This window comes from Nicotiana sylvestris, chromosome 4 (genome assembly GCF_000393655.2).
Source record: "Nicotiana sylvestris chromosome 4, ASM39365v2, whole genome shotgun sequence".
Classification (NCBI taxonomy): Eukaryota; Viridiplantae; Streptophyta; class Magnoliopsida; order Solanales; family Solanaceae; genus Nicotiana; species Nicotiana sylvestris.
The window spans coordinates 20,473,279-20,545,367 of record NC_091060.1 but is presented as its reverse complement, the minus strand read 5'-3'; the positions used below and the strand labels follow the sequence as shown (position 1 = coordinate 20,545,367).

Genomic DNA, 72,089 nt, shown 5'->3' with positions numbered 1-72,089 from the left:
ACGCCTGGTCTGATTCACGCGGGGACGTGATACGTAGGCAATCCCCATAAGATTCGACCGCTTTTAATAAATAAAGAAAAGAAAATGTAAATAAAATAAAACGCAGAGTTTCGCAAAATACTTTAAAAGAGACGAATGAACAAGCCGGGATGACGCATGTGGTTTGAAGCAAAGCATGTAGAAACGGTTAACTGCCTAGGTGCATTGCATCCTCTATGTGTTATGATCAAATCTGTTAAGCTCTAACACTAACAAAGTTTGTTGTTGTCTGATACCAGACAGTTAGTTGTTAAAGAATTCTGGCAACACATTCATACCAAACCAGATCCAAAGGACCGGTAGCAACAAGCATGACTACTTCTGAGAATAGTAATGAGGAAGAAAGGCCGATGAGCCAGTTGCTAAAAGAGGCAATGGAAAAGATTGAAAGGATGGGACTAGAGATGCATGCAATGCAGCTAGCCCTGGCCAAAACGCAAAAGAGCCCTGAGACACTGGGACACATGCCGGAGTACCCTCACTCTGGCCCTTCCACAAGCCGCCCAAATCCCCTCTATCATCAAGAAAGAAGCCCTCATGATTCCCAAGCTCCACCACCCCATCAACCTCTCCCAACACCCAATATTCCCATTTTTGTGGGACCTGCATCAGCCCCTTTGCAGCGAACGACCAGTGAGCCATTGTTTCAGGCTCACGATACACAATACTATCCCCCTGAGCCTACATTCCATGCACCCGAACCACAGGCTTACAATCCCCATCTGGAAGTACCGGCAGAGGTTGAGAAGCCGGTTAAGGCCCCTGAACAGGATGAAGTGTTAAGAAAGTTCAAAAGCCTGGAGCAATCCTTCAGGAACTTGCACGGGCTGGGCAATCAAGTCAGCGTGGCATACAAAGATCTGTGCCCTTTCCCAGATGTCCAACTCCCGGCTGGGTTCAAGATGCCCAAGTTTGATTTATATGAAGGGCACGGTGATCCCATGGCACATTTGCGGGGATTCTGTAGCAAAATGAGAGGGGCAGGAGGCAAGGATGAGCTTTTGATAGCTTATTTCGGCCAAAGTCTGAGTGGATCTGCACTGGAATGGTATACCAGGCAAGATTTCAGCAGGTGGTACACGTGGGATGATCTGGCGCAGGCTTTTACAGGTCATTTCCAGTACAACCTGGAGATAGTCCCTGACCGTCTCACGTTATTGAGAACTGGGAAGAAACCCGGGGAAAGTTTTCGCGAGTTCGGGTTCCGCTGGAGAGAACAAGCAGCTAGGGTCGATCCTCCCATGAGAGAGGGAGAGATGGTAGACTACTTTTTGCAGACATTGGATCCAACCTACTTTGGTCACTTGGTGACAACGGTTGGAAAATCTTTCAACGAGGTGGTCAAAATAGGGGTCATGATAGAAGAAGGTTTGAGGTCGGACAAGATCTTAAACTATTCGGCACTTAAGGCCACAACCCAGGCTATTCAAAGCGGCACGGGAGGTGCGCTAAGAAGAAAGAAAGAAGAGGTTGCCACGATCGAGGCAGGCAGTTGGTCCAGGGCTGGCAGGCCGCACTACAACCAACCCAGGCCTCACAGGTCAAACTACCCATACAACCCACCACAAAATTTCTATCCACCTCGAGAACCACATTGTTCCGTACACCAAGCCCAGGTATACACTCAGCCTCCGGTTCGCCCACAATGGCGCGCACCGGCTCCCCAGAACATATATGCACCACCACAAAACACTTACCCTCCACCAAGGGCATATAGAAATCCTTCAGGGGCAGGTTTCCGGGGAAATCCAGATGCCAGAAATGACAGGTTGCGGAAGCAAAGAACCTTCACCGAACTGGGAGAAACCTACACCGCTGTGTTCCACAAGCTGCGGCAATTGGGTTTGGTTAGTCCTGTCCATACTCGGGAACCAAATCCCCCACCTCAGAATTTGGATCGTTCAATCAGTTGTGAATACTGTTCAGGGATGCTCGGGCACGATACCGAGAAGTGTTGGAAGTTAAGGCATGCCATACAGGATCTTATTGACACCAATAAGATCGAGGTCCAGACACCGGAGGCTCCTAACATCAACCAAAACCCACTGCCAGCGCACCACGAAACTCACATGATTGAGTTGGTGTGTGAGGGAGGAGAATTAAGAAAACCCTCACAAACAGTGATGATGATCCAAGCTGCCCCAAAAGAAGTCTTAACCAGTGGAGGAACAAATGTACAGTCGCAGGGAGAAGGCGTCAAGCCGGTAGTAATATGGGGGAAGAGCCCGTCCGTCATAGCAAGCAAACCCGAGCCAAGCAAGTTGGTAATACCAGGGATCCTGCCCACACCGGCAGTCATGTTGAAAGGGGTATGTGGAGAACGGGTGACCATAAAGCCGGTGGTCCAATTGCCGATGCTTGACAGCAGGGCCGTGCCCTGGAAATATGAAAAAGCAGTGGTGACGTACCAAGGAAAACAGGTGGAAGAAGTCAGTTGTGAAACGCAAGGGCTGTCTCGATCAGGTCGATGTTTTGCTCCGGTGGAGTTAAGAAAAACCAACCCAGTGGCAACCAAGAAGCCAGTGTCAGAAGAAGAGGCTGAAGACTTCCTGAGGAAGATGAAAGTACAAGACTATTCTGTGGTTGAGCAGCTGAGAAAAACACCTGCCCAGATCTCACTATTGTCATTACTCCTCCATTCCGAGGAACATCGTCGGGCCCTGTTAAAGATATTGAACGAGGCCCATGTACCCAGTGAGATTTCTGTAAACCACCTGGAAACCATCGCCAGCAAGATTTTCGAGGTGAACAGGGTAACATTCTCAGATGATGACCTGCCGGTGGAAGGTACGGAGCATAACAAAGCTCTATACCTAGCTGTCAAATGTGAAGACTCGGTGGTAACTCGAGTATTGGTGGATAACGGCTCAAGCGCCAATATTTGTCCATTATCCACCCTGGACCAGTTAAAGATTGACCGTGGAAGAATCCGGGAGAATAGCATCTGTGTCCGGGGGTTTGACGGAAACGGAACCGCCACTGTGGGGGATGTTGTACTTGAATTAACCATTGGTCCGGTCCTATTTACCATGGAATTCCAGGTGTTGGACGCCACGGTATCTTACAACTTGCTGTTAGGACGACCTTGGATTCATGCAGCTAAAGCGGTGCCTTCCACCCTACATCAGACAGTGAAGTTCGAGTGGGAAAGACAAGAGGTCGTGTTGCACGGCGAGGATACAACATGCACCATGGGCGGAACCATTGTGCCTTTCATAGAGACCACTGATGACAAGGGTCCCTGGGTCTACCAGATTCTCGATACAGGGTCGGCCAACAAAATTTCTGAAGGAGAAATCATCCCGCACCCTAGGGTGGCTGCCGCAACAGTCATGATGGTATCAGAAATGCTGGGTAATGGGTTTGTGCCGGGAAAAGGCCTGGGAGTTGAACTTCAAGGGATAGTCCAACCTGTCTCCCTTCCTAAGAATCTGGAAACTTTCGGGTTGGGGTTCAAACCAACCGCAGCAGACAGGAAGCAAGCGCGAAAAATGAAGAAGAGGGTCTGGTCTCTGCCTAAACCAGTGCCACGCCTCTCAAGGTCTTTTGTTAAAGCTAGTGCCAAGGGGTCAGCGATCCCAAAGATTCGAGGACCTTTGATCGGCATAAGTGAAGACCTGAATCAAAGTTTTGAGAGACTATTCGCGGATGTCAGTATGGTGGAAGCTGGAGAGGGTTCCAGCAGAGCAGAGATACAATTCGTGGGGCCTGAGGCCAAGACCAACAATTGGACGGTTACTCCTCTTCCTGTCCGAGGGGAGTCTTGGTAGTAGGCTTTGATTAATGTTTTGTTTGTTTGTTTGTTTGATCGGATTATTCAAGGGTGTAATCCCAATTTTACTTTCGTTTTGTAAAAGTGTGAACCCTTTTTATCCTGCAAATTTAATAAAGTTCTTTTCTTTTGTCCCATTTTAATTTCTTGTTTTGTTCTTTTTCTTTCTGAACAGTTCTCTTTTTACTGGTCCTAATGACATGGCATGCACAGCGGATCTTCGACCTAGTCTAATAAATCAATCTGAATCTGACTCAATGATGCAAGAGGTCGTTTGTGATAATGAATCCGAATGTGACGAAGGGGAAGCCTTCGAAGAAATAAACCGAGAACTGTGCCAATTTGAAGAGAAACCCAAGCCTAACCTAAATGACACTGAGGCTGTGAACCTAGGAGACGCTGATAACATCCAAGAGACCAAAATTAGCATCCACATTGAGCCGAATGTCAAAGCAGAATTGATCAAAACTCTCAGGGAATTCAAAGATGTTTTTGCATGGTCATATGATGATATGCCTGGATTGAGCACCAATTTAGTGGTTCACAAACTACCCACTGACCCGGCATACCCTCCGGTCAAGCAAAAACTAAGGAAATTTAAAACAGAAATGAGTGTGAAAATCAAAGAAGAAGTGATCAAGCAGTTGCAATCGAAGGTCATTCGGGTCACTCGATATCCCGAGTGGCTGGCCAATGTGGTACCAGTCCCAAAGAAGGATGGAAAAATCAGGGTGTGCGTCGACTACCGCAACCTCAACAAAGCAAGTCCCAAGGACAATTTTCCGCTACCTAACATTCATATCCTGATCGACAATTGCGCTGGGCGCGAGATCGGATCCTTTGTGGATTGTTATGCGGGTTATCATCAGATCCTAATGGACGAAGAGGATGCTGAGAAGACAGCGTTTATTACGCCATGGGGAACCTACTGCTATCGGGTAATGCCGTTCGGATTAAAAAACGCCGGGGCAACGTACATGCGAGCAATGACTGCTGTGTTTCATGACATGATACACAAAGAAATAGAGGTGTACGTCGATGACGTGATCATCAAATCTTGGCGTCAGGAGGACCATGTAGCAGACCTAAGGAGATTTTTCCAAAGACTCCGGAGGTATGATATCAAGCTTAACCCGGCCAAATGCGCATTCGGGGTTCCATCAGGAAAGCTGCTAGGATTCATCGTCAGTCGACGGGGGATTGAATTAGACCCATCCAAAATTGAATCCATCCGAGATTTGCCACCGCCAAGGAACAAAACAGAGGTAATGAGTTTGCTGGGCAGACTCAATTACATCAGCAGGTTCATCGCTCAACTCACAGCAACTTGCGAGCCCATATTTCGGTTGCTGAGAAAGGATGTCTGCAGTAGGTTGGACAGCAGAGTGTCAGGAGGCCTTCGACCAAATCAAAGGGTATCTGTCTAATCCACCCGTATTGGTCCCGCCTAAGCCCGGGAAACCCCTAATCCTTTACCTGACGGTCTTGGAAAATTCATTTGGTTGTGTACTGGGGCAACATGATGACACAGGAAGGAAGGAGCAGGCCATCTACTATCTTAGCAAGAAATTCACAGTACATGAGGTCAAGTACACTCAACTCGAGAAAACATGCTGCGCCCTAACTTGGGTAGCTCAGAAGTTGAAGCACTACCTGTCTTCATATACTACTTATCTCATATCCCGTTTGGACCCATTAAAGTATATCTTTCAGAAACCTATGCCCACGGGAAGGTTGGCAAAATGGCAAATTCTGCTCACAGAATTTGATATCGTCTACGTAACAAGGACGGCCATGAAAGCCCAGGCACTGGCAGACCATTTGGCAGAGAATCCCGTTGATGAAAAATACGAGCCCTTAAGAACGTATTTTCCTGACGAAGAGGTGATGCATACGAATGAGTTGGAATTACCTGAGGAACCGGGTTGGAAGCTTTTCTTCGATGGAGCTGCGAACGCAAAAGGGGTTGGAATAGGAGCAGTACTCATTTCTGAAACAGGACGGCATTATCCTGTTACGGCTCAACTACGCTTCTATTGCACCAACAATATGGCCGAATATGAGGCTTGCATTCTGGGTCTGCGCCTGGCCGCTGACATGGATGTCCGGGACGTCTTGGTCTTGGGAGACTCGGACCTCTTGGTACATCAAATCCAGGGTGAATGGGAAACACGAGATCTAAAGCTCATACCATACCGACAATGCTTGCATGATCTGAGCAAGCAATTTCGATCGGTAAAATTCAAACACATCCCGAGAGTTCACAATGAGGTTGCGGATGCCTTGGCCACCTTGGCATCAATGCTGCACCACCCTGACAAAATGTATGTTGATCCTCTACACATCCAGGTCCGTGATCAGCACGCCTACTGCAATGCCATAGAAGAAGAAGCAGATGGCGAACCCTGGTTTCATGATATCAAGGAATACCTCAGGATGGGGATATATCCAGAACATACCTCTGGAGACCAAAAAAGAGCCCTCCGGCGTTTGTCGAATGGTTTCTTCCTCAGTGGGGGAATATTGTACAAAAGAACCCCGGATCTGGGATTGTTGAGATGCATAGATGCCAGGCAGGCAACAACGGTTATGGCAGAAGTACATGCTGGAGTTTGTGGGCCACACATGAGTGGATATGTATTGGCAAGAAAAATCCTTCGAACAGGGTGTTATTGGCTCACCATGGAACACGACTGTATCACTTTCGTGAGGAAATGCCATCAGTGCCAGATACATGGAGACTTGATTCATTCTCCGCCAACAGAGTTACATACGATGTCAGCACCCTGGCCGTTTGTAGCATGGGGCATGGATGTCATTGGGCCCATCGAGCCAGCAGCGTCCAACGGTCATAGGTTCATTCTAGTGACCATTGATTACTTCACCAAATGGGTTGAGGCTAAAACCTTCAAATCAGTAACCAAGAAGGCAGTGGTGGACTTTGTTCACTCCCATATCATCTGCAGATTTGGGATCCCAAAAGTGATCATCACGGATAACGGTGCGAATCTTAATAGCAGCTTGATGAGAGAGGTATGCCAACAATTTAAGATTACACACCGCAATTCCACCCCATATCGTCCCAAGGCGAATGGAGCAGTCGAAGTAGCCAATAAGAATATCAAGAAGATACTGCGAAAAATGGTGGAAGGGTCCAGACAATGGCACGAGAGATTACCCTTTGCTTTGTTGGGTTACCTCACTACGGTCCGAACTTCCATAGGCACAACTCCTTATTTGTTGGTGTACGGAACTGAGGCCGTAATACCAGCGGAAGTCGAAATTCCGTCCCTCCGAATTGTCGCTGAAGCCGGGATTGATGATGATGAATGGGTCAAAGCTCGATTGGAACAGTTGAGCCTGATAGATGAGAAAAGATTGGCAGCAGTGTGCCATGGTCAGCTGTACCAGAAGAGAATGGCGAGAACATATAATAAGAAGGTGCGCCCCAGGAAGTTTGAGGTAGGGCAGCAGGTATTGAAGAAGATCCTCCCACATCAGGTCGAGGCAAAAGGCAAATTCGCCCCAAATTGGCAAGGGCCTTATATCGTGACCAGAGTATTGTCCAACGGTGCTTTGTGTTTGACAGATGTCGAGGGTAGATGTGTCGACATGGCTATCAATTCAGATGCAGTCAAGAGATATTATGCGTAATTTCTTTAATTACGGCAATTTTTGGTTTATTTGTTTGTATTTGGCATTTGTTGAATAATGAGATGACGCAGGCAATTCTTTCTTCTATCCAAACACTTTTAACCCTTGCTTCCCCCTTTGAGCCTAAGTAATTCTTTCATACCCCTCTTTTGGAATCACTAATGGAAAAGACATGAAAAAAGAGAAAAAGAAAAGAGAAAGAAAATGAAAAGAAGGAAAAAAAGAAAAAGGAAGAAGATAAAATCACAAATGACAAAACCGTGGGAACTACGTTTGACCTGATTCCTCAAAGAGGATACGTAGGCGCCTCACGGCTCGGTCATAGTATGCATCATAGCAAATATAGGATGCATAATGTACATAGTGTGCATAATAGGCACAATGTGCGTAACGCACATAGCTCAACATAAGCATAAAAAATAAATTCCCCAAGCAAGAAAACTGGGGCAGAGGTTATGTTTTAAGTTCCAACAAAGGTTTGATTCCAAAAGTTGTAGCACATCACCCTTCAAATTGTTTTCATTTTTGTAGCCTTTCTTCAATCCCACACCAAAACCAACATCAACATCCAAAAGACCACCCTCTACCCCCACGATTAAAACTGACTAAAACCTTTTGTCTTTTGCAGGAGAGCAAAGAATTGATGACGGCAACAAGATGCAATGCCATGGAAGTTACCAAAAACCGGGGCAGAAAATTTTCTGCCGATTGTCGAAAATTTTCTCGGAAGAACGGGGAAACAATTTCAATACTTTTAAGTTCTAGGTCGCCCACCAGTATAATGCGGGAATACTTTTAAGTTCTAGGTCGCCCACCAGTATAATGCGGGAATACTTTTAAGTTCTAGGTCGCCCACCAGTATAACGCGGGAATACTTTTAAGTTCTAGGTCGCCCACCAGTATAATGCGGGAATACTTTTAAGTTCTAGGTCGCCCACCAGTATAATGCGGGAATACTTTTAAGTTCTAGGTCGCCCACCAGTATAATGCGGGAATACTTTTAAGTTCTAGGTCGCCCACCAGTATAATGCGGGAATACTTTTAAGTTCTAGGTCGCCCACCAGTATAATGCGGGAATACTTTTAAGTTCTAGGTCGCCCACCAGTATAATGCGGGAATACTTTTAAGTTCTAGGTCGCCCACCAGTATAATGCGGGAATACTTTTAAGTTCTAGGTCGCCCACCAGTATAATGCGGGAATACTTTTAAGTTCTAGGTCGCCCACCAGTATAATGCGGGAATACTTTTAAGTTCTAGGTCGCCCACCAGTATAATGCGGGAATACTTTTAAGTTCTAGGTCGCCCACCAGTATAATGCGGGAATACTTTTAAGTTCTAGGTCGCCCACCAGTATAATGCGGGAATACTTTTAAGTTCTAGGTCGCCTACCAGTATAATGCGGGAATACTTTTAAGTTCTAGGTCGCCCACCAGTATAATGCGGGAATACTTTTAAGTTCTAGGTCGCCCACCAGTATAATGCGGGAATACTTTTAAGTTCTAGGTCGCCCACCAGTATAATGCGGGAATACTTTTAAGTTCTAGGTCGCCCACCAGTATAATGCGGGAATACTTTTAAGTTCTAGGTCGCCCACCAGTATAATGCGGGAATACTTTTAAGTTCTAGGTCGCCCACCAGTATAATGCGGGAATACTTTTAAGTTCTAGGTCGCCCACCAGTATAATGCGGGAATACTTTTAAGTTCTAGGTCGCCCACCAGTATAATGCGGGAATACTTTTAAGTTCTAGGTCGCCCACCAGTATAATGCGGGAATACTTTTAAGTTCTAGGTCGCCCACCAGTATAATGCGGGAATACTTTTAAGTTCTAGGTCGCCCACCAGTATAATGCGGGAATACTTTTAAGTTCTAGGTCGCCCACCAGTATAATGCGGGAATACTTTTAAGTTCTAGGTCGCCCACCAGTATAATGCGGGAATACTTTTAAGTTCTAGGTCGCCCACCAGTATAATGCGGGAATACTTTTAAGTTCTAGGTCGCCCACCAGTATAATGCGGGAATACTTTTAAGTTCTAGGTCGCCCACCAGTATAATGCGGGAATACTTTTAAGTTCTAGGTCGCCCACCAGTATAATGCGGGAATATATTTAAGTTCTAGGTCGCCCACCAGTATAATGCGGGAATACATTCAAGTTCTAGGTCGCCCACCAGTATAATGCGGGAATACATTCAGCTCTAGATTGTGGAATCAGTCACCCCACCTAAAGACGGAAGGGTACAACAGAGATCCCCAAACGGGAAACAATGAAATCCCAGCACCAACAAGCAGACAACTGCAGAGGCAAGCGCACAATTCAAAAGGAAAAAGGAACGCGTCTCAAAAGAAGCAGTTTGGGAACGTTGTAGCATGCCTAGTATAACGATGCTGATGAAGAAACATACCACTGAAGAAACCATCGGAAGATTTAAAGAAGAAAGCCGTATCCCCAGCGGATCAAGCAAAGTGATGAAAACTGGCATTCAAACGTCAGCAAAGGACCAACATCATCTCCCAAAGTCACAAGATAAAGGCATCGGAGGAAAGCGTTAGCCGACAAGAAAGCAAGGCAACAAGAACAAGTTGAAGATGGATGAGATTTCAGGATCCTCAGTTTAGCTTAGCTTCTTGTTTTCCTTTTAGAGCAATGTAATAGGGAGATCGGTTGAGCCGTAGCATCCTACAGCAGCATACAACAACGCACAACAACAGCAAACACTACAGTCACACGGTAGTCCCAGCTACCAAAGATTTCCCGAACTACATTGACCTGATTCCTGTTCAGCCCAGGATATGTAGGAAACCTCTGAAGCAAAGGTTCGGTCAAATCTTTTTCAAAAAATGCTTCACACGGAGTATTCGGACGGGCAAAAATCGCTCGCTTTATCTTTGCGCGAAAACCCTTCGTGTCTTCGGGCAAAGAGGGGCAGCTGTAAGCACGTGATTTTTGCTTTACGAGCAATCGCTCCAAAAGAAAATAAAAATAGTGACAAATGATTTCGCGGTACAATTCTTCGAGTTTTCCGTGACATGTGTTGTTAGTCATTTATGGGTCTGTCCGTTTTGCATCTAGGCATTATCAAACAAAAATACAAAAATGCCTGTCGTTAAAAGAAAATTCAAAAAATGTGTATGTGTGCATCGTTCGTTCTCAGCTGTGAGCTAACCATTTTATTTTATTTTTATTTTTTTCATTTATGTGTGTTTATCGTTGTGGGTATCACTCAATATGTGTGTAGGTTTATTTTAATTTTTACATTGTTTTAGGAATTTTTGTTTAATTTGAAAAAAAAAAAGAAAGAGAAGGGAAAAGGAAAATCTGATTTGGGCCCCGAAACAAGGCCCAAAACCAAAGTACTGATCTAGTCCAAGACGAGCCTGCCCAAACACGGACTCAAACGACGTCGTATCGGCGTCCCTACCAAAGCCGTTGATCTGATTCAAACGAACGGTCCAGATCAGGCTGTTCAACTCGCCTCAACGACGTCGTTTCAGGCAAGATGATCTAAGCCGTCCAACCCCATTGATCCAACGGATCCAGGCCCTCCTCTAAACCCGTCAACATGACCCGATCCATGCCTTTTACCCGGTCTCACCCACCATCACGCCCAAACGACACCGTCTTTCCTAAGTGGATGGATCCTGGCCATAGATCTCACTTGATCCAACGGCCAGGATCTAAACCCTCAATACATATATAAGCTCTCCATTACACCCCACGCCCCCCAAACCAAACCCCACCTTCCCCACTGTACACCCTCGTCCCAAACACAACCCCTTCTCATCCTCGAACCCTAGCAGCCGCCCCAGTATCCCTCGCCATTAAAGCCGGCGGCATGAACGCCGATGACCGCCTCCTGAACACCCTAGGACCACCTCACTGTCCTGAACACGAATCCACTAACCACGAGCCTCGAATCACTTTCGTTCGTCTCGAATCTTCATTTGAAGATTTGAGTCGAACCCGGATCTATGCCAAACCACCCCATCTTCATACCAGACACTCCCCTGACCTTCCTCGTGACCAAACCAAGCTTGGTTTGGTCCGAATCTACCCACAACTCCCTAAAAATCAGATCTGGAAATCCAGACTTTAGAACACATGCACCTGGGGAATCCGGCCGGTTTGGACATGGGTTTGAGGTCTAATAGACCTTAATCAAGGTGTTCTCATGTGAGAACACCCTGATTAAAGTTTGTTCGGCCTCAAAAGTTCGAAGATGAATCAGATTTGGGTCTGTTTGATTTAAACATTTTCGGTACGTTTTCCTTTCTTTTGTGTTAGTTTTAATTAAGTGGTCAGCATGTTTCGTTGGGTTTGTTTGTTATTTTTGTTATTTTTCATTCGGATTCCTTTCATCTCTGTAAAGACCTTTTATTTGGTCAATTGTTTTCTGTGTATGATTTGAATGTATTCTGTGATGTACATGTTCGATTAGATTAGTCGTCAAACGAATTAATTCATATAGCCCCAGTAATTGAACAAAAATTGTCTGATGCCCTTTAGGTCCCTGTATGTGTTGTTTATTTGAACGACTGATTATTACCCGTTATAATTAGTGTAGTCGACTTGATAAATGTCGTCGATTAGTCTCCTACGACTGAATGTTCAAATATTCTGAATGGGCCTGTATTGTGATTTGAATTGGGCATTGCCTGAATATTAGCTTGTAACTACCTTGTAAACAATTAAAAAGCCAGGTTGGGGCAGTTCTGAAATCGAATGGTCAAAGCCCAAAGTGCCCTGATACTGCAATGGGCAGGGCAGTGATAATCAAGGGCTAGCAAGGGTAGTCTGGGGTTTGAAAAGAACAAAAATGATTAGTTTAAATGAGCTGACAAGTAGGGTACTAATTTGGGATTAAATTAATGCCAATGGGGAACAAGACATAAGAGCATGGGAATTTAAAATGAATACTAAAATGAACCCATAACTCTTGATTAAAGAAAGCCAGGCGTGGGGAACAAAAAGGGCTGGCATCAAAAGATGCTTAGGATGGGCTTAATAGGGATGGGCAGACTGCAAAGTTGAGGATGCAGGCAGCTTAGCTGCACTAGGTCGATTAGCTTATAAATAAGCTGTTTTAGAACATAAGGAGGGGCTGGAAAATTTAGTTTTGAGAGGGATTTTGTGAGTTAAAGAAAAGTGAAGAAAAACAGAAAGAAATTTCCAGAAAATACTGTAACTGAACATTGTCCAAAACTGCATAAGAAATCAAGCTGGTCATCCTAACTAGGTTGATTACTGTTCCATTAAGAGAAGCCTGTGTATCTTCAGCTGTGATTGCTACTACATTGAGTTTTGTGTGCTGTACATGGAGTTGTAGTTTTCCTGATTGTTTGAAACTGTGCTGGTTGTGTACTGAGCTTTGGTGGTTATTGAATTTCTGTTGGCTATAGCACAAAATATTCTGGTTCTTTTCTCGATTGGTCTTGTTTCCTATCTTGCTTCCTGGGAATATTTGTCTGCTGTTCGACCAACGTGTGAGCTTCATCTTCGTGGCTATTTGGTTGTTGCTGTGTATCTGTTGTTGCTGTGTTTACTGCATACTGCCTAGCTGATCATTCCTTCCTTCTTTGTCCTCCATACCAGGTACACAATTAATACCACAAATGTAACTGAAAGTTTGAGCATGAATGCAAAAGAGAAGACCTGCAGATTGTTTTTTATATATATATACATGAACTGTTACTCTAAATGTCATGAAATAGTTACATTTTTGTTTGGACAATAGAAGCAGCCTACATACTAAGTATATCAATGTAGGTTAACGAATGCTAGCCTTATATGTACGCTGCTAGGTGAAAAAACATGCCCAGTGTAATAAGTTGTATTTCAGACTTAGTCTGATGGTGTAGTATATTCTCTAATGTAGGCCAAATAGGAAAGCTATCCGTTTTAGTTAAAGTTCTTTCTCCCTTTTGCCATATTGTCACATAAATTGATAAACTCATTTCACAGAACAAAGAATCAGTTCAGGGCCTCAACCTCATGAAGGTCGAGCCCAAATCGAAGCAAACCAAGTAGGCCCGCGTCGAACAGGCAGAGGCCCAGGTCTGGCCTATCACGCATGGGCTGGATTTGGGCCTATAATTGTTTGTTCGGCTGACTGTACATACAGCCTCATTTCTGAAATTTTTTTTAGCTTTTCTGAATGTCATTACAAACAACTTGCAAGCATTTAATTAATTAGGACTATCTACTGTTTTTAATTGATAAAGACAAACACGACGAGAAACGTAGTTGTTATAGGATATCCTTTTTTTTAAAAAAAAATAAGAACGAGATGAGCCTCGATGAAAATAAACAAAACGCGCAGACGCGGGGCCCTTGTTTAAATGTGTATTATCAAAGCATCTAGGTTCCAGGACGGGTTGTTTAGCAAATCTCACAACTCTCCTAAAAATAACAATACGTTAGACTCTTTAGGACGCGCCTTAATAAATCTTACCTTCTTAAACTCGGGTGCGCATTTATGTGACCCAAATCCAATTCTCAACGGAGTCGAAATGTGTTTCCAATCACGGGTACATTGATTGTGGCGTGGTTCGAGGTGCGTGTCCATGACGTTGCAAATTCATTTTTAAAAAAAAACTATAATAAAATAATAAGAATGAGATGAGCCTCGCCAAATAAAAATACAAATTGCGGGGCCCTCAGTAAATATTTGCTTTAAAAAATTATTTGGACTTCGGGATGGACCGTTTAGTAAAATTCCACGGTCTTACCCAAAATAAATACGCTAGTCGCTTTAGGCGCGCCTTTAATAATTTAATTTCCTTAAACTCGGGTGCACATTTGATGTGACCCAAATCCAAATCTCAACGGAGTCAAAGTGTGTCGACGACCACGGGTACATTGATTGTAACGCGGTTCGAGATACATTTTCACAACGTTGCAATTCTTGATAAAAACAGTAAATGATAAAAGCGGTTAAAAGTTAAATTTTGCACATAAGTTCACACTTGTATAAAATCAGATAATCAAGCCGAATATAACAGTTGAGCGACCGTGCTAGAACCACGGAACTCGGGAATGCCTAACACCTTCTCCCGGGTTAACAGAATTCCTTATCCGGATTTCTGGTACGCAGACTGTAATATAGAGTCATTATTTTCCTCGATTCGGGATTAAAATTGGTGACTTGGGACACCCTAAACCTCCCAAGTGGCGACTCTGAAATAAACAAATAAATCCCCTTTCGATTGTCCTTTAATTGGAAAAAACTCCCTTGTCCCCTCGCGGGTACGGAAAAAGGAGGTGTGACACTAACCATACCGAAACTGGGGACCTCGTTCTTCATTTTCTGCAAGACAAACAAGGTTAGGCCTTTTCCCCCACCGGACTCGACTATTTAATATCAACAATTGGCATAAAACATTTAGTTCTCCAAATGAATGCACAAGATGTGATGGTGTCCGTTTGGGTTTTAGGGAAACCTAGTGGACTTTGGACAAGGCGATCTTAAAGAGTCATTATGCGGACAACATAACTGACTCGGCTAGGTTTGAATGATGCATGCACAATTAAACAGAGTAAGGTTTCTATGGGGTTTTACACCGTTGATCGACTGGTTTTACCGTAAATACGCCTTTTCCAGATTTAGGGGTGATAATATCGGAAGAGTACAACCACTCATTATAAGCGTTGCTATGGTATTTTGTTTGGCACGAGTGGAATATGATGTTGAGCATGATTATGCAACAATTAAAGCAGGTTGTCACATATTTGCATGTTAGGAAAGCAGTAAATACAACAGTTCTTCATAATTTAAAGCGGTAGTAAAAGAAAGCAGTAAAGGAAAGAAACAAAAAGACAAGTCAGTTTTGCAATCAAAAAGAAAATTGAATTCTTGAAAGAAATAAAAGATAATTGCGCATAAAGAAGCATAAATTCATAATAATAGTCTGAAATGGTAAAAGCATAAAATCCCCAGCAGAGTCTCCATGCTGTCGCACCCATTTTTTTCTCAAGAAAATCGGGTTTGTGACATTTGGGAGACAACTCGTTCCCTTTCGAAAATTGGGTTTGAATTGAAGAGTCGCCACCTAATGATTCAAGTGCATTAGGACACTAAGAAAGGTTTGATTTGAACAACCAGAGATTAGGTAAGGGCTTGAAATTATCCCAAGGGGAAGGTGTTAGGCACCCCTCAGGATCCACTAGTGTGGTTCCCGGCCAAGCTATTGTTGTGACTTAAGTGCAAATAACACATAAGCAAATAAAGACTTCAAATAAGAGGGGATTTTCACGTAATGATTACAAATAAACAAAAGTAAGAAAAAGGAACTAAAAGGAGTTGATTTTCTTAAAAGAAATGGTTTAAAAAGATTTAAAAGAAACAAAGAAAACAAAGGGAAGGAGAGTCCTAGGTTTATTAATAATATGGATCACCCCACACAACATCCGGTAATCAATCCTCAATAAGGGGCTATACGAGATGTTATCGCATGGTCATCATATCTATATCTACCCTTTCCCACCCCGTTGAGGTATTAAAGTGCGGAATGGTCTCGTTTACTTATTGCATGCTATTACCCGTCCCAATCTTATCAGCCCCGGAGGCACTTGAGACTACTAATCCTAAAGGGAGGAGGTATTGGGCTTATTTATGGTTTAAAAAGGTAAAATATTAAGGCGACAAACAAAACACGTATGGCAAGTATGGGGAAGCATATAAACAAATGAAAAGACTCAAACATACCTCCTTTAAGTAAAGAAAAGCAAGTAGTTAGCATGACTTACACATACTGTTTAGGGTCTGATTAAACTTAAAGGATCGAGGTAGTCTGTTTTATTACATAGTTCAGATAAGAAGCCCGAGTCAAGCCTGCATGCTGGTTGTAGCATATAAAATCTGATTCAATTTATAAACTTTCACCCTATGGCTTGCCTAAGTGTTAGACGAAGACCCCTATAGGCATGATATCTATGGATTCCAGAAACAATGAAACAAACATGAATACATACTGATTTAAGAAAATTGTCTGTTATTAAAGAAAGGCGAGTTTTAGCAAACAAGCATGCATCATTGTTACTGTTTTAGACTTATAAGCGAGTGAAACGATTTATATTCGATTAAAGCTCCGATAGACATGCTTTCTATGTGTTGTCGATTTTGGACACTTTTATAAACGTAGTAAAAATGCAGAAATCCTATAGGCATGACATCTAGATGCTGAATTTCGTTTAAAGCCTATGAACATGATATCTAATTGCAGTTGATTTTTTAAGACCTACGAACATGTTTGTCTAATGAGGAATGCATATGCAAGATTCAGAAAGACCTATAGGTAGGATATCTACATGATGTGCAGAAATCAGAAATTCCTATAGGCAGGATATCTATATGCTATGCAGAAGTTCATAAATAACCTATAGGCATGGTACCTATATGAGAATGCAAGATTTCTGTAGACATGGTATCTATGCATGAGAATGCAGAAATTCTTATAGACATGGTACCTACATGAGAATGCAGAAATTCTTATAGACATGGTACCTATATGAGAATGCAAGATTCCTATAGACATGGTATCTATATATGAAAATGCAGGAATTCATAAACTCCTATAGGCAGGTTTTCTACCCCTTTTGCATACATAGTTACCCCTCCCTTTTCACTAGCCATCCCCGAGAGTTTTATTACAAAATTATTACAGCCCAGAAGGAGTAAAGTGAAGGAAAAATACATTAGAAATTAAAAAGTACAACCAAGGAGAGTCTGATTCCGACTTCCTGTCTGAAGTATGAAGTAAATCAACTCCAAGAGATCATATTTCGAAGCCTTTCTCCCATTTGGGGTGTATCAGAGTTCCTAAGAGTCTCATAGGAACTCCGGGCAGTACTTACACCCAAATGTATTGCAGATTAAGCCATAGTGCACTGTGGAAGGGCCAGTCCTCAGGTGTCCAAGCTCAGAGGGAACTCAAGGTCCCAAGGCAAGGCTCACAAGAGGGGGGCAGAACTTAGAGACTAAGATAAGGTGCAAATGCAGAATTCTAAAAAGGAGAAAGGGGAAGGGAAACAGTTTGCATTAATACACATAGGGGTATAGGGAATGAGAGGTGGTAAGGGGGCAAGGAAAGCAGGCTAAAGGGCATACCCAACAATTGGGAGATGTTGGCACACCCTCTGGCCTATTTGCTTAGAGGTCAAGATCCCAGTGGTTCAAACTTAATTCATGGGCAACAATTTACCTTGCCATGCCTTAAATCACTAACTCAAAACACATAGGGGTGGTAGAGGAATGGGATTTATAATAAAACACACATAAGGAAATCTGCATGCCAATTTAAGTGCTGAGATATACAGAAATAACAGGTGAACATGGATACAAAAACAGTAAATACACATTGTTGTGGTACTAAGAATTAAATCCGGACATACCAGTTTTCAGGGAAACACGTAAAGAAAAGCAGTAGGTCTTGTAAAACAGGACACAATGCAGACAAAAAGAGAATATTATTATGAGAGAGTATAAGTTCAGAAGGGTTCTGATGTTGTAGTGTGTGAAGAGGGTCGTGCCTTTTATAGTGTAAAAATCAGGCAGAAGTAAGGTAAGAAAATAGTTAAGGAACTGGTTGTCAATCAATTACACAAGACTTCCCTTAATTAAGGGATTCAGATTCAAACGGGTAAAAACCAATTAAGGAAAGAAATCGAGTAAGCACTTTGTGCACGATATGCAATCAGGGGAAAATACATAAAAGGTTATTTAAGGACAAGGTTTTGAAATACACGGTTTGTGCAAATAAGGTAAGCAAATCAATTAACAAACAGTAAATCAAAAGGGTCTGAGATTTTGCATGAATGAACCTAGTCAGAAAAGATGAAGAAGGGTTTTAACTTAGGTCGAGTCACAGAGGAAATCGGCAAACAATGGAAAGAAATCAATCAAGTCATATTCAGAAGGAAGTTTGAACTAATTGCAAATTTGAAAACCATTTTAGAGGGAAATTTATCATATATAAGGAGCATACGAACATGTTAAGCATGAAAAAAAGACTATGGTGTCATTGCAAAAATCAATAGAAAAATCTAGTGAAGAAAGAGTTTAGCCAAAGGTCAGAATCATATGAAGAACAAATGTTTTGAAACTCTTTTCAGAGATTCAAAATAGGTCCAGAGGTCTTAGAAAGAACTGAAACCTCTACCATGTTTCTCTCATCAACTGAAACTCGTGAGAACATGATAGGAAAGTAACATGCAAAGCATAGCGGAAGAATTCAAAGAAAATAGAGTAGAAGAAGCTAACACGAAACGTAATGGAAAAGGCTGATAAGATCAGTAGCGGAAACATGCTGAGAAGTTCTTTTCGAAGAAACTTAAACAAAACTTAATAGAAGGAAAATAGTAAAACACTTAAGAACACAGTAGAAAAATATAGTAGGAGAAACATATCAGAACATAGTAGAAGAAAGTACCAGAACACAGCAGAAAAGCATACGAGAGCATAGTATAGGAAAACATAGTAGGAGATGCATACAAGAACATGGTAAACGAAAAATATAAGATCACAGTAGAGGCAAATACACACAAAGAAAGAAAGAAAGTCAGAGAAACATTTAAATATTTTTTCAGAAAACCCTAGATCGAAAAAGAGATGGCTCTGAAAGTAATTTTGAAGGAAAAGCCAGAGAAATCGTTTGAAAACTTAGGGAAAACATAGATACACAACATATCTAAAAGAATCGGAGAAAATCTCGAAGGGTTAGGGTTTCAGAAGAAACCTAGAAGTAAGAAAGGCTTTGAAAAGTCACCAATCTGAGTCGGAGAGGTCAAAATCAGGCTCAAACAACCATGGTATGCCGGAGCAAGGCTGGAAATGACCGTAGAACCTCGAATCGACAAAGGTCTGGATACGACCCTTCATGGTCAGGCCTTGAATCTTCAGAGATCAGGCGTATGGGAGTCATATGAGGTAGGTATAAGACTCCCATAACCCTAGAAGCCATGGATTCCGGTGGCTTTCAGGGTGGAAGCGGTAAGAGGCGGCTAGGGTTCTGAGAAGGTTCGAGAGTGTTTGAGAGAATGGGGGGGGGGGGTTCATAGGCGGCTGGTAGGTGGAAAATGGTTAGGGTTGGCAGGTGTTGGTGAATTAAAAAAGGAAAGGAGAGAATGCGGTCGTTGATCATTTCGATCAACGGCCTGGATTAAAAGAGGAGCCGGGAAGGTTGGATTTAATTGGGTCAGGGGCGGGTAATTTTAGGAATTGAGTTGGGGTTTAATTGAGTTTGATTGGGGTAGAATTTGGACTACAATTGAAATAAAATCTGACTAGATTTTAAATAGCCATTTTCCCTTTTATTTTATAAAAATAGCAAATTAAATTCTGGAAATAAATTGAAAGTACTAAAATGATTTATAACATATAAATATTAAATTAAAAATACTGGAATCAATTTTGTAATTATAAACGCAATTAAATCTAAAATAGGCTAATATTGCAATTATATGTAATTTAGCTTTAAAAATACTAAATAAATTTGTAAAACCATGCAAAAATTATCTAAGCTGTAGTTTAGCATAAATATGAGAATTCAACAAGTGAATCCCCAAAAATAATAATTTTGGACACTTATTGGATTTTTCTTGATAAAATAAGACAATAAAATTAATTTTAAAAGCCTTTAAAATTAAGAAAAATAATAAAAATATTTGTAAATACTTATATATGCATACATATGCTATTTTGAAAGTGTTTTGCATATAAAACTGTACAGGAAAAAAATGGGTATCAACACCATTTCCGCTACCTTCATCTTCTGGACATGAGAGTTCTTGATTGACCAACACTCTGCTCCGTACAACATGGTAAGTTTGTTAATTAATGCTAAAAGGTGAATTCATTAATATGTGTGAAAAATGCCAAAAAATCACCTAAAATGGATTGAAGAGAGCATTGTTAATAGAAGAATTTTCAGAAACTACTATAGTTAAGTGACTATTAACGTGCTATAGCTACAATACTATAGTTACCGGCGGTAGCTACAATTTTGTTGCTATTGTGATGTATTTCATTTATTCGCGTGATTGTATTTATAAATACATAGAATTGAGGAAGACGAGAGAGGGTTGGGCAAAAAGTTAAGTGATCGGTTGTATATATTTGTACTTTACTATAAAATATAAAAAGTGACCATAAATTATATTATTTTCAAAAGTGTTTTGATTTATAATAAATAGGGTGCATTATTTAGCTATAGTAGGTAAAATTTCGTTGTTTAATATGTATCATTAACTTCAAATGGCGATAAACAGTGGTGTATGTTACAATTAATAATCATAAATTATGAAAACATTTTGCAATTTCAGAACAGAAAGAAAAATTTCGATGTATAGCTACATAAAATTTCCTCCCCATCTTCCCTTCGTTTTTGCATTTCTCTACAAACATAATGTAAACCCTTCAATTTCAGTCTCAAATCTCAATCTCAACTCCAATGGAAGATATAACGATCCTTTCTCCATCTCTGAAGCAGAAGCTGAAGAACTCCCTCCGCTTCCTTCAACGCCACCCTCTTCCGCCGTCATCCTCCTATGAACCCAATAACCTTCCGAATTTGAAAAGTAATAAAGTCTAAACTCTTTATTTTTCCATTTGAAGAAAATGAAAGGAAGTTTCCAAGACATTTACTGTTCTTCTTCAGCTAATCTTCCTCGTAATTCTTCAAAAAAGGTACCTCTATTCCTATTCACAAAGTCAAACTGTTCTGTTAATACATTCTAATCAATTTTTTAGCTGTTAAAAATTGAAATCACTAATAGTACTCTGATCATGTTATTCTTAGGGGGGGGGGAAGTAATTTAGTTCCTTAATTCATGTCCCCTCTCAGGAATGAGTTCTTCTGTGTTTTGGTAGTTGTCAACATAGTTACGACATTTTGTAGAAGAATGGGATTTGCCAGCTGAAAAGGGGTAGAAAGTTCTGTAAATTATGGACCTAGTGCACAGGCATCCCGTGGATCCGGAGAAGGGCCGCACCCTAAGGGGTGTGATATAGATAGCCTACCCTAATGCAAACATTAGTGGCTGCTTCTACGGCTCGAACCCATTACTTATAGGTCACACAGATACAACTTTACTGTTGTTTCAAGGCTCCCCTCAAATCCTGTAGAAAAGTGAAAAATGAAAAAGGAAACTAATTGATAATATACCCTAGTTCTTCTGCACATATATTTATCAAAGAGCACAGACAATGCAAGAAAATTTCTACACTATTAGTACATTTGATAGTGTAAAAGTTTTTACACTTTCAATTGTATATAAGTTAAATTCTTTATGGAAAGACTGAACAAAGAAGAAGTACTGTACCCTAGTATTTTTGTCTCTGCTAAGATTTGAACTCTAGTCTTCAAAGTTTACAATCACTTCATTAACCACTGGGCCACACTCTTCGGTGTCTAATTGATATGGGCAACCTTGGGTAATAGTTATTATGATGAAATTGATCTATTGATGATTGAACTATGGATTAAATATGGAGAAATTCTAAGGAATTGGTTGAGAACAACTAAGAAAAGCATAATTGAGGGAACCTTGTGTTAGCCAATACTTTAGGTAATGTGCATTGTGCTTTTCTATTACTTGAATTAATTAAAAAAATGAAGTTGATTGGTTGCAACTCTAAATGTGAACTTATGATCTAAATGTTATGTTCAGAAATGCTGAAATGTTTCCCCTTTTGTAGGAGGATGATATTCTCCATCCAACTAGGCTGGTTTTTTATAGCTTAGATGTAGAGCTTTTCCTTTTACTAGTTTGGTATTGAAAAGAAGAAAGTGGTTCAGGGGTTGGAAATAATTCCCAAGATTTACAACATAGCATAAGAGTACTAAGTGAAAATTGCTAACGGTATTTAAGGAGTAAGATTTCCAAATACTTCCACAACTAGTTCTTGAGGATTGACCAAACCAACACCATTAACATTTTTCCTCTGATCATATCGAATGTATTTAGGAGTTTGTCAATTTGTGAGTTTGCCGACTTGCAGAGTTTCTCCATATCGAGTAGCTAAATTTAATCTCTTAAGTTAATCAAATTAATCAAGCTGGCACGTAGTCTCGCTTTCTGTGGGCAGTAGGTTTTTATGACTAACCGTTGTTTTCTTTCATTGTTGATTACCTTAATATCTTGTTTTTATTCTGCTTTTATATGGCTTTTTGATTGTCCCTTCTTGTCTATATTTTCATTATTGTAGTGCTTATGCTTTCCTGAGCCGAGGGTCTATTGAAAACAACCTCCCTTTCCTCACAAGGTAGGGGTAAGGTCTACGTACACACTACCTTCCCAGACCCCACTGTGTGGAATAAGACTGGGTATTATGTTGTTGTTGTAATCAAATTAATCAAGCTAATCTGCTTGAGCAGTATCTGGATCAAGCATGTTTGTGACTTGTAGGCTTTTGAGTCCGTCAACTGAGGATGAGAGTTCAAATATGTTGGCAAAATAGATGTTCTCTAACTCCAGAATATACAGATGTTGAAATATATTACAGAAAGCCTTGCCTTAAATGTAAATAAGCAAGATAATAGTTGAACAATTAAAACAATAGAAAATAGTTTTTCGAGTACAATCCGAAAAACAATTGTCTTCAAACCAATTTCAAACACTCAAAAGAAACTAAACAGAGAAGTTGAGATAATCTCTAATTGACAAACTAACAAGGGTTGTGGTGTAGTGGTAAGTACTCATTCATCCTTAAACAGAGGTCTCGGGTTTGAGCCTCTGTATGGAGTCGCCTTTGTTAGAGAGTTCTTTACTTTCACTATGGGACTTCCCGGCGTGAATCCAAATTTAGTCGAGCCCCAATACGGATATCGGACACGGAGTGGGAAACCAAAAAAAGCTCTAACTGACAGTGCTAAAATACTCTGTAAAGTGGTAGACAACTGTGATTAGTACTTTTAAAATCCAACTGCAAATGTCTCAAAGTGCTTGGCAGAAATTCCGCATCTTCCTTTTTTTTTTCCCTTCCTTTTTTTATAACCATTGTATCAAGTCCGCATTTGCCTTTTTATTTTTCCTTAACAGCTGCTTCTCCTGTTTCGCCTAAATCCAAAACTATATAATATTCATAATTAGTATTCAAGAAAATACAAAAAAATTATATAACAACAACAACAAACCCAGTATAATCCCGCAAGTGGGGAAAATACACAAAAAATTATGAATTACCTAAAATGACTAATTATAATCTTCATGATAGTAGCAAGTGTCAACCGAATAATAGTTTGCCGATAAAACTGATTACCAAAAAAAAAAAAGGTTTCCAATAAAACTCGGGCCGCTTTTTCATGAAACGTTTTTCACTAGGAGTCATTTTCTAGTGTTTGCCTATCGGAACATTTTCCAACGAAATGGAGAAAATGACTTTCTCTGTAAAACTATCTTAAATTTTACCTTCATATTGGTTGCTCTGACTACTTAGACATTTTCATTAGTCTTAATTAGCACATAAAAATTTCATTAGAACACTTTTCAATTTGATAATATTATTATTATTAATTTTTAATATATACAAAAAATATTTTGCATTCACCAACCAGCCACCAGAAAATATTTTCTAGGAAAATGACTTCTGTCATACCAAACACAGTCTCGGTCATAATTAATTTATTTATAAACAATTACTTATAGTTGATATTTTATTAAGTTGATAATATGAAAATTCTTTAAATTGTCATGGGTATACAAGTTAAATGTTTATAAAAATGTCAAACAAAACATCTTGTTGGATCAGTTTTATTCATTAAATTTAATGGTCATTATAGATAAGAATTAATTTATAAATAAAATATACCTCAACAGGAATTGACTTCAACCTCTCCAGGATAGCAACATCTTTCATTCTCTTGGGAATCTCCTTCAGCTTTGGACAGTCATGGATACCAAAGCCTTTAATCAGAGGCATAGCATTTGTGGCTAATTGCCATCTTTCTAGGTTCCAAAGACTATCAAGACGAAGGAACTCCAGTTGACTGAAGCTGTTACCTTTGCAAGTTATTTCTTTTCCTTCATAAGCTTCTACTAGATCGAGATTCCTTAGGTTTGGCAACATTCCCAGCATAGGCATCGGATCTTCCATGAGTTTCGAATACAAAAGGACCACCATTGTGATGGAGTTTGGAAACTGAGGCAGTATTTCTATTCTCCCATCTAACCACAATTCGTGTAGATTTTGACAAGTAGTAAGATATTCAAGGGCTGGGAATGATTCACCACTTGCACAACCCAATATGAGAGTGCTAAGGTTTTTCAAGCTGCTAATGTTATTTAGGGAGTAAGATTTCTTAATATTACGCATGTCTAATTCTCCAAGATTGACTAAACCAACAGGGTCAAAATCTTTCCACTGATCACAACAAATGTATTTAAGAACTTGAAGATTAGTGAGTTTGCTAAGTTGCAGAGGTTGGGAATAGAAAGCAATTAAATGTCTCAGCTTAATTAGGTTAGATATCTCGGGAGGTAGTGAGCCGCAGGCTTTTGAACCACTTCCATCATCATAGTGATTGATGAGTGTCTGTAAATTCTTGAGATTGCCAATGGAGGAGGGGAGATTAATCTGATCGGGACCTATCAAGCTTAAGAACTTGAGGTGGTACAAACTTCCAATGGCATCAGGTAGTTTACTGCCATGACAAATCGTCAGATCCAAGTTCAACACATATAAATGTTGGAACACATTACGAAACTTTAAAAGATCCAGCTTACCAAAATCTCGATCTAGAAACATAATTGACCTTAATATCAAGTTGGGGAAATCAAGTGAGAGATACCTTTGTGTTTGACCATGAATGACATGTCTGATACAGCTGGATATGGAGTGATTTCTTTGATCGCAAATGTCAAAAAACTTCACCTCCAATGCCTTTTGCACGGCAAGATCCCGAACTAGATCATGGATCTTGCATTTAATAACTTTTTCCCAAAATGTATCTACGACTTGAATCAAGCTTCGTCTTATAAGCTCATTTAGGAAGCGTTCAGCAACATCCTCCATTCTTTCTTCTCCTCTTGGTATGAATCCTTCGGCCATCCACAACCACATTATCTTTTCAACACCGACCATACTATCTTCTGGAAAAATACCAAAGTAAAGAAAACACTGCTTGAGCGAAGTTGACAAATCGTTGTAGCTCAATGAGAGTATATATGAGATTTCAATGGAGTCATCTTTCATATGCTGCCAAAGGTGGTCCTTCACCTTTTGCCATTCTTCTCGCCCCTTTTTATGAGAAAGTAGCCCGCTTAATACAACAATTGCAAGAGGTAAGCCTCCACACTTGTCCACCATATCTTTAGCTAACCTTCCCATTGCTGGGACCATTGCCTGAACATCAAGTAGTTTCCTGCAAAAGAGGTCCCAACTTTCTTCTTCGCTAAGGAAACGAAGTTTATAGACAAAACCTTTGTCATCTGCTCTTTTAGCAACATCCTCTTTGCGTGTGGTAATAATCACCCTGCTTCCTTTCTTGCTATCTGGGAAGGCTCTTTTCAAACTTTCCCATGCCTCTCTCTGCCATACATCATCAACCACCACAAGATATTTGCGAACTTTCAATAGGTCACGAAGGTGAATTTCTAGATCCGTCTCTGTCATCTTTTCCAACAAATCCAGACTTTCCTTTGTGCGACCTTGGATGGATTTTATGATATTCCTAAGGAGATCCATGGTGCTGTACTCTTGAGAAACACATATCCAAGTGCGTGTTTGGAAGCTAGAGACTACAGTAGGAGAGTTGTAGAGGTTTCTTGCAAGAGTGGTCTTGCCTAAACCACCCATACCATAAATGGAGATGACACTTCGACGAGGCTCTTCTTTGAGAAGTTCAGCTAGCAAGCTTTCTACAACATCCTGAAAGCCAGCAAAAATATGATCGTCATCTATATAGGACGTAGTTCTCCTCAATGATCTAACCATGGCGGACTGATTACGTGACCTTTCTCCTGCATCGTTGATGTCTCTAATACCATATGTCTCCCTTTTGCGAGAGATATCCATGACTCGCTGCTTCAGTGATTGGATCTCCTTGCCGACTTTGTAGAATTTGGTCTCCTTCGTACATATGCAGGCGCAAGCCATCAGATGGCTAGCAAATCCAGGGTCACTACCTTTATCAGACTCGAAGGTGTAAGTCTCGAGTATAGCGACAGCGTCATTAGCAATAGAGTTGATTTCAAACACCCATTGTTCAACTTTTTGATCTTCATTTTGCTTTTGTTCTGCATCTTTGAGGAAAGATTGCATGAAGAGCAGCTCATTTCTCAGCCACTGCACATCCTCTCTCAGACTTCTAAACAGGGCAACTTCTTGTATGAGGAAATCACCCAGTTTTTGAACAGCAAACGATACAATGGCATCAACCATCTTCAGGTGTCTTGGTTTTCTCTTTAATCAGAGCTGGAAAAAGAGCGCTGTATAGAAGATATTGGAACAAACTAAGCTGGTTTTCAATTGATATTGTATTGTTGAATATTGAAGATATTTGAAGAAAGCTGGAGAATGAGATATATAGACAGAAGCAGTGAAGAGAATAAATTAACAACAAAAAGAAGGAAAAAGACCAAGTTGACTAAACTGAAGCTGTTTATTGTAAGTTTGGTTGCATAATCTAGGCAAGAACAAGTCCGCGGTGACCTTTATCATCGTGTACAAGTATGTTCTTGTTCTAACCAATCAAAGTTCATCAATTTATATTGTTATAAACTAATTTAATTTTCTCTTTGTACGCAAAATTTAATTTAATTTAATAAAAGTCTATGTTTTCTTCGTAAAAATTGCACGGGCACCCTATTTGATCGCCCCCATTTAACCTATACCCATTTTTTTAAAATTTTTTAACTTGTACCCACTTTTTAAACAACTTCAGCCCCCTTTCTCCTCGTCCTTCTCCTCCTTCGTTTTCTTCTTCTGTTGTTGGTGCTGCTATAAAACTTCAGTTCATGGGATGATTGCCATAAATATGTTTATCAGATTATTTAAAAATAAATTATAAATAATTACATAAGTTAGTAGACAATAATTTGTGAATATTTCCACGTATGTAAGTTAGTAGACAATGATAATTCTGTTCTTTTCACGTTTATTGTTTCCAAAATTTATGATTTAGATACTGTTGGCAATCTGATTATTTATCTAGTATGTTAGAAAGCTTTTTCAAAAACTTCAGCTTATATAGTGCTAAATTTTTTACAAATGAACTAAATAACTTTAGCATTTTCTGGTGAAGTTTTTGAAAAAGTTTTATGACAAAACTAATGAATCTAGGACAAAAAACTTCAACATCTTCTGCTGAAGTTTTTGAAAAAGCTTATTAAGGACAAAAAAGCTTCAACTTATTTAGTGCTGAAGTTTTTACAAATGAACTAAATAACTTTAGCATCTTCTGCTGAAATTTTTGAAAAAGCTTAATGACAAAACTAATGAATCCAGGACAAAAAAACTTCAGCTTATTAGTGCAATTACAAACAAAAACTTCAGCAAATAGAAAACAAAACTTCAGCTACTATGCTTAAGTTCAGCAATTACAAACAAAAACTTCAGCACACTTGCTACTTCAGGTCCGTCTACTAGAATGTTGAAGTTTTGCGTAATTGTCTTTGCTACTTCAGCCCCGTATGCTGAAGTTGCGCAAAAAAGTGGGTACGTTTGTAATTTTTTTTGCAAAGCGGGCACAAGTTAAAACGTGACTCAAAAAGCGGGTATAGATACAAATGCCCCGTTTTCTTCTTGATCATTTTTAAGTTAATATTTGGTGCGGTGCATCACTGTATTTTGCAAGATAACACATTTTTTGCATTTTTTTAAAGTGTATTTCGTACCTTTAGTAAAATATACCTTCCATCATAAAAATATACCTGCATTTAACAACTCTTTACTTGGTACAAGTTGATTCTTTGTCAACGAAAGTGAACTGTATGTGCCCCATCGGACGAGGCAAGAGAAATTCAAATTAAGTTCCTATTTTCTAAAGGCAGAGACAAAGACAAAGACAGCCTTATTCTCAAAATTAAATAAACGCAACGATAAGGATAGCATAACGATTTTCAAAAGGCTAAGACAAAGACATCATAACGGTTTTCAAGTTAAGCCATATTTTAACTAATTTATCATATTTCTGTAATAGTCAACCTTAAAAGGAGATGAAATTCCACAAAGTCAATAAGTCTAGTATTCAGATTAACTCTTGTTGTGATACATAACTACTCCTATGAGTAGAGAAGTTATAGACTTTCACAAGTTTCTAAACCAACTGACACTGTTATTCACTTTTCTCTCTTCACATAAAATCTCATGTCTATGTTTTCTTCTTGATCATTATTAAGTTAATCTTTGGTGCGTTGCGCACTACTTTTAGTAAGCGATATCACGTTTAAATAAATGAACACATAAACAAATCATTGCAATATTGTATAAATAAAAAACAATTTAAATGCATTGATGTAATTATCATTTTAATGTTCAAAAAAGAAAGACAAAAATGTGAAAGAATATATCAGGAAAAAAAGGCTAAAAAAAAACTATCTTTATCACAAATAAGTAAAGATGAACTTAGCAAGATATGTTTATTTTCAAGCTAGGATAGTATATTACAGAGGGGTGACCAGTCCAATACAACAACAATAATAACAACCCAGCATAATCTAATGGGATATGAGAGTATAGGATGTACGTAGTCTTACCCCTGTCCTGGATGGACAGAGAAACTGTTTCCGATAGATCCTCGCCAAAGAAAGGATGAAAAAAGCATAGTAAGTAATGGCAATATAAGGTAATTAGAAAACGAAACACAATCTTAACCAGTGCACTAGAGAGTCCCTGTTTGTCGAATGGTGTCACTCAATATTATTTCACCGATTTTAAATGTTCAGATATTATCTTGACACATAAATTTAGTTAATTTTTTGGATTAAGCGGTATCACGTGAAACCGCTTCACCCAATGTAAATCCGCCCAAGTGCATCACTCAGTAATTTGCAAGATCACGTCACACTTTTAGAGTGTATTTCATACCTATTTGCACATTATTTCCTTCGGTCCAAAATAAGTGATTTTTTGGTCTTTTTCTTGTGGTAAAAAATAAGTGATTTTTCAGATTTCAAGAATAAATTAATTTTTTTCCTACATTGCCCTTGGAGTAAGTAATGTTGGAGTATGTGTTAAGGGTGTTTATGTGAAGAGATAGTAAAGGTTAATATGGTCAATTTCATTGATAATTAATGTTAAAAGGTAGATTTCATAATATGTGTGAAAACATCCAAAAAGTTACTTATTATGGACCGGAGGAAGTATTTTATTAGACAGCTTTAATCATATTTCTATATTAGATGGAGATGCAATTCCACAAATGCAATTAAGTCTAGTACTATTCGGAGTTACTCTTGTGATGCAAACCCAGTCTGTTCCTGATCTTTTCATTTTCTTCCTTTTGTAAATCTCTTTAATCTCAGTTCAAAAGTTTAGATCACTTTATGTATTTGCTTTTTAGGACATTATATAGAACAAATTATTGGATTTTAATTGCTCTCATCTCTCAAGAATAAATTAATTGATAACTATTTCTAATCACGGTAGGATTGCCACATCAATTATACTATACTTGACTTGCAGTTGCAGGAACTTTATTTTTTAATATGAGTCTTTTGCGCTCATCACAAACCAAAAATAGCTAGATTTAGAAACATTTCCATAATGGAAGTTGGATCTTCCACAAGTCTTGAATGCGTAATTACGTTATTAACAATAACAACTACGTCTCAGTCCTAAACAAGTTAGGGTCAGCGATATAATTCTAATATACCTTTCATTTAGCTCAACTCATATCATCACCATTATCAAAATAAAATAAATTCATTTAGCTCAACTCACATCATCATCATTATCAATATATATATATATATATATATATATATATATATATATATATATATATATATATATATATATATATATATAATGTAATAACTCATGTTAATACCCAATTTAAACAGTTCGATAAAGATCTTTAATGCTTTAATTGTTGAGCTAATTAACCCTAAGAAATTGGTGTTATCTTCACCTTCTTTGAGTCTATGTGTAAAGTTTTAATTCCATCAAAAAGATTATTCCTTCTTTTACTCTTTTCCTCCATTATATTATTTGTATGTGACTATCCGTAACGTTTCTTCGTCACTTTCTTCCTTCTACTTCACGGGCACAACCCATCATAATATTTGAAAGATATATTTTAAAATGAGGATGATTCATTCAAATTTTATTACATTTTGTTGACATGCTACTATAACTATATTTTACATAAAAAGTATTTTTAAAAATAAGTAGTAGATTTTACAAGTTCAACCAAACATACTCTAAGTTAAGACGAAGCTCAACATAAGTTTTAGAACGAGAAGGTAGGGTGTTTCAAATTTATAATCCCGGTGTACATAGGTCGGGTTGGTTCGAATTTTTTAATTACCAAACTAAATCAATGGTGTCAGATTTTTAAATCTATAAAACAAATCAAACCAACAAAGTCAAGTTTTTCAATTTTGATTTTTCTCGATTTTTTGGGTTTTCAGATTTTTCCCAGTAAAGTCTTCATAGCACAAAATATGTAACTTGTGCTCCAATAATTTTTTAGTCCTAGTAGGAACAACTATATAATGTATTTTTCAAGAAAATAACGCAATAACATGAGATGGGTCATAGCATTGTACTAAATATTCAATAACAAAGATAAGAAAATCGCATAAAATAAATATTGCTAATTAATAAGCCATAACAAAAATGAACATAATCTAAAAGTACTATATAAGTCATACTAAAATAAGTATATATAATATGTACTATTAATTACATGACTAATGTCATGGGCTGCTTTCCAGACACGCCCCATAACCCCTTGGTCGCGCCCCATGGCGGCCTAGTAAGCCTCACAATGCCAAGCGCCATGGTCGTCCCCGCGGTCTTGGCTGCGCCAAGTGACAAGCGCGCATGCACCTCTGTCGCCCCACCGATGCCTCTCGCCAGCGCCCAGTGGCTGGCCAATGACAACAGCGTCGCGCGCCCTGACAATGCCGCGCGCACAGATCCTAATGCCTTGCCAGAGCCCAGCTGTAGGCCCATTCCAGAAGCACCAGCGCCCAGCCTCAGGCCAACACAGCAAGTGTCGCGCGCACCCACAGCAACGCGCGCGCAGACCCTGACCCGCAAGACAAAGTTGCTGCCATCAGACTTAGTTCTACATTGTAATAAACTAAGTCCTTTTCATTGTAATTATAGGCTAGGTTACATCATTTTCATTCAGTGTGCTTCCATAGCTTTATTAGGACTAGTCATGTAATGTTGGTTTATTTTTTTTAAGCATTATTAGACAATCAAACATTTTCAGCAATCAATTTTCTGTACTGGTGTCTCTCCCTCTCAACACCGCATCTTTTGTAATCAGCATTTCATTCATCAATAAAATCATCATCATCATGCAAAACCCAATTCTCTCTCAGCTTTCGCAATTGCTCGTGACATTGGTTTTCCCGCACGACACTGACAATCTAGTCTAGCGTGCGGGGGGGAAGGGACCTCATTGGCAGACAACAACCGCACTGACATCGGTTGCTTAGCCTTACGTTTCCCTTCCAAAGAACATCAGGAAGGCATTGCATAACAGTTGGTATCAGAGACTAGGCTCGACATCGGACGAGAGAACACATTTGTCATCATCACCATTTCTGACCATGGTGAATCATGGGGAGCGCCTAGCATCCCTAGAAGAGACGGTTGACCGATTACAACCCATCCTGGATACGGTGCCTGATCAAAACAACAACGTAGTGCAAAGGTTGGACGACCTGGACCGCCGAATGCGGCACGCAGAAAATGATATTGCAAACATCAGTCGTGACTCTGACGATGACCGACAAACGGCAGCCATCGAAACTGCCAATATTCATGGCAAATTTGAGGACCTCCAACAGGAGCGTGCCGACGATTTAGCCCATCAGCAACAAGAGGCAGACAGACTAACTGCCATGCAACAAACCATAGACTACTTGACAGGCAAGTTCAATGTTGTCAATGCTACCCTACAGAGCCTTCTTCGAGGAGGCGACAACCACATCAGGGGTGCAGCAAATCTCACCCCCATTCCACAAAAGCTTAAGATACCGAATCCAAAGCCATACAACGGATCCCGGGATGCTAAAGAAGTGGAAAACTTCATCTTCGATATCGAACAATACTTTGATGCTGTGGGCCATTTGGAAGAATCCAAAAAGGTAGCGACTGCTGCCATGTATCTTCAGGGCGATGCCAAACTTTGGTGGCGGGTCAAATACGAAGCCATCAAGGCCGGTGAAGATACTCTCCAGACATGGGATGAATTGAAGGCAGCCATACGCCTGCAGTTCTTCCCCGAAAATGTGGAATACAATGCAAGGAGAAAGCTATGGGAGCTCCGCCACACCAGATCAGTGCGGGAGTACGTGCGCGAATTCTCCGCACTCATGCTAAACATACGCGACATGGGGGACAAAGACAAACTCTTCGCATTCATAGAAGGTTTGAAACCTCATGCCCGTATGGAACTACAGAGACAACGGGTAGACACCCTGCCCAAGGCCATTCAAGCTGCAGAATGCCTTGGCGATTATCATTTGGGAACTCAGAACGACAGGCCCCAGCCGTCTGTCCGAGTGGGATACAACGGGAACCATCCCAGCAATGGTGGCCCAAGCAAAAGTGGGGGAGATCGGAGTGCATCCAAAACTAAGACTCCTCCCTCCAGCAGCAACAGTGTTGCATCCATCAACAACAATCAGGGGAGAAATCCTCCCTCAGAATGCCGTCATTATGGCGGGGCACATTGGAACAATGAATGCCCAAACATAAAGGTCAATGCTCATCAGACTGACGAGGATGAGTCAGACGCATCAGAATCAAACCAGGTAGGCGCCTTCAATGCAATTGTTGGCTTTATCCCACATGCCTTAGCGGGGACCAGTGCATGTCCTCCTAAGAAAATCGCAGTCCCAATCACCAAGAAAGGGAAGGAAAAGATGGACGAGAGGCCTCCTAAACAAGCGAGGACCCTAATGTTCGTCGAATTGAAAGTGAACGGCAAGCCCCTTCACGCATTGATAGACACGAGTGCTACCCACAACTACTTGTCTTCAACTCAAGTAGAGTGTCTGGATCTTATTGTGCAAAAGAGCAAAGGCCGCGTCAAGGCCATCAACTCGCCACCCCAGACATTGGGTGGAACAGCTACAAATGTCCCAGTGAAACTTGGCCCATACAAAGGAAGCATCGACCTGCGTATCGCAATCATAGATGACTTCGACATGGTAGTGAGGTTGGAGTTCATGAGGCAGACCAACACCATACCAGTGCCATATGCCAACATGCTCCTGATATTGGGGGAAAACAGGGCCAAGCCCTGCAGTATACCATGCTTTCCCATAAAGATGGCCGCGGGAAACATCTCAGCCATGCAATTGGAGAAGGTAGTCAACAGACATGAACCCTTGGTTCCGGCTACTCTTCGCAGCAACAATCAACCATCATGTCATCGGCCTCAAAAGACTGGTGACGCTCCTCAGCGTGTGAAGACTTGTCAGCCAAGCCACAAGGACAAATCGGATCACTCATCACAGACGGGACTCTTGCAGCCATTACATGTCCCTCAGAGACCATGGGAAAGTGTTTCCCTCAGATTCATCACGGGATTACCCCAAGTTGGTAATCTTGCATCCATCATGGTTGTCATAGATCAGTTTTCAAACTATGCAACCTTCATAGCAGCCCCGCAAAACGCATCAGCAGAAGATACAACTCGACTCTTCTTCTCACACATTGTCAAACATTGGGGCCTGCCCAAAGACATTGTTAGTAGGCGCGACTCACGCTTCACTAACAACTTTTGGACCCATCTCTTCAGGTGTTTTGGGTCAACATTGAGTCACAACTCAGACATCCATCCACTATCGGATGGCTAGACAGACCGGTTCGATGACATGCTGGAGGAATATTTCCGCAACTTTGCAACCGGATCACAGAAGCATTGGGTGAAGCTCTTGGATGCTGCTCAACTGTGTTTCAATTCTCAAAAGAGCCATCATACAAACAAAAGCCCTTTTGAAATTGTTACCGGACAACAACCGCTTCTCCCGCAAACGATGAATGCATCAACCATGCCGAAATCTCCTCGAGCTGCCAACTTCTCGAGCGAATGGGAGCGCAACATGGGGATAGTGCAGAGCTATCTCGTCAAAACCCAAGAGCGGGCAAAAAGATTCACCGAACAAAATCTTTGCTTTGCCCAACATCAAACAAGGGACAAAGTAATGCTATGCATCCCAAAACGATACTTGTTTGCAGAGAGGATCCATGACCCTCGCCTGCAACAAAAATACATTGGGCCCCTGCCCATCGAAAAACACATTGGGAAGTCCATATACCAGGTGAAAACTCCATCCTGGTGGAAGGGACCTCATTGGCGGACAACAACCACACTAACATCAGTTGCTTAACCTTACGTTGTCCTTCCAAAGAACATCAGGAAGGCGTTGCGTAACACTAAACACGAAAGCAAAAGATAAACTAAGTTATGCATTTTCATTATAAACCAATGCAAAACTAAAAATAGTTATCTAACACTATTGTCATTTCTAGTGTTGAATTAAATTTATTTTGTTAGCATTAATATTGATTTGAACTTTATTTGAGTTATTATATTTATGAGCTATAAAACTTATTGGACCATTTAAGAATGTTAACTCCAAGCTTGAAATAATATATTAAAAGATAAAACTGTGAAAAAGTATAAGAAATATTTATAAATTAAATTACAATAAATATTTGTATGTATAAAATATTTTCAAAAATTGTATAAATGTAATGTCTGGTTGGTTTAGTTTCGATTTGGCTTTTGTTAGTTAAAACCAAACCAAATCAATTATAGTCAGTTTTTTTCCCAATATCAACCCAAACCACATCGATTTTTTCTTTTTCTGATTTGACTCGAATTGCTGATTTGGTGCGATTTATCGATTTTATTTGTATATACCTAATCTTAGGTTTACACATGTACCCAAATGGACAAAATATAAAATTAAGATATAAACTTCTTAACTTTTTGAAATGAAACATGCATAATGCCTTCATTTTAACACTATTATATTATTAGGTAAAGAGTCAAAATATCTCATTTAAAAAATGTTTTTAATTAAAATTTAACTTAAAATATAGCACTTTTTTCTAATATAGCACTTTTTTCTAATATAGCACTTCTATAGAAGTAGTCAGTCGCGCCAAAATCTTGTACAGTCGCCAAGTGAGTGATGTTGAATGCTGCAGTGTCTTCAAATCCCGCCACTGTAACACAAAAATTCGTAACCTTTCTGGAAAAATGCAAATCAATTTCAGAGTTCAAGAAACTCCACGCCTTGTTAATAACCATTGGCATTTCCAAAGAAACCCAATTCAATTCAAGAATCCTTAATTTCACAGCACTATCTGATTCCTCAAACATAGGATATGCTCATAATATTTTCCTACAAACTGAAAACCCAACAATCTTTGATTACAATACTCTAATAAGGGGTTATTCTAACAGCAAAAACCCATGTAAATCTTTGTCATTATTTGTTGAAATGTTGCAAAATGAGGTTGTCCCTGACCACTTTACATACCCTTTTGTTGTTAAGTCATTGGCTAAGTTGTCTGATGTTAGAATCGGTAGGAGTGTTCATTGTTGTATTTTGAAAACTGGGTTTGATGATGACTTGTATATTTCGAATTCTTTGATACATATGTATGGTTCTTGTGGTGATGTATTGTGTGCGAGGAAGATGTTTGATGAAATGCCTGTGAAGAATTTGGTTTCGTGGAATTCGATGTTGGATGGATATGGGAAATGTGGGGATGTTGTTTCGATGAGGGAGGTGTTTGATTCGATGATGGAGAGAGACGTTGTGTCGTGGAGCTCTTTGATTGATGGGTATGTTAAGGATGGGGAATATGCTGAGGCATTGGCGGTGTTTGAGAAAATGAGAGTGGAAGGACCGAAAGCAAATGAGGTGACCATGGTGAGTGTTTTGGGTGCTTGTGCTCACTTGGGTGCGCTTGAGCAAGGGAGGGCGATGCACCGCTACGTGGTTGAGAATAGGTTGCCTATGACTTTAGTGTTGAGGACGTCGCTCGTTGATATGTATGCTAAATGCGGTGAGGTAGAGGAGGCTTTGGTTGTGTTTCTAGAGGGTTTAGGGAGAAAAACCGATGTCTTGATTTGGAATTCCATGATTGGAGGTTTGGCAACACACGGTCTGGTTACTGAGTCTCTCGAGTTGTACAAGGAAATGCAGGTTTTAAAAGTTAGACCAGATGAGATTACATACTTGTGTCTTTTATGCGCTTGTGCTCATGGCGGACTAGTAAAGGAAGCTTGGCGTTTCTTTGATGCTCTGGGTAAAGATGGCATGACAGCAAAATGTGAGCATTATGCCTGCATGATGGATGTATTAGCACGTGCAGGTCGTTTAACAGAAGCTTACCAGTTTCTCTGTAAAATGCCTATGGAACCAACTGCTTCCATGTTAGGTGCGTTACTTAATGGCTGTATCAATCATGGAAAGTTAGATCTTGCAGAAAAAGTAGGGAAAAAGCTTATTGAATTGGAGCCATTACATGATGGTAGATATGTTGGGCTATCAAATGTGTATGCGCTTAAAAAGCGCTGGGATGAAGCTAAAGCGATGAGAGAAGCCATGGATACCCGGGGAGTGAAGAAAATTCCTGGTTTCAGTGTTGTGGAGATCTATGGATCTCTTCACAGATTCATAGCTCATGATAAAGCACACCCTGAATCGGATCAAATCTACATGATTCTAGAGTTTGTTTTGTGGCAAATGAAGCTAGATAAAGATTGTGAAGAGCAAGAACAATTGTTTATGTGATATCAATCATATAGGAATCGGTATTGGAGATGGCTGCTGTGCATTACAGATGAATGACAAATGTATGTATAACAGTCAAAAGTGATTTGTCGCTATAGGATCAAGATCATGCAAATCATTTTTGGGCAGCTATAGGATGGACGGCTACCTTTAGGAGGTAGGCAACATAGTACTACTCAGATTGTGGCCAATCTTCCCTCACTGTGTCTGAGCATGTCTTGGAGCGCATTAAACTCCTACCTTGTAAGTGCATTTTGCTAGAAGTAACTCCGAGGTGAAGAAATTTGCACAATTTAAAATAAGGAAGCATACTTGTATAGTATTAATTCACAATGTGATCTCGACCTTTGTTATCATCTCCTTTTGCAGGTCGTGACTGATATAAGTTTACAGTTTGAAAATCAAGATTCACACCATACGTCAAACTTCCATTGCCAAGATGGCTTGTTGAAATGCAATGTAGCTCACCTGATACATAGCTTTGGTATTGGCAGAGCTATTGATGGACGTCATCTTGTTTGAAAATGATTGTTGCAGTCACAGAAATTGGGATAGAGTTACTTGTAGAAATCTCCAACTAGAAGGAAGCTCCTGCACAATTCGATGGAACAGGGGCCATCGTTTTAATATAACTGATCTGTCAGGGAATGCATGGTTATATAAGCTCAATTAGAAAGCAGAACTCTCTCCACTTCTTGCAAATGTGAGATCACCATTTGGTTGAAATGATGTACTCATACTGTTACCACTTTCAATGACACACTATCTCATTCTGATGAAGTATAATATATAACTACAGTTAGGCCTCTCTGTGACAGTATCGCAATATTAACAACCATTCACTATAAAAATCAAGTTTCTTTTGGAATCAGTTTTCATGTTATGTTACATATATAACATTACTTTGTTATAACAATCAAAAAAATCTAGAACAAACGAGACTGTATAGAGAGGTTTGACTTTGCACAGTTTGAGGGGAGAACTCATACTAGAGTTGATGAAGGTATCTTATTTGCTTTATTGCTGTAAGAAGAAATTGTAGCACTGTTGTTTTGATTAATCATTCTCCAAAAGTGTGTACTACATTTTATTGGACGAGTTAATATTATATCTGTGTCCTTTGTTTACATTGCTCCCTCTTATGTAAACTCAATGTTTTTTATTTTTTATTTTTTTTATTAACCATCAGAAAATTAGGATCTTAACAACTCAATGTCTTGAACACAAATCACAAAAAGCTGTGAATAGCTCCGTCTCCTGCGGCCTTGTCTAAATCCCCGAAACACAAACCTTTACAGTCACGTTAAGATTGGAGGTGATCATTATATCGGTTTCTTAACCTTTGGAGAAACTTGAAATAGTTGTAAACCAGGTAAGGGCAAGTAAGGCTTGCAATAATGATGTTGCAAAGAGAAACTTTCAACAATACAAAAGGGAGTAAATAATAAAGTTGCCTCCGTGAGTCACGGGTTCGAGCCGTGGAAGCAGCCACTAATGCTTGCATTAGGGTAGACTATCTACATCACACCCTTTAGGGTGCAATCCTTCCTCGGACCCTGCGCGAATACGGGATTCTTTGTGTACCAGACTACCATTTTTTTTTATTTCGCAAATATCAGGTTGGTGCCTTGTGCCTACTGCCTTGTCTCATCTATGTACTAGCGTAGCTTGTAAAGAGGGTGGCATGAGGCCTACTTTGGCAAAATAAGTCACCTAGTGACAACAGCTTGAGAGAGTAAGCAATGGTTGTTCTTTAGAGTGATCAAAACAGACACTTATGGCCAAAAGGAAAGATAGGCAAATGAATAAAGAATTAAAAAAACATCTATGTTTGGCAACAAAAGTTAAAACTACTCTATAAGTGTTTCAAAATGCGTATATAATGACCTTCAGCTACTCCAACCACTTCCTTAATATTTTAAGTTTGGATGTTCTACTTCTGCTTCCATCGTATTAGTGCCAAATTGTGGCAAGTTCATTCTTGTGAAAGTTTCTTTCAATTCCTTCCTTAATTGTATATGGTCACTACTAGCTCTTGCTTTGAGCTTCTTTTTACTCAATATTACTCATTGAGCCATTAAAATTTCTTCAGTTCCATGCTCAGCTTGTTAACCTTCCTCTCTTTGCTAATTCGCGTTCATCAAAAAAAAAAAAAAAAAAAAAAAAAACTAGCCCATCTATAGTATCGGGTTACACGCGTAGGAGGGTATAAGAGATATAATTTGTTTCATGCCAATTATGTACAAGTTACGAAATGATCTTATAACAATCATGGATTACTCCATCTATTATCTTAAAGGTTTTGACTTCCAAAAGGGTTCATAGCGGTCCTAGACTACTATACCATTGCATATAATATATTTTGATTCCAACTCAAAAAAATTTCACTGTCAAACTACCAATCCTCTCTAAGTTTAGGTTTGTGTAGGGACATCCTTAGCATGAGACTCAACAGAATCAATGATCTCTCTCCCTGTCCAACCGACTCTATACGACAGAGTGCACCTATCGCGTATTGCTAACAACACTAGGCGTCCTCATCAATAGCTGTTAACTTGGTGCATATCCTACAGCGTTTGAACCTTCCTTTTCTACAACAACAACAACAACAAACCCAGTGTAAGAACCTTCCTTTTCTATTTGTGTACTTGAAGGAGAAATACCTGTGGGAAAGCCAACAAAAAGAAGAAGCAGAAGAAGGGACTAGCAATGAGTAAACTTTGCAAAGAATCCTTTGAAACTTTTCAATTATGCCAGAAATTAAGGTACCAGTCATTAGCAAATACAGAAATGTTACAATAGAAGAGTGAAATTTCTCAACATTAATCTCCTCAGGAGCTTCAAGTGAGGGAGCTTTTCTTATTGGTTGGCCCATTATTATCAGCAGTACCTCCTAAACAAGCTGCAAACTTAGCTTCTAGAGCTTCCAAATAGGCTGAGTTCATTGCAGTTGCGCTTTGTCAATCTGTAGTGACAATTTCATTTAACATGAGTAATGGCCAACTGAATAGAAATTTCATCTATCAGGAAGATGGTGCAGTAGACAGCATTGCAAAACCAATGGAAAATCCACAAAAGAAAGGTACAATGGAAAAGCTTCCTCTCAATTGCAAGGAACAGAATTCTGAGAATGCTTTGGAAAAGCTTAACGCACGTAATCATAGTGCTGCATACCTTTATCGGGCTTAAGTTGGACTTTTCTCTTTTTTCTACTTGTCACTCTGAAGTTTAGGATTTAGTCACAGACCGATGGGATTTTTCCAATTTAGCAAAGCTTGCCCAGCAGCAAACTCCAGCATGTCAGCTTAGTTATCCTCGTCAAACCACTTAATATGTTCCTCTCTAACCAAGATGGATGCATATCTCCTCCAGTAAATATTTTGGGCGGTCGACGCTCCAGAGTTGCTGATTGCTCCTGCAATTTTTGCCAACGCCGTCCAGATATTCCTCCTCATCTGGGCATCCAAGATTTTCAGAAAAAAGGAAACTATCATTCTGGATGCAAACATATATAGTACTAACTGCAACCTTACCTGTTGTGAAGAATTCCAGCAACATTTTCATTTTTTTTTTCTTTGAAAAGTCAAAATTTCATCATAAACAGAAATCAGTTGTAAAAAAGTTTGTACAAGAAGTGCATCTGACCCAAACTCGAGTTATCCATAATTGTCTATCAATTCCAACTATCAATATGATACAGTATCCTCTCGCACCCAAAAAAAAAATTAAAAAGAAAAAGATCATCTTTTAATGCCCTTTACATTGTACTAACTATTTCCATACATTCTTGACATTTCCTTAGTGAATACCATGAATGAAATACCAATGCAATCACAGAGTTAAATTGGAGAAAGAACAAAGAGACAGAAATTAAGGCTATGCTTGCTTCTGTTTCCATAAATTTTTATGTGCTCTTCCCCACAAGCTCCATCCATCACAAATATGAAACAGCTTTTTCTGTAATGAACATTGACCACATAGGTAATATTGACAACTGAAATGCTTTTAGTGTTGCATCAACTTAAAGTTCAATATATGCAAAACAATATCACTTGTATTGGGTTTCAAAATGGCAAACGTGTGAGATTTATGGACAGATGAAGCAGACTATTTACAACCTGACAAGCTGCAAATGATTGTTCATTGTCCAAATATCCAGAAGAGATAAAGGATCACATTGTACATTTTTATCGTAAGATGTTTTTAGAAGAGGAAAAAATGGAGGCCACAGTTGTTAGACAATAATCTGGAAAAGTTAACAGAGGAGAATAAGGAACGGTTACATAGGCCCTTTATAGAGGTGGAGCTAGTTACAGACAGTTCCTTGGCTTCTTATGGGTGGGGTCCATCACCAATATCTAGAGTTCTTTATATTTGTGGTGTCTGGGACAACTTGCTTGCATCTCGGCTATTCCACCGGGTAACTGCTACCTCCCACTAGCACAAGTACCGGGTAATATGTCGGAAAATTTGAAGTGCATCGTTAAGCAAAAGGGGATTCAACATGTCAACACACCAAGACAACTTAATTGGAGTAGCTACAGAGCAAGTAGAGCCATTAAATTAACCATACAATGAGCTCATTCAAGGATTTATATGTAATGTGTAATGTGTACAGAATGTGTAACCAGAGACTTTCAAGGATGAAATTGTAATGTGTACAGAATTTATATCTGGGACGCCTTAAAGTACTTAATGAGTGGACCCAAGATACAGCCACCAAGATACATAAAGCTTGGTCACAACAGAGTACCTCCAGTTTTCGACCAGATCTTATCCATTTTGAAACATTTAATAAAACAAAATGAGGTCACAACAGAAAGAGTTATTTAGACAAAGAGCAGAAAGCTTGCAAGAAACATACCCCTCTGTGTGGTGCCATAATATCAAGCACAAGGTTTAAAACCTCTTTTTGAACAAATGGAAACTGCTCCTGCTGTATAACTTTTTCATTGACGATGCAATCAATATTGCGGCACAGAAACTCATCAGTACACTAAAACGACAAGTGTAGAGCACGACACTTAATGCTTTCCATTTCCTCGTTTTAGTTCTTAATCCGCAGTAACTACGGATGCAAACAGAGGTCAAGAGAGCTGAACAATCCAATCATGTCAACCGATTTCAGAGATGCTACAAAGTGCTGTAAAATGACCCTCCTCCAACAGGATTTTCACATTTGAGGAAGTCCTTGGATCTGCTAACAGGGAAAGTATTGCCTCTTTAAGAGTAGAAAGATCCTTACCATTTAAATCTTGAAGAGACTCATCATGGACCACCTTTTCTAGTACATTAAAAGCTTCTTTAGGATTCAAATTGTTTATAAAAGCTTTTATTATCACTATGTAGACATATGGATCAGGTTTCATCTCCTTCCTCTCCATTTCCTGCAGATAAGTCAGCGCAATATCTGGTTTTCCACACTTGCACAGACCACTAACGAGAGCCATAAAAGTTACTCTACTTGGAAGGCAACCCTTTGACTCCATTTCGACCAAAAGCCTCATAGCATCATTTGGTTTGCCAGCATTGCATAACCCATCTATTAGAGTGGTGTAAGTAATCACATTGGGCTCCCGTTCTTTTTCGGTCATCCTAGTGAGATTTACAATGGCCCGATCTATATCACCATTTTTGCACCACCCATCAATCAGTGAGTTGTAGGTAACAACTGATGGAATTAGCCCCTTATCCATCATTTCATCAACAAGACCCTGGGCTTCAAGTACTCTTTTGGCCTTAGATAGGCCATTTATCATTATGTTATAAGCAACTACATCGGGGCAGTGACCCCGAGCACAGATCTCTTTGAAGAGATCCAATGCTTTATCCAACTGTTTAATCTTAATAAGACCATCTATGACTGCCGAATAACCAACTACATCAGGCAGAAATCCTTCTTGAACCATGTCAGCAAGAAAGTTAGAAGCTTTGACTGCTTGCCCATCTTTGCAGAGTTTCTGCATGAGCAGCGTGTAATATTTTATCCAAGGTTGATGCCCATGCACACGCATCTCCCTCACCAGAGCAAGGGCGCCCGCATCATCCCCTTGCCTACATAAGCATCCAAAAATTGAGTTGTATGTGTAATGTGTTGGCCGAAATTCTGATTGTTTCATCTCATTCAAAAGCTCATAGCATTCATCAAGTCTAGCAGACCTACTCAAATAATCAATTAAATTATTGTAAAGTAGCACACTGCGTTTACAACCAATATGGTCCATATCTCTAAACAGGCTGAGAGCCATTTCCAACCTATCCGCCCGACACAAACCATCAATAACTATTTCAAACGAAATAGTATTAGGACAAACAAGTTCCTTCATGGAAAAAGGATTGTCCTTGTTAAAATCACCACCAGATTCAAGACCCGTTGATGCACAAAGTAGACGATATGCTTTATCAGTTGAACCATTGTTAATAAGTCCTTTCAGGACAGAATTATACAACAGCATCCTATCTTTCAGTTCAAGACTCTCATACCTCTCCTCAACTATTCGGATCATATCTCTTTCATCACGCACACAAGACATAAGGTCAGTAAGTATTTTAATATCAGGACGGACACCTGAATCATTCATTTCCTCGTACAGCTGCATAGCTTTCTCAATCTCACTATTCCTAGACAACTCTTCTATTAACACACCATAAATAGAAATGTCCAGCACAAAGTCCATTTTCCTCATTTTATCCAACAGTTGCAACGCTTTATCTGTTCTGCCTTCCCTCACAAAACCATGAATCAGAACAAAACATGTCTTTTCATTTAAGCTAATATTGAGATCTTCTATCCTCTCAACCAACTCAAACGCCTTATCCACCTTGCCCCACTTGCTAAAGGAAACCAACAAGATCGACAAAACATGTGCATCAACCAATTCTTTCTCGCGCATCTCATTAAAAACAACCAACGCATTTTCAAACATCCCCGCATTGCAGTAACACCGCAAAGTAGGTGTCAGAGCATACTTATCAAGCTGCCACCCATAGCTATTCATCTCCTTCAATCTCAGCTCAATTAAACCAACATCACCACCCTTAGATATAGCATCTAACAAGCAGTTATAACTAAAACTATTCGGAACACAAAGACCCGATTTTTGCATATGATCAAACAATTCATTAGCCTCTTTAACCAACCCTTGATTACTCAAACACCTAATAAAGAAACCCAAAGCACGTGGAGTAAAATAACACTGACATTTAATCACATCATTAACCAACATTCTCATTGAGTCAATTTGTCGAGCAGCTGATAGACACTCGGCCATTAAATTAAATGTATGACAACTATGACTAAAACCACTTTGATTCTTAGCCCAATTATAAAACAATTGAGCTATTCTCCAACTTTTGAGCCTTTTAAGAACAAATTCAACAATTAAAGTTGTAATCTTTGGACCCAACTCATCAAGTTCTTCGCTTTTTAATGTATCAAGGCGCTTAGTGAATACGTGTACAAGTTTATCAACGATTCTGGAATCTTCTAGAGAAAGTGGGGGGAGAAAATTTTGAGGTTTTTGGCAAGTCGGTGTTGAAGAAAATTGAAAAAGATTGTATTTTATAAATGGGTTTTGAATTTGAGTGTTGTTGTTCTGAGTATATAGGTTGAGGAATTGTTTGAGTGATCTGGAGAAAAGAAAATGGGATCTTTTGATTCTACAGAAAGCAGCCATTGAGTAGTTTTGTGAAGAGTGGTGAGAGCATTTAGTTGTGTATTGGAGTATTACTCCATTGTCTAAATTCTTTAAGAACAAGGAAGTGTGATTACTGAAATTGATTAGCTTTATATAGGCTCATAGGTTTCGGGGGTGAATTGAGCACTCACTTCTTTTGTCTTTCTGGAAGTTAAGTTGGCATATTCAACACAAAAATACTTTAATAAGCACTTTAGAAAGATTTTTGAATTTTGTGATCTTTAAAATACAGAGGGTAAAAAATTCATAAGGCCATAATAATTATTGTAATTATAAAAACTTTTTGCTAAGGGTAAATTATTTCTTCATATAGAACTGTACTATTCTTTTATGGAATAGACTAATAAGAAAAAATTGAGTATATATCACCATTGTTTTAATAGTTGAAATATTTGAAAAAAAGTGATGCAACTACTTGAACAAATGCATGTTGGATGGACCGAGGGGCGCATCCAGCCCTTTAGCATCGGGTTCAACTGACAAACTCTTTTACGAACTGGACTCGAACCAACATCTCTGAGAGCAAAAGACAAGCCCAGAAAGCAACCTTCATTTTGATCGTGACAAAAAAAAAAAAAAGAGAGGGAACTTGGAGATTGCAGCTAGATAGTAGGTGGCAGGCGAAAGCTAAAGATGCATAGAATGTCCGGTTAGGAAAACCCAGTACTTTTAAGTGCAGAGCATAAATTTATATGTAAAAATATATTGAAATTACAATAAATAATTAATATGAATCCATAACTTTAAAAATATAATGAATTCGATGCTAAAAATCTTGATGGTTGAACCTATAGAATTTAAATCCTGATGGACCTTCTAAATAAACACACACAAAAAAAAAAATCATTAAAAGAGTTATTTTCAATAATAATTATTATAGTGGGACAAAACATTTCAATAGTAAACCACAAAACTGTATTTACACAAAGGTTAATATCATTGATTATTAGAAGAAGATTAGAAGTCCAGACTGGCAATCAATGGCAAATGCAACTCATGCATCAACGCCTCAACAACTTGATCAAATTGTTCTCTACTTCAATGGATATTGTTTTATTTACTCTTACAGCTCTAACATTAAGTACAGTATGTTCCTGCAACCAAGTACAATATCTACAAGTTCTTAATAGCGGTACTTGGTAGAGTAATCTTTAGGTGCAATAACTAGACCACGACCCTTTCTTGCACCACGATACACTGTCTCAACAATGTCGATGAATTCCTGTTTATCCTTAAGCGCCCAATTGATCTTGTTATTGTTCCCGGTGCCAAGATCAATCATAATGTGCTTGTTCCTGAAGAAGAACATAACAGTGGACGGATCATACAATTCGTACATCGTGTTAAAATCAGGGACCTCGGTGATGTCTACCAGGTAAATCACAGCAAAGTTCTTTATTGTCTCTGCAACTGAAGCCAGCACCTCGTCCATCTGGATTCCAGAAACAAAAATAAGTGATTAAAACCAAAAGGAATATCTACGGATTTACAAGGCAAAGTATCTAAGACACCTAAAAAAAAAGGCAAACAAGCATAGAAGCACGCCATTATTTGAGATAGGGGCTAGTCTTACCAGGGCCAAGGTCCTAAAACTCAAGTGCATGTTATTTGTGTTATGTTTGGGAAGACAGACACCTTGAGCAGAAAGGCGGAGAGTATGGGAGAAGGGAAACATATGTAAAGCACGCCTCAAGTTCCATTCACAGGACTTATATTCCAAACTTATTAGCCACCTGAAATTACAAGTTCTTTTACAAACTCCCTTTCTTTGTTACTTGTGCAGGATAGGTATAAGCGAGAATCAATAACTCCAAAACATAGAAACTTCTTTTTTTTTTTTCCACAGGCAAAAAGAGTTTTAATCACTTGATAAACACGAGACATAGTCGAATAGAACTATTACTACCAATACTGCTATCGACTCTATATCAACATTTATCAATTTTATTCTACAGATTTATATATAGCAATCAATCAACTACACCTCAACTATATAGGCCATGGATTTGATCCGTGAAAACAGCGTGAATGCGGGATGCCCTTTTTACTCCAATATTCTATTTGCCTATCACTAATGAGGCAATCAGGTGATTCAACCCAATAATCAATCAAACTCAAACTAGTTGGGCTCCACCCCTACAATTATAAATCCTCTAGAACTATTCCACTCTATTTTAGCCATCAAGTTTCTTCTTTTATTTAGCCACCCATCAAATTCTCTTAAGAAACATATCATATAAATTGGGTCTGACAATATGAATCCTCCATAATATATCCAGAGATTCTTATTTTAACTAATAATTGCCCACCAAATTTCCTACTATTAAGAAAATTCAGGAAATTAACAATTCATACATTCAAATGCTTATACATCAAAATTCAAGGTATCAAGAGATATATATGGTTAGCTTACCTGCATGCAAGTATCATCCCAATCATGGCCAAAACGAATGATGACAAGGCGTTCCTCTTCAGCAAGAATAGCTTGATCCACTGCCCACCCTGAGTGAAGATGTGGCAACAAGTACGACATCTCTCTTTCCCCCTCTCCCTCTCTCTCTCTCTTTCTCTCTCTCTCTAGATTTTGGATTTCTTGCTCTTTTCTTTATGTAATGAATGAAAAAGAAAGAGTGAAACAGCTGAGACAAATGAACATAAACAGAGTTTTTGGAGATCCGTAAGTATATAGGGGACCAAAGTGCTGGAAGGGTCTCGAATGTCCTAGTAGCCCAGTACCACTTTTCTGCTTTTATTAAAGTTTTGGGGGTGGTTTGTGTTATAAAATAAAGACTATAAAGTAAAAACAAGTATAGAGAGAAACTGATATATTATTTGAATTCAAACTGACATACATAATGAACTGAAATCTTTTCTATTTATAGAAGAAAGGAAGCTGTTGTGTAAGCTGCTACTACACGCTGTTGTGTAAGCTGCTATTACAAGCTGTTGTATAAGCTGCTGTGTAAGCTGCTACTATAAGTTGTTGTGTAAGCTGCTACTACAAGCTGCTGTGTAAGCTGCTACTGCAAGTTGCTGTGTAAGCTGCTACTGCAAGCTGCTGTGTAAGCTGTTAATATACCAGATATGGATAATCTTCTACTGAGAGCAATGTTTATCCATAACGGAGTACTGAATGGATAAGTTTATTATACCCGGTATGGATAATCTTCTACCTAGGGTAATGTTTATCCATAACCGGGTACCGAAGTGATAAGCTTCTTCAGGAAGCTTATTTCCAATAGAGTACTAAATGGATAAACATATTTACGGTGGAGTCCCATATGGATAAGCTTCTTCACGAAGATTATTTACAACGGAGTACTAAATGAACATCCATAATATAATATATTTATAACACTCCCCCTTGGATGTTCATTAAAAGATAATGTGTCTCGTTAAAACCTCACTAGAAAAAACCACGTGGGAAAAATCCTAGTGAAGGAAAAAGAGTACACATATTTAGTAATACGCATTGTTAGGTGCCTCATTATAAACCTTATAAGGAAAACCCCATGGGAAAAAACCTTAGTAAGGGAAAAAGAGTGCATCGCGTATTTTACTCCCCTGATGAAAACCTTGTTTCAAATATTTGAGTCTCCGCATTCCAATCTTGTATACCATCTTCTCAAAAGTTGAAGTTGGCAAAGATTTAGTGAATAAATCTGCTGGATTATCACTTGAACGGATTTGTTGCACATCAATGTCACCACTTTTCTGAAGATCGTGTGTGTAGAATAATTTTGGTGAAATGTGCTTCGTTCTATCTCCTTTTATAAATCCTCCCTTCAATTGGGCTATGCATGCAACATTGTCTTCGTATAAAATTGTGGGTTTTTTCTCACATTCCAAGCCACATTTTTCTCGAATAAAATGAATTATTGATCTCAACCATACACATTCCCTACTTGCTTCATGAATAGCTATTATCTCAGCGTGATTTGAAGAAGTAGCAACAATAGATTGCTTTGTGGAGCGCCATGATATGATAGTACCTCCATATGTAAATACGTAGCCGGTTTGAGATCGAGCTTTATGGGGATCAGATAAATAACCTGCATCTGCATAACCAACAAGGTCTGCACTATCTTTGTTAGCATAAAACAAACCCATATCAAGAGTTCCCTTTAAATATCGCAATATATGCTTAATCCCGTTCCAATGTCTCCGTGTAGGAGAAGAACTATATCTTGCTAGTAAATTAACAGAAAATGCTATGTCAGGCCTTGTAGCATTAGCAAGATACATTAGTGCACCAATTGCACTGAGATAGGGTACTTCGGGACCAAGGAGTTCCTCGTCCTCTTCTGGAGGTCGGAACAAATCCTTATTCACTTCAAGTGATCGAACAACCATTGGTGTACTCAATGGGTGCGCTTTGTCCATGTAAAAGCGTTTTAAGACCCTTTCTGTATAGGCAGATTGATGGATAAAGATCCCGTCTGCTAAATGTTCAATTTGCAGACCAAGACAAAGTTTTGTCTTTCCAAGATCTTTCATCTCAAATTCTTTCTTAAGATATTCAATTGCCTTTTGGAGCTCTTCTGGAGTTCCAACAAGATTTATGTCATCAACATAAACAGCAAGTATAACAAATTCTGATGTCATTTTCTTTATAAAAATACATGGACAAATAACATCATTTATGTAACCTTCTTTCAGCAAATATTCACTAAGGCGATTATACCACATGCGCCCAGATTGCTTTAAACCGTACAAAGATCTTTGTAATCTGATTGAATACATTTCCTGAGATTTTGCTTCAGGCATTTTAAATCCTTCAGGGATTTTCATATAAATTTCATTATCAAGTGAACCGTACAGATAAGCTGTAACTACATCCATTAGATGTATTTCAAGCTTTTCATGTAGTGCTAAACTGATGAGATATCGAAATGTTATGGCATCCATAACAGGTGAATATGTTTCATCAAAATCGACTTCCAGGTCGTTGTGAGAATCCTTGTGCAACAAGGCGAGCTTTGTATCTTTCAACTTCATTTTTATCATTCCTTTTTCGCACAAAAACCCATTTATGACCAACTGGTTTTATACCAGCAGGTGTTTGGACTACTGGTCCAAAGACCTCTCTTTTAGCAAGTGACTTCAATTCCGATTGAATTGCCTCTTGCCATTTTGGCCAATCAGATCTTTGTCGACATTCTTCGACAGATCGAGGTTCAAGATCCTCACTATCTTGCATAATATTAAGTGCAACATTATATGCAAAAATATTATCCACCACTATTTCAGATCGATTTAAATTAATCCCATCACCGATCGAACTTATTAAAAGTTCCTCACTCACATGAGCTTCGGGTTCATTAATTTCTTTAGGAATCTCAGAACTAATCAGATTTTGGGTCTCTTTAGGAGATCCCTTCATAGTATCGTTTTGATCATTTGTCGATTTTCTTTTTCGAGGATTTCGATCCTTAGAACCCAAAGGCCTACCACGCTTCAGGCGTGCTTTAGGTTCACTATCTCTCATGCTAGTAGATGATCCTACTGGGAAATCAATTTGGATAGGCACATTCTCTGCTAAGATATGTGACTTAGTTATCCTTTTCAAATCAGTAAATGCGTCTGGCATTTGATTTGCTATATTCTGTAAACGGATGATCTTCTGGACCTCCTGATTACATATAGGAGTATGGGGATCAAAGTGAGATAATGATGAAATTTTCCACACAATTTCTCTTTTGATTTCCTTTTTCTCTCCCCCTAATTGTGGAAAATTTGTTTCATCAAACCGACAATCTGCAAATCGAGCAGTAAATAAATCTCCTGTTAATGGTTCAAGATAGCGAATAATAGAGGGTGATTCAAACCCAACATATATTCCTATCCTTCTTTGTGGTCCCATCTTACTACGTTGTGGTGGTGCTACTGGCACATATACAACACATTCGAAAATTCGTAGATGGGCAATATTTGGTTCATGACCAAAAACTAATTGTGATGGAGAATATTTATTATAATGTGTCGGTCTGAGATGGATAAGTGATGTTGCATGCAAGATACCATGGCCCCAAGCAGTAGTGGACAATTTTATTTTCATAAGTAGTGGTCTTGCTATCAATTGCAGGCGTTTAATAAAAGACTCTGCAAGGCCATTTTAAGTATGAACATAAGCTACAGGATGTTCAACTTTTATTCCAACGGATAGACAATAATCATCAAAAGCTTGAGATGAGAATTCTCCAGCATTATCAAGGCGAATAACCTTTATAGGATAATCTGGGAATTGTGCCCTTAATCGAATTATTTGGGCTAATAGCTTTGCAAATGCCAGGTTGCGAGATGATAGTAGGCACACATGAGACCATCTTGAAGATGCATCTATTAGGACCATAAAATATCTAAACAACCCACTTGGTGGGTGAATAGGTCCACATATATCCCCATGTATATGCTCTAAAAAGGCAGGGGATTCAATACCAACCTTCATTGGTGATGGTCTAGTGATCATTTTTCCTTGATTACAAGCATCACAAGAAAATTCGTCATTTGTAAGAATCTTCAAGTTCTTTAATGGATGCCCACTCGAATTTTCAGTAATTCGTCTCATCATTATTGATCCGGGATGGCCCAAACGGCCATGCCAAAGCACAAAAGTATTTGAATCCGTAAACTTCTGGTTTACGATAGAGTGTGCTTCAATTGTACTAATTTTTGAATAGTATAAGCCAGAAGATAAAGTTGGTAACTTTTCTACAATGCATTTCTGGCCAGAAATATTCTTTGTAATACAAAGATATTCCCTGTTCATTTCATCTATTGTCTCAACATGATACCCATTTCGGCGGATATCTATAAAACTCAACAAGTTTCTTCGGGACTTGGAGGAGAACAATGCATTGTCTATAATAAGTTTTGTTCCCTTAGACAGAAATATTATGGCTCTTCCGGAGCCTTCAATCAAACTTATATTACCAGAAATTGTTGAAACATTTGCTTTTTCCTTATGCAAATAAGAAAAGTATTTCTGATCGTTGAATATGGCATGAGTTGTTCCACTATCAATAACACAAATATCTTCATGATTTGTCTTTGATCCAAACATAATTTGAGGGTTATCCATATTCTTCAAAATAACATAAATAAAATATATTATAGTAAACATCATTATCAAAGCATAACTTTTATTTATGTGGAAGAATATGATAAAAATGAGAAAGAGATGAGATTGCACTTATTTAAATCCCACATATATGATACAATTCCAGAATATTGTGCTAGCACGACATCAAGGAGAGGTAGTAAAGGTTCCTGCCCGAGCTGTTATTAATAAATAAGGAGCAGCGCGAGACGTAAGTTAAGACAAAAGAAATAACCCAAGAAAAATTACGAGGAATATTGATATGGGAATGGGCCAACGAGTAGTTACTAGTTGATTTAGGAAAAGCCTAGTCACGACTAGATAAGAAGTTACAGACAACTCAGCAGATCATGTAAGATAAAGATAGTAGAACGCAACATGGAGAATTCATCCTTGAATAATGTTGTTATAATACTTGAGATATATTCAAATAAGAGTCGGGGTAGTTAAAAGTACCGTACGAGTGTTACGGGGATAAAAGAAAGTGCCGCTGGGAAGGCAGTCAAAATATCAGTTCAGAAGCAACCATACAGGTACAAGGGCATGGAAGTAAGCAACTACGGATGATTATAGGCAAGTAAGGACATCAAAAAGGTCCGTAATAAGAACATATCTTTACAAGAGTCAAGGGTTCTCCCTAAGTACTACAATGAAAGACTAGCTAAAGAAATGAGGAAGAAGGCTTCAACCTAAGCACAACGACCTAAAGAGAAAATGGTCGTGTAACAACAGTCTCGCAACAACATTGTAAGCACTCTAAAAGAAAGTAGCACCTACCGTGGCTATTGAATGAGAAGTAAAGTTAAAAGTAATATTCGAGATCATATGAGTTATATGAAAACTCTGGCATGTGTGGACACTAAGATAACTTAAGCCTACATAAAGGTTGATCAGAGGGAAGAGGAAACTAAGTAGTGACATCAACTAAGTAATGAGGAGTCTGATTATTGGACCTAGAAGTTATAGGAATCATGATTGAGAACATAGCAGAATCACTCTTAATATTAGAGGTGCAAGAGAGATAGCACAACAACTATATTCTATAACAGCTCTACGATAAAGCCAGTTAGAAGAAGTACCAGCCTTATAAGAAGTCAGTATGGAGCTCCCACCAGATTATATATGCACCAAAGGTGCAAGTATTATAACAGAGCTTCAGGTTATGAAGATAAATTATACCTAATGGGAAGAGAGGTTATAACAGAGATAGAAGAATGCGAGGCAATATTTTAAGGTAAGTAAGGAAAAGGTGAACAACGTACAAGATACTCAGATACAGAAGGTTATGAATAGTCTGTACTGCAAAAAAGAGATTATAAGCGCAGGATTCAGTGTCCAGGAATGATAGCAGCATCGTCAGTGGCATACCTTCCTTCCTATGGTTTCTAAGTACCGAAAGGTCGAATTAGAGAGTAAAAGAAAAGTTAGAGATGATGTGATGTCTCGATGTTCCAGAAAAGTATAAGGAAATCGGTCGCAAACTAAAGTATGATGTAATGATAAGGTTTAGAAAGACAGAAGTAAGGATAAGAGAAGGGCAAGTGAGAAGATGATGAAAATAGATAAGTCCTCGGGATTAAGCCAGTGAAAACAAAGGAGTTGATGGTCCCTTTAAATTATAAAAAGCTCAATATAGCCTGAATGAACTCAAATGAGTCTAAGACTAGTGGCATTTAGAAACGATGGAATGTTATCTGAAGGTGTAATTGTGATAGATAAAGGATGATGTTTTGGCCTTCGATTGAGTAATAATTTCATGAGGTGTGCTGAATTAAAATACCCACATTAGTTGAATCACATTGAGACACTATGAAATACGATTATGGGAATCACTTCAAATATTCCTTGAGGTAACGTAAGCCATAGGGGCAAAGTATTACGTAAGAAGTTTCAAGTTATCAGTGGTATATTGTAGATCAATATTGAGGTGAATCAACAATGGATGGACAAAAGTCACAAAGTATGAGATGTGATTAGGCCGTCATTCTAAGGATGAGCAGTAATGAGAAAGCATTAAAGGACTTAAATTTGTACATATGGAATAAGCAACGAGAGTAAGCTTGGATTTGGTAGCAAACCTCACCATCGATAAATTAAAGTAAGAGTTATGGCAGTGAATTCATACGGATGGCTAAATGGGCCTATGCGATGAGATATAACAATATTCGTGAATTCAACAAAGTACCGAGCGAAGAACTTCAGTATACTCATATATGCCCAAAGGGACATTTTATCAAGTTCTACATATGAAGCCTAGAGATTGGGCACACTTACAAGATCAAAATCGTACAGGCTGCGTGATGAAAGGTAGCAACACTTACGAGATTGGAAGGATTCCGACTACAAGTTGTGGTGTGAGAAGGAGGCCTAAGGGGGAATGCCCTGGACTTTGGACTTATTCACAGAACAGTCACCTAGATGGCAAGGGAAGTTCTAAAGTATTTGGAAGATATAAGTTATAAAAATGATAAGTGCATCGGTCAATATTCGAGGATGAATGTTCCAAAGGGGAGAATAATGTTACGCCCCGCAGTATTATGTCGATATTATGCACTGGAGTAATATATTACGATTGATGTTACATCCTGCAGTATTAAGTTACAACAATGTTCTACCCAGCAGTATTATATTACGGTGATGTTACGCTTCGCGGTAATAAGTTACGGCGATGTTGCACCCTGTAGTATTGTACGTTGAATTTGTCGTAAGGTAATTGACATCAGTCCAAGGAAAAGATTATTTGGGGATTATAAGGATTAAAAGTGATGAGTAAATTCGTGAAGGTAAGAGGATAAATAATATCGAAGAAAATGAATTTTGTCGAAATTTGGCATTTTGGGGTAAAATACATCCCGAGCTAAAATACCCGGTATTTATGGACTAGTGCCATACAAGATACTACATGGCCATGATAGTAAGGTGTACAAGGTATGTTAAAAGTGAGTAGTATTTAATTAAGTTGAGATAAGTTTTAAATTATGCGGGTAGGAAACAGGTTGTTTGTCATATCAGGAGATTCTTCGTCCCAAAAAACGATTCTTTCAGCTTTAATCAAGTCTTCAATTTCGCTTTTGAGGGTCCAACAGTCCTCCGTACCGTGTCCCACTGCTCCAGAGTGGTATTCACATATAGCATCAGTTCGGTGCGATGGGACTCGGGGTTTGTCCGTTTCGGGGCCACTGGCTGCAGCAGACCTAGCCTGATTAGCTTTTGGAACAAGCTCGAGTATCATCCACCAATAGAGGCGAACTAATTCCTTCTGAGAGGCTCTCTTGGGAGAGGATTGTATTGGGGATAATTTGGTTATGGATTATATGGAGCTTGGTAAGAACGGGTGTTTCTGGGAGGTAGAGCTCGATTTTGTGTATAATGATGTGGCTGCATGTAAGGTTGCACATTCATCACTGCATAAGGAGGTAGTGCCACGACATAAGCAGCATCTTGAAGGAGATAAGAATGTGGTGGGACCTTAGGAAGCATATATGATTGGTTGAATGTCGTGCGGGCCCCCCTCGATCTCGAAGCCATCATGGTTCCCTCTTCTCTCCCATTTCTGTTCATCAAACACTCTGAACCATTTTGAGCAACCTGTGATGTGGCCTTAAAAGCATCATGACTCAAGATTGACCTATTTTTAAACTGTTTTCAACCATTTTATCAATTTTGATAGCTTCAGCGAACGGCTTACCCGTAGCGGGCATCATGTTCTGAAAGTAGTCCGCCTCTTGGGGCTGTAGAAAGAACGCAACCATTTCTGCTTCGTCCATTGGAGGCTTTACCCTGGCAGCATGCTCACGCCATTTGACATCATATTAGCGGAATTTTTACAGTTTTCTTTTTTAAATTTGAGAGTGCAAAGTAATCAGCTACATCCAAATGCATGAAGTCTAAATTATCTTCAGAAATAAAATTTGCTTCAGCATTTTTCTCTATCTTCTTCAGGGAGGCTTGATAAAGCTCAACCAGGTGCTTTGGCATACGGCAGGTACGTGACCAGTGCCTTTTTCCTCCACATCTATAGTATGCATTTTCTACATTTGGTGCTTGCACCACTTCATGTTTTTGTTCCTTCCTTTTCCACTGCTGGTGGTGAGGAGGCTTCTTTGGTGCATTATTATTACCATGATTGGGGTTTCTTCCCCGACCACGGCCATGACCACGACTGGGGCCACAACCTCTTCCACATTTAGCTTGGTGGAAGTTCGTCTCATTCACTTCAGGGAATGGACAAGAACCAATAGGTCGGCTTTCATGATTTTTCATTAATAGTCCATTATGTTGCTCTGCTATAAGAAGATGTGAGATAAGTTCAGAATACTTTTTAAATCCCATCTCTCAATATTGCTGCAGGAGCATATTCGAGGCATGAAAAGTGGTGAAAGTTTTCTCCAACATATCATGATCAGTAATATTATCACCACATAATTTCAATTGGGAAATAATTCTGAACATAGCAGAATTATACTCACTGATAGATTTAAAATCTTGTAGCCTTAGATGAGTCCAATCATAACGTGCCTGTGGAAGAACGACCATCTTCAGGTGGTCATATCTATCTTTCAAATTATTCCACAGTATGACTGGATCTTTAATAGTGAGATATTCCATTTTCAGGCCCTCATCAAGGTGATGGCGTAGGAATATCATTGCTTTGGCACGGTCTTGGTTTGATGCCTGATTTTTATCCTTGATGGTGTCTGCCAGACCCATCGCATCAAGATGAATTTCAGCATCAAGCACCCAAGACATGTAGCTTTTGCCCGATATATCCAGGGCTACAAATTCAAGTTTAGAAAGATTTGACATTATTTAGGAAAAGAAAGTTCTTACCTCAGATACTTTCAAAATATTTGCTCGAGATGGCAGAGTCTCGTGCTGATAACGTGTTATAAAATAAAGACTATAAAGTAAAGACAAGTATAGAGAGAAACTGATATATTATTCGAATTCAAACTGATGTACATAATGAACTGAAATCTCTTCTATTTATAGAAGAAAGGAAGTTGTTGTGTAAGCTGCTACGCAAGCTGCTATTACAAGCTGCTGTGTAAGCTGCTACTGCAAGCTGCTGTGTAAGCTGCTACTGCAAGCTGCTGTGTAAGCTGTTACTGCAAGCTGCTGTGTAAGCTGCTACTGCAAGCTGCTGTGTAAGCTGCTACTATACCAGATATGGATAATCTTCTACTGAGAGCAATGTTTATCCATAACGGAGTACTGAATGGATAAACTTATTATATCCGGTATGGATAATCTTTTACCTAAGGTAATATTTATCCATAACCGGGTACCAAAGTGATAAGCTTCTTCAGGAAGCTTATTTCCAATAGAGTACTAAATGGATAAATATATTTACGGTGGAGTCCCATATGAATAAGCTTCTTCAGGAAGATTATTTACAACGGAGTACTAAATGAACATCCATAATATAATATATTTATAACAGTTTGGTACTTATACCAGATTATAATGTTAGATTATAATACGAGATTAATAATAATTATTATTTAATTAACATATTTTTAGTGGTAAATATTTGTTTTATTGGACTAAAAATGAGGAAGGGAAGCCTTGGCATGACTGGTAAAGTTGATGCTATATAACCAGGAGTTCAAGCCGTGTAAACAACCTCTTGTAGAAATAAAGAGTAAGGTTACGTACAATAGACCCTTATGGTCTGGTCCTTTAGCGGACCCTATCCATAATGAGAGCTTAATGCACCCGGATGCCCTTTATTGGACTAAAAATGAGATGTATAAAATAATAATGTTAAATATATATTTCATTTACATTAGAGAAATTGAGATAAATTTTTATTTGTACTTTTAACCTTGGTATATTTTGAAGGACTTTTGTTTACCTCGAAAAATGAGGGTAACAATTAAATGTAATTTGTGGTTTTAAAGATATGTGAATTATTTCTAATACTAGAGAATATACAAGTAATATTAAGTTTAAGTGAGAGGAATTGATGAACCAAACCAGTATTGCTATAATAATGAGAACCTCGAGCTTGGCTTTCTTGGGGACATCGAGGTCAGCTAAGAACAATAAAGTATGAATAATAAAGTAAAAACAATAAAGTTGAAGAACACTTGTTGAGCACGTTAAACAAGAAAAGCAGAGTAGAATATTGTTATTGCCGTGAATAATGTGAGATCATCTTTACAAAATGATTGGGGTCCCCTTTATATAGGAGGAGAAAACCCCAATATAGTACATACCTAATTGTAGTAAAGAATTCTATTAGTACAGGTGTATAACAACCTAGTACGGATCTGTACCATTTCGTACAAATCTTATCCTTTAATTTATGCCCTAATCCACGTGTTCTTGAGAAATTTCCGCTCTTTCTTGAGTACCCTCGAGAATGTACTGCCCTCGATGTAGGTCGTGCCAGGCTTTCGATCTGCTTCCTCGAGGCGTGTATCCTTCAGCTGGGTCCGACCCCTACTTCGGGTCACCCGAACTCAGACTCGTAACCCAATTTAAGACTTCAAAATCGGACTTCTTGATTTTGACCATATACAAATAGTCCCTGCGTTTCTTAGAATGAAATGATATGAAACGACTTGGATTCCCGAAGCCCTTCATAATGATGTCATCCTCGTGATGCCAGCGTTTGAAGTGACCGAAACGTCCCATCGGCTCATTTCCCCAAAAACATCGAATGCACGCCAGCGTTGGTTGGTCACTAATTCCACTGAACCGTTGCTGCCCCTCTATAAATATGAGGTGTTTTTCTCTAAGTAAAGAACTTTACCCTTTCTTCAATCCTTTCCTATCTTCATCTCTTCCTTCAATCACTCGTTTCCTCCGCCTCTTTAAGCGCCGAAAAACACCAAGCTCTTGCCGGAAACACCATATCCCTGTACACCTCCATTATTTAGTTTACAACCATGGCCAAAACTTCCAAGACGGTCCTCGAAAAGGACAAAGCATCATCTTTCTCTGCCTCTCGGCCGACCACAACGGTGGTGCCGCCAACACTTGAGGAAATCGCCAAATGGTAATTGCATCATTAAGAAGGACTTTGTTATCGAGAATCCTTCCAATGTCGAAGGCCGATGTGAGCACGTATCCCGATATATTAGCCTGATAAAGGAGTAGCTCACCGATGAAATAAAGAAGGATTGTCGGTGGGGACACGAGGTCGAGGTCCAAATCCCGAGGCCCGATGAAAGCATAACTACCCACAAAGAGGGGTTTTTGAGTGTTTACACTTACCCCTTCACACTGGGTCCCCTCGATCCGGTGGTGATCGACTTCTGCAAGACGTACAAAGTCACTCTTGGTCAAATTTACCCTTCCTTTTGGCGTATCGTGATCATGTTGCGGTACTTTTCTGAAAAGGCCAAGGGTTTGAAGTTCACCCTCAGCCACCTGGTTCGGTTATATCGACCCCAATTATTCTAAGGGCTCATCAAGCTGCAACGCCGAACAACGAAGTCCTTCTTTTCCAGCACCGACGAACCCAAAGACCGGGGTTGGATGAGCCAGTTCGTTAGAGTAAGAACTTCGAACATCATCCCCGAGGAAAAAATATCGTTCCCGGAGAAGTGAAACTTTAACCGTAAGTGGAGTTTGTCTTTCTTGTATACATTCATATTCTCTCATGTTCCATAATGCCCTTATCTTTCTTCTAGCAGCCAAAGCTTGGGCGCCCCTAGCGGTAACCAACCTCGAGGATTGGGTTAGAAAATTAGCTACCACTTCTTCCTATGATGAGCGCAAGTGGCCCGATTGCCGGTGGGAGTCCAAGAACCACGATAGGTTTCTATAGTTCCAACACTTTCCATATATTTGGCAGTATTTTTACTTACTCATGCTTGCCTATACAGGCCTCGGAGATGCATCCGAGATGAGACCACCCCCCTGGGGAAACAACCAAGCCTTCACATCCAAAGCTCGAGAAGGATAATAAAAGAAAAAGAGTCTCGAAACCCGAAAAACCCCAAGAGAAGAAAACCTCCACTCGAAGGATGCGGAAAAGGTTCGCTCAAATGGGCACAGACTCGGTCCATGACTCCCCGGATGGTGAGGAAAATGATGAGGAAGAGTCATCGCTGGTGACTCGGACCAGGAAGCCATTCGAGGCCACCGAGCCTTCCAAACTAGAAAAGCCATCCCATGGTGAGGGTGTCCGGAGGGAAGAAACGGGAACGGCCCCTATGTCCCCGGAGGTTAAGATTGTCCCTCCATCTTCAACAACCATTCCAAAGGGGTAGATGCTGAGGCCCCCAATGGTAATGATAATGCCCCAAGTGAAGAACTCGGGTCCACGACAACAGGTCACTCCTTTTCATTGCCAACCTTTTCCGAGGGGACTATCGATGAAGCCAACGCTCTGCACATGCCTGATCCGAGTAAGGTCATTGGAGACGATCTTTTCCAGAGTTTCTATGCCAGGATTGAGGATGCCGATGACCTGAACGATGCGTCCACTATCTTTGAGGAGGCACAACATCTCCTTTCCCGGGTAAGTACTTACTTTTAGCAATGCTATTTTTTCTCTCTTTCCTTTTGACTGATATGTCTCCATTTCATGTATAGGCCGTTGCAAAGTTTAGAGACGAGCTGAGCCAATGCGAGGCCGGGCTTAAGAAATTTTTGGGCGAAGAGAAGGCCTTGAGGCTCATCTGTAGCCAAAAGGAAGAGGAGCTAAAGGATCTCCGAACCGCGTTGGCCAAAGCTCAAAAAGCGAGTCTGAACTAGACAAGCAAGTAACTATGATTTTAATAGAGTTTGTCCTTCTTGTCCCTACTTTGGAGGCTAATACTTCGGTATCTTAGCTACAGCAAAAGCTGAATATGATTGGGTAGCTCTAGGGTGAGGTAGATCAAGTTTGGGCTGATTGTCATCAGTGAAAGAAGAACATGGACCAACTTGTTACCGATAAAGAAGCTATTGCGGCCCAACTGACCTCGATCAAAGCTCATCTCCGAGGTGCTGAAGCCAAGAGTCTGGCTCAGGCTAAGAAAATCGAGAGGTTGGAGGCTGAGCTGGCTAAAGCCCGGGCCCAAGTTGTGCAGGCTAAGGCCGAAACAGTATAGGCTAAGTCCGAAGCCGAGAAGATGAAGGTTGCGGGTGATAAATCATTGCTATATATAGGAGGGAAGTTGTGGTCGTTCAAGCCGAGTTGAGGGAGGCCTCCAAAATAGGGATAGAGAGTAATGAATTGGCTAAATGCCAAGCCCGGAGGGAGACTCTTCAAGAGATCCACACCTGAGGGTTCGACCTCGCCGGGGAGTTAGCTGAAATAAAGGCGCCGAAAATCGATGCTAGGTTTCTTGTCTCCTCCGATGACGAGGATATGTTGAGTGGCTCCGGGGACGAGGAAGGCAAAGATGATGCTTCCGAAGGGGAAGAGGCTCTCGAAGATAGAGCTTCCGAAGATGCAGCTCCTGAGGATGGCGCTCCCGAGGATATGACCCCAAAGATAGATTAGGTTCTCTTTTTCTTTTCTGTGCAAGGGCCCATTGCGAGCGTTGTAATATGTTTTGTAAATTTCCTTAATGAACCATAAAGTATATTTTTGCTCTCTCCTAGATTTGTGTTGACTTTTATTTTGTTCCCTGTTTATGAAAGATTCCGATGATTCAAATACTAAGTCTCGAGTATCGGTCTAGACTCGTAGCAAACCCTTAGGTTTTTATTGCTCAAGATCATACCCCCTGAGGTTTTAGATGATCCTCGAGTTAAGCCTAAAATTACTTTGATGCGAACTCAGAATGATGGGGCCTTTGGGTCCGAGATAAATGAGAACAGAGTCTCGGGCTCGCCTAAGCTTTTGGCCCTATATCATTTTTAAGCTGGCCCTTAGGCTCGTGTATATCGGCCTTTAGGCTCTTTTAAAATTGACCCTTAGGCTGTTTTAAAATTTACCCTTAGGCTCTTATATATTGACCCTTAGGCTCTTTTAAGTTTGCCCTTAGGCTCTTTAAGTTGGGCCGTTTCTCCTTTTAAAATGGCTATAAGTTTTCCCTCTTTCCGGCTAAAAGACTTAGTAAATTGTTTTTGTATGCCTTAGCATGTATTTTTTGTACCCGTTTGGGTTTTTCGAAGGTTCGATGTATTGGAACCTTATTAGTAATTTGTTTGTGTAAACATCATTGAATACCTCTTGATGTTTTTCCGAAGGCTGATGTTATCAAAGCCTTTGGATTATTCGAGGGCCGAATTTATCGAAACCCTTAGAGTTTTTGAGGGCTGAATTTATTGAAGCCCCTTATATTCTGCTTTTGCCGAGGGTAGCCTGATTTAACTGGTTTTTCAATGTTCGAAGGCCTTTAATTTATGGCGGAAGTCATACGTCTCCGAGCTGCATTATTTCGATCGTAGTTTTTTTATATGACCGTAGTTTTTTATATAGCGGTAGCCTTTAGTCCCCGAGTGTGATGGCCTTGGCCTTAATATCGAGGGGATGCCACTTTGAGGTCTTATGAGCTCGAATGTGCCTCTTTGAGGTCTTATAAGTTTAACTATTCGATAACTCGGTATGTCGATAGTTGATAACAGTCCCCGAGTGTTCGGGTGCACTCGGGGTTTTGGCCCTTGAGCCGTTAAATGTGAAAATAGTTGACTTCTTTGAGGCACAAAGTGTTTTGATAAAAAAAATGCTTCTTCAAATAATTGATACATGCGTACATGTTTTGCCGCTAGGGGCTCGACTATTCTATGTGGACACAGTTCTTTTGACCGTTTGGCCCATTACAACATTCCCTATCGAGGCCTTCCTTGGCATGAATTGCTTTCTTCGAGGATATAACCTCTGAGAGTGATGCCCCCCAGTATTCGAGGTTGATCGAAAAGAAGCCTTGAATACTTTGTTGAATGTTCCTTAGGTAGCATATAGGTGTTGCCTCATTAAATCTTGCTAGAAAAGCCCATTTGGGATAAAACCCGATCTAAGGGAAAAAGAGTGCAACACATGCGTTCAAACCCAAGGTCTTCAAGCCGGAAGATGCCTTGATATCTTCAATCGAACATCTGCAAGAAGTTAGTTTTAAATACAAATGAAAAAGGGGAGAATGTCATACCTCAACAGTAATATCGCTGAAGCATCGATACATTCCAATTGTTTGGTAGTTGCTCGCCTTCCATTGTGCTAAGTTTGTATGATCCTTTCCCTATGATTTTGAGGACATGGTACGATCCTTCCCAATTGGGACCTAGCTTCCCTTCGTTTGGGTCTTGAGTGTTGAGAGTGACTTTCCTTAGAACCAAGTCCCCGACTCTAAAATATCGAAGGTTTGTCCTTCTGTTGTAATACCTTTCGATCCTTTGTTTTTGTGCGGCCATTCGAATCAATGCGGTCTCCTATTTTTTATCAAGTAATTCAAGAGAAGTGTTCATAGCTTCGTGATTTGAGTCCTTGGTGGCATGCTGAAACCTGACGCTGGGTTTCCCGACTTCGATTGGGATTAGTGCTTTGGATCCTTATACCAAAGAAAATGGGGTCTCCCCCATTCTCGACTTCGAAGTCATTCGATATGCCCATAGCACCTCGGGAATCACTTCTCTCCATTTCCACTTAGTATCATCTAACCTTTTCTTTAAGTTTCGAATGATGATTTTGTTTGTGGACTTAGCATGGCCATTTGCACTCGGGTGGTAAGGTGCTGATAGAATCCTTTTGATTTTATGGTCCTCGAGGAATTTTGTTACATTGTTGCCGATGAACTGCTTTCCATTATCACATGCTATTTCGGCGAGTATTCCAAATCGACATATGATGTGATCCCATATGAAGTTGATGACTTCTTTTTCCCTTATTTTCTCGAAGGCCTGCGCTTCTACCCATTTCGAGAAGTAGTCAGTCATAAACAAATGAATTCTAGCTTTACCTGGCACCGTTGGTAGGGGGCCGACGATGTCCATCCCCCATTTCATGAATGGCCACGGGGATAGGACCGAATGGAGTTGTTTACCGGGTTGATGGATCATCGGTGCAAATTTTTGGCATTTGTCACACTTTCGAATGAACTCCTTTGTTACACCCTAGGTTTTCGTGCGTGAAAGTACGCCATAAGTAAAATGATGAAAGTCTGAAAATGAGATATTATATTTCACATTTTCGTACATTAAAACGTCGTCGTACAATAAAGCTTCGTCGTAAGATTAATCGATGCAAATTCGGGAATGAGATTTATTTTGGGGATTATAAGGATTATGCTATTTCACAAGTGATTAGTAAATTCATGAAGGTGAAAGGGGAGCAAGTCTAAGAAAAAGAATTTTGTCAAAGTTTGACGTTTTGGGATAAAATATGGCCCAAACTAAAATACCCGGTATTGATGGACTAGTACCATACAAGGTACCACATGGCCATGATAGAGAGGTGTATAAGGTATGATAAAAATGAGCAATATATAAAGTAATTTGGGATAATTCTTAATTATGGGGATTAGTGGTTAGTGGGAGATTATCAAATTAATTAAACAATTTTTGTGGATAAGCTTAATCAAGACTTTTGGATAAGAATTAATACACTTTTCAAGAAAACACGTATCCATGTCTTATGAAAAACACTACTGTATGTGTAAATACGTGTGCTCCCATTTAAAGTGACAAACTAATCCTATTCATTCCATTATCTTTACAATCTATTCAATATCACATGCCCCTAAAATTAACATCATCTCCTTCTTCTTTACTTCTTTTATACTACAATTCCATGGCAGCCTATATGGGCTTCAACGCCATACTAGCAAGTTACATATTCTGTAATACAATCTGGAATTTTATAATCACAGCGTAAGACGCGATTCTAAGAGAACACAGTATAATCTTTCTCAAGAATATCATACGGGTTTTTTCCTTCTTCGATACTCCGTTACGTAATTGTCGCAATTGACCTGTGTTAGAGGGATTGTCAAGAGAATTGGCTCAGGTATGTTAAGGTTATCCCTTCTTTCTTTTGGAATAATCCATATGATACGAACACAACGTGCAAATGCACAAATTCCATGAATGACTCTATTCATAGAAGTATTAGAAATATCTATGTTCTTGAATTTCCATGTGTCATAATATTTTATCATCTGTTCATGGGTCTCAGAAAAATACGAAATTGAAAAGATGTTACTTTAGATATTGCTCAAGAGGCAAAGTGGTCTTATGACCTTCCGAATGATTTTATTGACGTTCTTTTCATGCATTGTATTCATGTGCATTGACCCATGACCAGATGGCTTTATATATGCATATATATATATGTAAATATATGTATATGGGATATGGGAAAAGGTTACGGCGTTATATACGCATCACCACCTGATCAGCTGGTATATGATGATGATGTTGCCCACAGTGGCTGAAATATGATTCAAACGGCGTTATATACGCATATATATGTATGTACTTAAACGGTGTTATATACGCGTATATATGTAAATATATGTATATGGGATATGGGAAAGGTTATGGCGTTATATACGCACCACCACCTGATCAGCTGGTATACAATGATGATTTTGCCCACAGTTGCCGATATGATATAATGGAATACCCTCAGAGGCTGATGATGTTATAAAACATGTACCTATGCACGACATGACATTCATACGCACATGTATGACGCTAAAAGTAATTTATGATTTACAAAGTTATTCATACTTGCAGGTTGAGTCATGTACTTTATGTTTCTTCTATGTCTCTGATGTACTTACTTATGTGCCTTACATACTCAGTACATTATTCGTACTGATGCCCCTTTTGCTTGGGGACGCTGTGTTTCATGCCCGTAGGTCTCGATAGACAGGTCGAGAGCCCTCCAAGTAGGCTATCAGCTCAGCAAAAGATGTTGGTGCGCTCCATTTGCTTCGGAGTTGCTCGTTTGGTTAGTATAATTTAGACATGTATTGTTTGGTATAGCGGGACTCTATCCTGACTTTTATTATATTTATGTATTCTTAGAGGTTTGTACATATATGTCTTGTACGTGAAAGATTGCACGACCTTGTCGGCCTATGTTTTGAGTTTATAAAGGATCATGTTGGCCTATTAGGCCCATATGTCATGTGTATATGATGATGTAATAAGAACAATACGTTAGTACTCGGTTGAGTAAGGTACCAGGTGCCCGTCATGGCCCATCGGTTTGGGTTGTGACATCCTTGGTATCCTTTTCCATGGTATCCCAATAGTACCCCGCTCTGATCACCTTACGAACCAGAGAGTCTGCACCAAAATGGTTCCCACAAGTACCTTTGTGGATTTCTCATAATACGTAATCAGTATCCTCGGGTCCCAAGCACACTGCTAGTGGTCCATCGAAGGTTCTTCTGCACAACGTTCCATTTTCATCGAGTGAGAATCGAGCTACTTTGGTTCGAAGCGTTCTCGACTCCTTTGGTCCGTAGGGAGCTTCCCATGCTTCAGGTAGTCGATGTACTTATTCCTCCAATCCCACGTTAAACTTGTTGAATTAATCTTTGCATGGCCTTATTCGACCACCGACTTCGATAGTTGGACGACAATCTCCAGGACAATATCATCTTCTTCAACCGATGACCCCAAGTTTACAAGTGCATCGGCCTCGCTATTCTGATCTCGAGGTACATGATCCAACGTCCACTCCTTGAAGCGATGCAATGTCACTTGAAGTTTGTCCAATTACCTCTGCATTTAGTTGTCTCGAACTTCGAAGCTCCCGTTTACTTGATTTACTATCAAAAGAGAGTCACATTTTGTCTCGATGACCTCTACCCCTAGGCCATTGGCTAGTTCGAGACCTGCAATCATGGCCTCATACTCGGCCTCATTATTAGTTAATTTAGGAGTTTTGATAGACTACCTGGTGACACCGCCTGTAGGTGGCTTTAAAACGATACTGAGTCCAGTCCCTTTCACATTCGAGGCACCATCTTTGAAGAGGGTCCATACCCCCTATGACATACCCATTTTTAGCAAGATTTCCTTTTCTACTTCGGGTACGAGGGTAGGTGCGAAATCGTCCACGAAGTATGCCAAAATTTGAGACTTGATAGTTGTTCGAGGCTGATATTCAATATCATATCCTCCAAGTTAGATGGCCCATTTGGCCAATCTACCCAATAATTCGGCCCTATGCAAGACATTTCGAAGTGGGTATGTAGTTAGCACACATATGTGATAGCATTGAAAATATGGTTTTAATTTCCTAGATGCTCTTATTAATGCAAGAGCTAACTTTTCCAAATGAGGGTACCTGGTTTCAGCATCTCCTAGGGTTCGGCTTACATAATAGACAGAAAATTGCGTACCTTGCTCTTCTCGAACCAACACGCCACTTACAGCTACTTCGGACATGGCTAGATACAAGTAGAGTGTTTCATCCTCCTTCAGAGTATGGAGCAGGGGTGGGCTTGAGAGATACCATTTTAATTCTTCCAAGGCTTGCTGGCATTCTGGAGTCCATAGAAAGTTCTTCTTCTTCTTGAATAGGGAAAAGAAGTGATGGCTCCGATCTGATGACCTTGAGATAAATTGGCCTAGGGCAGCTATTCTCCTGGTCAGCTGTTGTACGACTGTCACATTGTTCACCACGGTGATCTCCTTGATGTCTTTGATTTTATCGGGGTTGATCTCTATCCCCTATTCGACACCATGAAGCCCAAGAACTTGCCCGAGCCGACTCCGAAAATGCATTTCTTGGGATTGAGGTTCATGTTGTACTTCCTTAGGATGTCGAATGTTACCTGCAAATGGGTCAAATGTTCCTCTGCGTGCAGGGACTTAACTAGCATGTCATCAATATAAACTTCCATGGATTTGCCTATTTGATGTTCAAACATCTTATTAACTAGGCGTTGATATGTGGCCCCTGCATTCTTTAGCCCGAAGGGCATTACATTATAGCAATATGTACCATACTTCGTGATGAACAAGTTTTTTCCGGGTCCTCCGGGTTCATTTGAATCTGATTGTACCAGGAGTAGGCATCGAGAAAGGTAATGATCTCGTGGCCAGTCGTGGCATCGATCAATCGATCAATGTTGGGCAGTGGGAAAGAATGTTTAGGACATGCTTTGTTCAAATCCTTGTAGTCTACGCACATTCTAAGTTTATTCCCATTTTTAGGTACTACCACTACGTTAGCTAGCCATTCGGGATATTTTACTTCCCTAATGGATCCTATTTTGAGAAGTTTGGATACCTCTTCTTTGATGAATGCATGCTTTACCTCAGACTGGTCTCCTCTTCTACTTCGCCAGTTTAAATTTGGGATCGACACTTAGTCGATGGGTAGTTATCTCCGGTGGGATTCCTGTCATGTCTAAGTGGGACCAGGCAAAATAACCAATGTTATCGATAAGAAATTGAATGAGTTTTTTCCTGAGTTCAGGGGTTAACCCCATTCCCAGGTATACCTTTCGTTCTGGAAGATGCTCGACCAATATGTCCTGTTCGAGTTCCTCGACCGTGCACTTCGTCGCATCCAATTCTTTCGGAGCGATGAAGGCTCGAGGGGTGAGAAAATCTTCTTCTTCGTTCTCAGCAACCTGTTTGTCGGATACCTGTCCTTCGGGCTCAACCGAGGGCTCGGGCTGTGATTGCTATTTGGCTATTTGCTCGTCCTTCAACTTTTCCGATGTGGATGGTGCCGATATCGGTGCCAAGTCATGCACTGCAAACATCTCCTTAGCTGCATGCTGCTCTCCATATACTATTTTCACGCCATCCTTTGTTGGGAACTTCATCATCTGATGGAGGGTCGATGGCACCGCCCTCATGCTATGGATCCACAGTCTCCTAAGCAAAACATTATATCTGATGTCACCTTCGATGACATGAAATTTGGTGTCTTATATGGTTCCGGCCATGTTGACTGGGAGGATGATTTCTCCCTTTGTTGTTTCACCTGCCATATTAAAGCCATTCAAGACTGGAGATGCCGGTATGATTTGATCGAGCAGCCCGAGCTTCTCTACGACCCTTGACCGGATTATATTTGTTGAACTACCTGGATCCACGAGAACACATTTAACTTGAACTTTATTTAAAAGGATAGAAATTATTAGTGCATCATTGTGAGGCTGAGATGAGGCCTTGATGTCTTCCTCGATGAATGTGAGAGTGTCCCCGGGCATGTAATTCCGAGTCTGTTTCTCCCTTGTGATAGATACTTTGGTACGCTTGAATATAGGCCCCTGTGGTACGTCAACTCCATCGATGATCATTTGAATGACATGTTGAGGTTCTTCAGGTTCATTCTTCCTGCCTGCATCTCTTTCCCTGTAGTGATTCTTAGCCCCATCACTTATGAATTCTTGAAGGTGGCCCTTATTGAATAACCTAGCCACTTCTTCCCTTAAGTGCCTGCAATATTCGGTCTTATGCCCATGAGTACCATGATATTTGCACATCAAGTCGGGGTTCCACTGAGAAGGATCGGTCTGTATAGGCTTGGGCCATCTAGTATCTCAAATTTTGCCAATGGCTGAGATGATCCCCGAGGCGTCGATGTTGAAGTTGTACGCTGATAATCTGGGCGCCTCTGCCGGTCTCAAGTGCCTATCAAATCTGGTTTTGCTCATGAGTCCCCGGGAACTTTGACCTCAATCTGCTCTTCGATCATTCCGAGGTATGTTATCTTTTGACATATTCCTTCGATCCTTGATGTATGGCCGATATCTTTACTTATTCGATCTTGGCCCCCCTGTCTGCATTTTCTGACTCCCTTACTAGTAATCTGCTTGGATAAACTGAGCCCGATGGGGCTCCCAACTGGTCATCCTCGACCCTAATCTTTGATTGGTACCTGTTATGCACATCCGCCCAAGTTACAGCGGGATACTCGAGCAAGTTCAGCTTCAGCTGTTTCGAAGCTATTAAGCTTCGTTCATTTAGTCCCTAAGTAAAAGCTTGTACGGCCCAGTCGTCGGAGACTGGCGATAAATCTATTCGTTTTGATTGGAAATGGGATACAAACTCCCTCAGCATTTCGTTCTCCCTTTGTTTTATCTTAAATACGTCCGATTTCCTTGTTGCAACTTTTATGGCACCAGCATGTGCCTTCACAAATGAATCTGCCAACATGGCAAACGAATTGATAGAGTTCGGGGGTAGGTTATGGTACCAAATCATGACACCTTTAGACAGAGTTTCCCCAAACCTTTTTAGCAAAACTGATTCAATCTCATCATTTTCCAAATCGTTTCCTTTTATGCCACAAGTGTATGTGGTAATGTGCTAGTTGGGATCAGTGGTTCCATTGTATTTCGGAATATCTAGCATCCAAAACTTCTTCGGGATGGGATTTAGAGCCGCACCCTGGGAGAATGATTTTTGCACGAACTTTTTCGAGTCTAGTCCTTTCAAAATCGGAGGTGCTCCCGGTATCTGGTCGACCCTCGAGTTTTACGTTTTCACTTTTTTGTCATTTTCTTCAATTTTCTTTTCTCCGGTCTCTATCCTTTTGGCAAGCTCCTCGAACATTTTTATAATAGTGGGGTCAGTCCCCAAGCCATTTTCGTCGGGCCTCGTTGGTTCTGTACGCCGAGTGTTCACTGATTCGGCTGTGTTGGGGGTTCTATTCTGACTCTGAAGTTGAGCGATGGTGACTTGATGGGCTTGCAACATTTCAAATATCACTTAGAGAGTGACTCCGCCTTCTTTCATTCCTCGTGTTTCCTGGCCTCGGGCCTGGGCTTCCTTGTGTGCATTCCTTACAAGGTTCGTGCATGTGGCTGTGTTAGAGAGTTATGCGAACTGATATCAACTGGCTCCACATTAGGCACTCCCTCAGGATTTATGGGTGGTACACCGACCCCTATAACGCTGTTTTCTCCAGGACCTTCGTCTTCGTAAATAGGTGCATTCTGTGTGCTAGACATGTTTAAGCCTGAAATCAAAGGATCTTTGACAAGAAAAAGTGTAAAGAATAACGTGTGTTATCAAAAAATTAGCACTAAAACAATCACTATTATCTTTAGCCCCACGGTCGGCGCCAAACTGTTTACCTCGAAAAATAGGGGTAACAATTAAATGTAATTTGTGATTTTAAAGATATATGATTTATACTAATACTAGAGAATATATAAGTAATATTAAGTTTAAGTGAGAAGAATTAATGAACCAAACCAGTATTGTTATAATAATGAGGACCTCGAGCTTGGCTTTCTTAGGGACATCGAGGTCAGCTGAAGAACACTTGTTGAACACGTTAAACAAGACAATCAGAGTAGAATATTCTTATTGCCGTGAATAATGTGAGATCATCTTTACAAAATGATTGGGGTCCCCTTTATATAGGAGGAGAAAATTCCAATATAGTACATTCCTAATTGTAGTAAAGAATTCTATTGGTACATGTATATAAAAACCTAATACTGATCTGTACCATTTCGTACAAATCTTAACCTTTAATTTATGCCCTGATCCACGTGTTCTTGAGAAATTCACGCTCTTTCTTGAGTACCCTCGAGAATGTACTACCCTCGATGTAGGTCGTGCCAGGCCTTCGATCTGCTTCCTCGAAGCGTGTATCCTTCAGCCGGGTCCGACCCCCATTTCGGGTCGCCCGAACTCGGACTCATAACCCAATTTAAGATTTCAAAATCGGACTTCTTGATTTTGACCATATATAACTTTGGAAAACAAATATTGAGTAAGAATGTTTTTGTCATATTAGTATTTTATCCTGGGATTGCTATATCATATTGAGTATGATATAAAAATAATGGAGTACTGTAATTGTAGTATAAATAATTTCGAAATTGCTAATCCCAAAATCAAAAGTTAAACCATTATGTATCTTATTATCTCACAAATTAAACGAAACGATATCTTATAATTTTTAAAGATATAAATTTTATTTTAAATTTATAGACATTATTGTTTTCTCTTTTGTACTACATATCTTGTCATAAAAGACTATGAAAGATGCAAGTTTAGGGGTGGGAATCGGTC

At 39.7% G+C, this 72,089-nt stretch overlaps 3 protein-coding genes and 1 long non-coding RNA gene across 8 annotated transcripts; 2 read left to right on the top strand and 2 right to left on the bottom strand.

The window, feature by feature from the left end:
• The first annotated feature begins 20,773 nt into the window (after positions 1-20,773).
• Positions 20,774-27,181, top strand: LOC138889124 (uncharacterized). The gene is made up of 2 exons (XR_011406694.1): positions 20,774-21,144; positions 22,666-27,181. It is a non-coding gene; the product is annotated as an uncharacterized lncRNA (long non-coding RNA).
• Positions 27,182-35,782: 8,601 nt separating this feature from the next.
• LOC104243968 (pentatricopeptide repeat-containing protein At5g08305) lies at positions 35,783-38,530 on the top strand. 2 transcript variants are annotated; one of them, XM_009799255.2, is made up of 2 exons: positions 35,783-37,646; positions 37,773-38,530. In XM_009799255.2, the coding sequence occupies exon 1, from the start codon at positions 35,790-35,792 to the stop codon at positions 37,401-37,403; it is 1,614 nt and encodes a 537-aa protein (XP_009797557.1). In that variant the 5' UTR covers positions 35,783-35,789; the 3' UTR covers positions 37,404-37,646; positions 37,773-38,530. The 2 variants fall into 2 exon arrangements, with proteins under 2 accessions (XP_009797557.1, XP_009797558.1); XM_009799256.2 differs by having other exon boundaries at positions 35,783-37,677.
• A 1,583-nt stretch (positions 38,531-40,113) lies between these two features.
• LOC104243967 (putative pentatricopeptide repeat-containing protein At5g08310, mitochondrial) lies at positions 40,114-45,230 on the bottom strand. Of its 3 annotated transcripts, none has more exons than XM_009799254.2 (3): positions 42,268-45,230; positions 40,578-40,898; positions 40,114-40,368 (listed from the first exon to the last, which is right to left on the bottom strand). In XM_009799254.2, exon 1 carries the CDS (start codon positions 45,077-45,079, stop codon positions 42,518-42,520), a length of 2,562 nt encoding a protein of 853 aa, XP_009797556.1. In that variant the 5' UTR covers positions 45,080-45,230; the 3' UTR covers positions 40,114-40,368; positions 40,578-40,898; positions 42,268-42,517. The 3 variants fall into 3 exon arrangements, with proteins under 3 accessions (XP_009797556.1, XP_009797555.1, XP_070027913.1); XM_009799253.2 differs by having other exon boundaries at positions 40,578-40,858; XM_070171812.1 differs by having other exon boundaries at positions 40,578-45,230.
• An 841-nt stretch (positions 45,231-46,071) lies between these two features.
• Positions 46,072-47,756, bottom strand: LOC104243966 (thioredoxin-like protein YLS8). 2 transcript variants are annotated; one of them, XM_009799251.2, is made up of 3 exons: positions 47,514-47,756; positions 46,674-46,833; positions 46,072-46,532 (listed from the first exon to the last, which is right to left on the bottom strand). In XM_009799251.2, the coding sequence occupies exons 1-3, from the start codon at positions 47,537-47,539 to the stop codon at positions 46,224-46,226; spliced, it is 495 nt and encodes a 164-aa protein (XP_009797553.1). In that variant the 5' UTR covers positions 47,540-47,756; the 3' UTR covers positions 46,072-46,223. The 2 variants fall into 2 exon arrangements, with proteins under 2 accessions (XP_009797553.1, XP_009797554.1); XM_009799252.2 differs by lacking the exon at positions 46,674-46,833.
• Positions 47,757-72,089: the final 24,333 nt, after the last annotated feature.

What these genes read in the sequence shown, in the direction of transcription:
- LOC104243968 (XM_009799255.2), top strand. Translation starts at nt 35,790, where the DNA reads ATGTTGAATGCTGCAGTGTCTTCAAATCCCGCCACTGTAACACAAAAA.
- LOC104243967 (XM_070171812.1), bottom strand. Translation starts at nt 45,079, where the DNA reads ATGGCTGCTTTCTGTAGAATCAAAAGATCCCATTTTCTTTTCTCCAGA.
- LOC104243966 (XM_009799251.2), bottom strand. Translation starts at nt 47,539, where the DNA reads ATGATTGGGATGATACTTGCATGCAG. An exon ending in GGGATGATACTTGCATGCAG is followed by an intron (nt 46,834 to 47,513) that starts GTAAGCTAACCA and finishes TTGTAATTTCAG; the next exon opens with GTGGCTAATAAGTTTGGAAT. An exon ending in GTTTTAGGACCTTGGCCCTG is followed by an intron (nt 46,533 to 46,673) that starts GTAAGACTAGCC and finishes TCTGGAATCCAG; the next exon opens with ATGGACGAGGTGCTGGCTTC.